Raw genomic sequence first — 72,089 nt, forward strand, 5'->3', positions numbered from 1 at the left:
ATGTGACCTATAAAGTCAGACATTTAATTCCACTCACTATGAAATATAAATACAGACCAAAAAAAGAAGCCCCCCCCCCCCAAAAAAAAACAAAAAATAAAAGAAAACAAACAAATAACAAAGAAACAGCAATTTAACCTATTAATATTTAAAGCATCATTTTCCCATATTTCTTGATAATCCAGTAATCACAAATTTAACCAAACTACAGGAATTTATACTATAAAGTGGCAAACACATCACCACCATATCACCAAAATTAGACGTCATTTTAAATAATGGTAGAAATCACCCAAAGGTCAAAACATCAATACAAATAGATGCCTGACTTTATAGCAATCATTGACAAATATTGTGAAATCTTGCACAGCCAGCATGTCAAATGAAATGATGTTAAATTGATGTTAAATTCCTCACTTTCGTCACAAAATAAAATGTGCTGATAACGTACACGATACTATAAGTGGGCAATGTTATTATATGAAAGACATGACAAATTAAGCATCATGACAATAAAAAAATCATATGAATACTGCTTTTCATCAATGCATGTGACAGGTGCAAATTGTGAAGGGAAGGGAGGGGAGTGTGTAACCCACCTTTTCAACCTCACACAAAAATTCAAGTTGTAGTTTATGAAACACAACCTTGTTTTCGCACCTGGGGGAGGATGCTGTTATACCCATTGTATATTAGGTGTTAACCTCAACGATCCCCAGACCCCCCTCCCCCTCCTCCTTTATAAAATTTGTCACTATCATACTAGTGTAATACAAAGGCTCATGCAGAGAATAAATGTACTTTTTGTCAACTAAAGAGAATTACTGTTTTTTTCCCAGTATATAATGAACAAAAAACATCAAAACTGCTACATAAAAAAGTGAGAACTAAATTACTTTTATACTCAGTGGGCAACATAACAATAATAAAAGAAATGAAGATCACATTAAAAAGATAATAAGTAATAAATCAAATCTGTAACATAACTGATTGTTATAAGCATGAGAAATGATTATAACAATAAACCCATTGATTATTATGCAGCATTTTAACTATTAAAGATGAAATATTACTCCCAAGAAAACAATTCATGTCATCATTGGTTCTAGGGGAGGGAACTTCCCCTAAATAAAAAAAATATCTGAAACAGGAAAACATAAGATAAACTAAGGCAAGTTGCATTATAGCATATCCTGAAAGAGTCATACGACATTTGCTTCCTTTACTATTAGAACTGGATTCTTTAAAACAAGTTCTGATTAAAAATCTCAAAGAAAGGTTCAGTGTTTCATTTGCTACTTTTATTTTTTTATAGTACTTGACCAATTTTTGTTTTGGCTAAGATATAATGGACCATAGTTAACATTCATTTTAACATTAGGGACATGTTTACTTTGAAAAAAGTCAAAAGTAAAGGCATGTCTTTAATTCTGGGTTAGCCAAGCCAACTTTCAGTGCCATTGTAATTGTTCAGCCTCTTCGAGAAAACATGGGTTTATTTCCAAAGTTTTCTCGTACTAAAAACATAACCAAAGAAATATATTTATCTATCTATCTCTCTCTCTCTCGCTATATATATATATATATATATATAGATATACATATATATAGATATAATATATATAGATATAAATATATAAATATATATATATATATATGTATATATGTATATATATATATATATATATATATATATATATATATATATATATATATATATTTGAAATGGCAATGAGTTGGAAAATCCAGAAAATTGAAAAAACTTCTAGCCCCCACTGGGATATTATGTATGTATATATATATACATATATATATAATTGAAAACGTAATAAGTTGGAAAATTTAGAACAGTGAAAAAACTTCCAGCCTCCACCAGGATTCGAACCCGGGCCTCCCGCTTTATATGCTGACACCATAACCAACTAGGCTATGGACGCTGATTGTATGTCCAGAGGTTCGAAACCGGTAAGGAAGATCGTAATTCATATTTATATTACTTGATTACTGCTTTCTTAACATTTGATTTAATTTCCAAAGATTCTGTCACTGAAAGACAACACATGATGATCTGTTAGATACTTTTATGCACATGTATCCTTCTCTGCATGACTTTAGAAGCTGAGTTCAACCACCAATAGTAGTACATAAGTAAGACTTAATCCTCTTAAACGTACCTAAAATCCAAGCAAACTAGTTGACGAGTTGCATGTAAAATAACGATAATATTACAACACATAAATCGTCACTACAGAAGATTTTTCTGACTTTCACCTACCAGCCACTTTGGGTGGTAAAACTTAGAAGGGCTTACCGAGAGAGGGCAGTGCTCAATAGTTTATCCAGTGTAACATACACAACCATGCAAGAATGCAGTTGTTGTGAGGAGATAGGGGAGGTTGTGAGGAGATAGGGAGGTGCGTGTTAAAGTAAATTCTTAACTTACTGAACTATTTAACGCTGTAGCCTTTTCTTTTTCAGCCTTTTCTGTCTGATAACGCCAAACTTCGGTACTCATCAAAACATTTAAGTATTACACTTGTTACCTTCAGTAATAAAATGTCATGACATTTATATATATATATAATTGTGTTTATCCAGTCACAGCACAATTGGGCAAACATCTACGCAGAAAACTTAATGCTGTAGTGTTTCGTTTTACCGTATTTTAACATTATTGAAATACAACGATTTATGAATGCATAGTCTGATACTTATAACGAGATACACTAACAGTTTGACACTAAACAGGATTAAAAACTGGATTTTGCCCATCTTTTGATGTTTTTACTGCATGTTTTGAATATTTATGGTATTTATAGATGAAATTTAATATCCCTGAATTAATATCTCCACAGTGGAGTTAATCTAATAGGACAAAATCCTCCGAGGCTGTTACTGGTGAGATGAGTTTGCCATCTTCGTTCACGTGTCGGACTCGAAGGTATCTCTCGTTTCTCGTCGAGGTCTCGTGTTGGGCATTCCACTCTCGACAGCGCCCCTCCCTGATGATGAACATTGGGTAATCTTTACCACTTCCGGGTGGATTGATCACCTAGAGAGATAGCAAGAGCATAAAAAAATACATTTACATTATTTTTGTGAATTTAAGGAAAAGATGATACTGAACAATATAAAAAAAATATGATATAAAAAAAAAATACGTTCTTGTATCATTTCCCTGACCCATTATATTGCCTATTAAAACCTATATAAATATATTCATTACATATGTATTTTTAATACATAAAGACTTAATACATTTGAGAGGTGGGTGGGGTTTTCCCCTTTTTTCAACTCTGAAAGAAAGACTATTTTGGCATTGTTATTAAGAAGACAAAAACGTTTGATGAAAACAGATTGGTATATTACAACATACTCAGAAAAATGATATCATGCTCAATAATTCAAACATGGTAAAAATTCAAAACAAAACAAGCCCCTCTTTTTTATTTGTACCTGGCAATAATCCACAAAATCAGAGGTATTGACAAAGTTTCATTTTCTTGAAACTTCTGGCAACTCTTGAATCTGTTAACATGCTAACAATTAGGACTGAGATCTACAACGAATTTCTGCAACAAACAGATGGAAGCATTTAAATACTCTTTGAGTCTGATTCCACAGACGACTAAGGCAAAAATACATTCTAGGCACAGGAGAATGTAGTGCTAAGGTTGTGAGGAGACAGGTAAGAGAGGAGCGAGCAAATGTAAGAGAGTCTTCACCTGTTGGATCTCGATGCAGAATTTATCAAAGTCTTCCCTGGTTTTGAGGTAGAAACCAATCGTACAGCTTGGATCCATCTTGGTTATTGCCATTTTTCTTGGCGACATGCAATGGAAAGTCTGAAGGAAATAAACAAAAACAAAAAAAACCCTATAATTTCATGATTTATAGATTCAATCCATCTTGAATGTAAAATCTATATTACTTGCAGTCCAAAAATGCATGTTACCAGCATGCCCGTTTATCTGTCTAAATGCAATACATACGTACTGTAGACAGGTAAACTGGGCATGAAGGAAAGTAAAAAGTTACGATACGCAATTTCTTTTTTTTTGTGGGGGGGGGGTACTTTTTCTTTTAAATATATTTTTGACATTGAAATAACAGTTGTGCTCTTATGTGACACTGTCATCCTCCCCTCCCCCTTTCCTTCTTGGAGTGATTCTGGCGGTATATCAAAGTTCACATTCCACTTGAACTAATTTCTCGGTAAAGGACATAAAAAAAGGGATTGTATAAATATTTACTTAGATGACAAAAATATTTCTCAATTTCTTACCCAAATTGGAAAATCTTTCTCTTTCATGTCAACTACCGATTGACAGTAGTGAGGGTCCAGATGGATCAATTTCTCATCTGAAATGGAAAAAAAAGGTCAAAGGTCGATTCGAGACTCAAGCAAAATGATACCTATTAATTACCCTTTCTCAACCACTGATGCTTGAGCAGTAGTCGCTTCTAATGTGTTACGGGCAACAATGCCACTCACTGATTTTCCCTTAATACTTGAGTCTTTCTACTTGGAAGGAACCACAAAAAGTTAAAAAGAAAACCCCAAGAGGGTATGGCAGGGGTGAAAACCACTCCAGAGGGTAGGCATTTTCTACGCCCGTAATCATTGATTTCCTTACCTTTGGTCCTTTGTGCTGTGTACTTTCTTTATAAAAAAACAACCAACACAGGATTTCTTGTTACCATTCTGCATGTTTGACTTTAATTTAACTATTACTTATTATATCACATAAAAAGACAGAACAGAGACTGGGAAATATCAAACTTTGAAAATAGCGCAGATACTTTGGGCTATAATGGGATTGGAACCAGCAGTGACCAGAACTAGTGAAAAACTGATTACCTCTCGAAATCCCTGTTCTGCCACTTTCTGAGTTGTATCCAGAGAAACTGGGGCATTTTCCTTGGTTACACGGTATGCAAGGTACTGTACTGTGGCTTCTGACGGGCACCCCAAGCAAAGAAATGGCTATATAGGGATCGCCACTATCTAAGGGCTGGGTAGCTCAGTTGGTAGAGCAATGGGCTTGTTATCCCCAGGGGAACAAGTCAGAATCCCTTTCCTACCCCCAAATTTTGTTGCCCATTTCAAGTTAATATATATTTATTTATATTTATTACGATTCTAAACCTTATCAATTACTGCTGCTCCTCTATACATCGGTTCAATATGCTCGATGTGTTACAAAACAAACAAAACATGATGACAAAGACCTACTTGACCAACAATGACCACCAGGTGTTTTTTTACCTTGAAAGCCCACGAAGTAGAGGGAGTGCTTTGGTTTGCCCCCGATGATGCCAATACAGTTGGTCATCGAGAAGAGTGATTGGATGGGGCGGATGTAGATGTTGTTGACCTCTTCACCACCGAGACGGACCGGGACGAGTATAATCACCGCACACCAGTCACTGCAACGACAGAAAACGGACAAACGGTCAATATCGGTATATTCAATGAGAGATACATCACCAATAACTCTGGGTTTTTTCCTTGGTGTTTTATTTTCAAGATGAATACGTAAGTTTGGCTGCAGCTGTTAGTGACAAGACCAACATCAGCCCCACTTCTTGAACAGGTATTTGTAACTCTGATGAGAGGGTGGTACTGTAGGTAAATTACATGACACTGATGAAACATTTTCTCTCCTTGAGCGCCCCTACGGGTGGATATGCGCGCGTTATAGAATCACCATTACTACAGTAGTATATTATTCATAAGTTACAGACTTCCTCTAAACTGCCGTACTTTTTTCGCAGACAGACTTGGAATACAAGTACTGTACTGCGCCTCAGCATTCCTGAGTACAGGTAGATTTTTCATTTGCTTGGACAACTACCAGTACTTCAGCTTGTACTAGTATCCATAGTACATTTCCAACATGCCCTGAGTATGAGTACAACTGCAGTACAATTCCATTACAGTTAAGTACCCGCAACTTGAGAAAATATGAGTCACAGTTAATATGAGTTCTAGAAGCCTGCTACGTTGTGACAATGTCACAGGTGATTACTGTAGTCAATTTGTTTTGTTCATTGAAACTTACATGAAATAAATACTCAATATATAAATATGTGTATCTCTCTATATATATACATACGAATATATATAATTGAATTCATAGTGAGTCGAAAAATCCAGAACAGTGAAAAACTTCCAGCCTCCTCCAGGATTCGAACCCAGGCCTCCCTCTTTATATGCCGACACCCTAACCACTAGGCTATGGACGTTGATTGTATGTGCAGAGGTTCGAAACCGGTAAAGAAGGTCGTAAATCCACTGTAGGCATATGTACAAATATATATATACAGTATATATATATAGTAAAAAAACAATTTGGAATCATGACTCTGTGATGTTAGTAGTCCCCATACATGGAGTTGCTGTACTGACATATTTTTTCATCTCAATACTGTATTAGGTACTGTATCTATGACAAGTATGATGTACAGTAATTTACTGATTGTGAAAATCAGTAATATCAAACTTAATTTTAAGTCAGTCAAAAAACAAACAGAAAGTATTAATTAATCACTGATGTATAACTCAACACAAGTGAAAACAAGGAAACAAGAATTGACAAGCTCTTGACAGTAACAAGCCTGCAGGGTTTGGCCCTCTTACACAGGAGGAGGAACAGGAAGTTAATAATACACAACTATATATAAAGTAAAAACCTGCAATCATATCTGGTTAATGATTGTAAGAAACAAAAACTGACGAGCACACCAAAGTAATCAGTTTTGTTAATAACTTCAACACTGATCCACTCAAAATGCACAATATTTTTTTTTTTTAAATATACAAGGGGTTACAGAAATATGATCATAGTTTTTAAAAATAAATATGACATAATTATCAGGCACTTTCCGAGTACCATGTACTTGTTCCTACACTCTCCTGTATAACTCGGATTGGTCATACTGTACAAAGAATATTGCTTTCACATAAACGGTTAAATATTTGCGAGAAAGTTTTAAAAATCAACTCAATTGCCATAACACAACCATTTCCTTTACCATTTTTTAAAGATTTCAACATACAGTCCGGTAACATTGCTGGATTCCCGCAATTTATCAGTTTTCTCTTAGGAGGAATTTCCCGCAACGGTTCCTGGTACTTCCCGAAACTTGCACCATGACTGTAGTTACAAAACTTGCCAATAAGGAGCCAGATACTATCAAGTTTTGTCGATTTTTGTAAGGAGTTATGTGATCGGTCAAATAAAACACTGGCTTCGTTAGTGCCGCACTGCACAGTGTGTATTGGTCGCAATGGTCGACCATGTGTACTGCACTGTATGTACTATATGTGCGCTAAATCTTGGTACGGGAACATGTACGTACATCTAACTACTAACATTTTTGAAATTCCCACCCCCCACTCCCCCAAAAGTATTATGGGATCCCCCTCCCCCTTTTCAACATCCTAGCAATAGCACTGGTGGAATACCAGTTGCAGTACAGTAAACACTATAAAGTGGTACACTGCCTGACCCAAAAAATTCCCCAACCTCAGAATATCCATTCAAGCCACTTCCCTTTGTTTCCATGTGTAGTACTGGTGATATGCACTGTAACTTCTATTTGTATACTAGCTATGTCACTCTTGAGAACCAGACAGTGTTTACAGTAACAATTCTAGTTCCTTGTTGTCAGCTGATAAACAGTAACGTAACCTGAGATAAGTCATATCAGTTACACAACCGTAATGTAATCTCTGAGAGAGATTACACAACCATAGTTGCGTCTAAAGTGCATAACCTCAAAAATCAAAAGCAATCTGCTGCATTCCATCGCTTAAATTGTTTTTTTTCGTTGAAGATGGAAACCCTTGTGTGTACAGTCCACCAGTGTCACTTATATGGTGACTGGTGACAATATTGGTGACTGTCACATGTCACATGACGAATACATAATATCAAGTACTGAAGCAAAGCTTTGTGTAGAGTTATTTGGTAGGAGACGATCAGATTTGAAACAACACCAGCTCATTTTAGATGTAGGAAGTCACTTTTTAAATTGAACTGTCTAAATCTAAATGCAAACATTCATCTGCCTCAGTTTTTGTTAACATCTTTCAAAACTGACGAAAACCTTCTAAACATCCAGGAAAGCATGTGACTTCTGTCAATGATGTAATGATTTATTTACAAAAGTCACAAGACTTGGCTGACGTGTTATAAACCTGATGCGGTACCTGTTATTAGCAATTAACACTAAATGATTAATCTTGCGGTCATTAAGCAATAGTACCGTTCAGTTTAATGAGGAATCATTTCCTGAAACTGGAAACTGTCACACACAGCCAGAACAAAGATTAACGACCTGTGAAAGGTGTAATGTTACAATGTATTTAACAGCAAAAAATATCACACCTGTTTTTAAGTCAAAATAAAATAGAAATGTTAGCAAACTGCTTATCCACTAGAGAGCCTGTGTAGGAGAATGTGTAAAAGTAAGTTGGCCTGACGTTTCGATCCTAGCAGGATCTTCTTCAAAGGCTAAATGACAAGTAACAGTACTTAACAGACTGAACAAAAACACGCAGAATACAGACAGGTTAATGAGCATGTGAACACAAAGAGATAGATGTAAGGGGATTAGTAGACAAGGGATGGAGAGAAGAAAGGAAAAAACCGAACGTCAGGCCAACTTAATTTTACACTGTAATTAAGTCCTCTACAAAAGAGAAAATCTATGGATTTCTCTGAAACGCAGACTTATACTGTAAGTAGTGTGCATATGCAGTTATAACTATTGTCTCGTCATTATTAAATACAGATGAGGAGAAAGGCCAGAGGGGCGGTGGGTGGGGGGGGAAGGAAGGCGGGGTTTGTTTATCTCCCATCTTTTTAGCCTCACACAAAGAATACAAAAGTGGTTATAATCCCTAAACTTTGCATTTAGACATAATGGTAGGTTGATTTGTAAACTTAAGTTCCCAAAACCGCCTACATGGGATTTGATCTCAACAATCTCAGGGGGACATCCCTCCTTTATAAAATCCTGGAACCGTGTCTGAAATCTAAGGGAATTTGTTTTTCTGGGCTAGAGAAATTTAAGTTTGTGTATCTCAACGAGGAAGTTAAAGTAATATTACCTCATTGAACCAAAAAAAAACGTATCACATTATAATTTTTCATTATTACCAGGCCAGAGGGGCAAGGGGGGGGGGGGGTTTAGCCTAATACAAAAAATACAAAAGTGGTTATTATCCCTAAACTTTGAATTTGGACATAATGGTAGGTTGATTTTACAGTCTTAATATTTCCCAGAATGCACCATTTGTTTTGTAAAATTTGGTTCCGAAAACATCCTAAATGGGATTGGACTTTGACAATCTCAGGGGGACATCCGTTCCTTATAAATCCTGGACCGGTGTCTGATATCTAAGGGTATTTGTTTTTTCTGGGTGCGAGAAATTTAAGTTTGAGTGTAGCAACGAGGAAGTTAAAGTTAATATTACCTCATTGAACCAAAACAACAACCGTATCATGTGATAATTTCCCGACCTAGTTCCTCGTCCTTATTACCCTCTATGACATAATAATTTGCAAAGCTGTAAAGTTACCTGGAATATTCTTCCTCCGTGGGGCTGTTGCTGTTGTTACTGTGAGTTGCTTCACCATCGTTCTCTTCTTTTCCTGTCTTCTTTATCTCTTCCTCACGAGTGGCTTCCTTTTCACTTTCTGAAAGATCTCTGTCGTTTCTACGGTCCGTTGAGCCGGCTTTCGTCTCCGACTTGTCCGCACCGGCCCGACCGGTGGATATCGACGGTCCTTCGTCTGTCCGTCCATCCGTCTCGTCGGCTGTTTCTTTCTCACCCACCGATTGTTTTAGTACTGCACCCAGTCCATCGTCGGACCTCTCCACTTTGGACGCTGGGTCCCGATATGAATTTACCGTGTCGGCAGTGTCGTTCAAGCTTAGTCCGTCTTGATCGTTTCCTCGACTGTTACTTGAATACTTGTCCCATTCGGAATCAAACTGCCGTAGGACTGTTTCGAAAGAATCCTCGCTTGCAATTGTTTCTTTGTCGACGCCACTCCCGAAGGATGAGTTTCTCTCTTCCGTCGTACCGAAAGAATCTTCTTCATTATTGCACGTCCTTGTTCCAGTCTCATCTCCGACTACCGCAAAAGAACTTGAAGAACTCTGCTGGTGCAGCAACTCTTTCCTCTCTGCAGAAGAATGCTTGCTCGTTTCTCGCGACGGATCCCCCGTGCCGCTCCCGACAGAGTCCCTTTCGGGAACGTCGTGGTAGATGGGTTTCACCAACTTCTTCCTCTTCCTGGTGCAGAGATCGATCACATCTTGTTTGTAAACTGCAAAGAATATAACAAACATTGTTATTAAACATTATTAGTTCTATGTATCAAGAATGACTACAATACAAGCTTTTGGGACTTTATTTATAAAAACCGATTCCTTTTTTTTTCTATAAGACAGATTTTTGTCTTGACACATCTTCTTGGTTTCTGAGTTTACCTCTGACAACAATCTTTATTTATTAAACAGCCAACTCTGTAGAAGTTAAGTCTGCTACATTGTAAACTTTTGTACACCTCCTCCTTCTCAATATACACATAAATAATGCCAGGCCTTTAAGGAGGATTTCTTCTGGAGTGGTGCGTTCACCGAAGACCCGGACCTTTTCATTGAACACCATCACAGAGGAGGGGGTCGATTCTTGTATAACTCCCCATTCCCAATCTCGCTCCCACCTCGACCCGAATAACATGACTTGTCCAAGCTGGTTGAGAACATGCAATCTCTCTAAAATGCTCTTAAATGCACAAATCCCCTGCAAATAAATTTATAATATAGCTTATTTCCTCTCATACGGTATCCCACTTCTTAACAGATTTGAGCACTGAGTGTTCCACGTAGCTGATAAAAAAAAATGCCCACTAACCTAGAATTGAAAGGACATGAATAACAATGTTTAAACAACTTGATCTCCAGATTTCGTATGCAACAGTTGTCTAATCATCTCTGCGATGAAAGTGTTCAATGTACTACATCTTGAGTGACTGTGAAGTCTGGAATATTACGGACCATTAAAGCACAAAAAAAAAACAATTCTGTAGCTTCTCTTTAAGCATGTACTTATTAAAGGCTACAAAAAATTATGGTACAAATTCATTTTGGATGTCTATAGCCGCACCGGACATACCCATCCATACAACTGGACGTGACTCTTAACAGTAACCTATGAACATCCTTCAGGTTGCGACTCTCTAGATAACTAAATACTGACTGGTTCGCCGTTGTTTTCCCAACCAAGGTATCATTTAACAACTGTTTTTGCAGCGTGCATGTAGATATAAAACCAGCCAAGAAGTTTCTTGTACTCCATCACTGCCATCTGTGTAACTACAGTAGCTATTTCTTAATCTCGGAATGGTTGTATAAAATCAGTGAAGCATCCATTCTATTTCAGTATCTTCTATTGGTCGAATAATAGAAGCTATCAGAGTTCATTAAGGCTGACAAATAACATTTTGGGACGCTAAATACAGTCAATGCAAATTATTTGTCTGACTCTGGATGACTTGTTAACGATCCTGAGGGAAGAAATGGTATTGAAATCATTTCTTCATTTCTCTAATACCTGTACAATCCTGGGAGACATATATACATATACTATCCAACATTGGGTTCAGCTCAGGGGCCTGGTCCACTGCGACCCTGAAAATTTACAATAGAAGGAAAAGAAAACACAATGAGTACAGTTTATTGTCAATGCCGGCCATTTTCATAATAGTTTAGATTAAGCCCTGGAGTTTGTTCAAACATAACATAATTAAATACTTCCTCCCCTACGTTGGTCAATGTTCGGACCTAACGTCCGTCTTCTCTTGCCTTTAAGTGGGGTTCCTTCCTGCAGAAAGAGTACAGACCCTTTTCACCCCGCTGGTTTGTATGTTAAAAAATCTCCACGGTTACCCATTTCTTGCACAATGCTAAGCAGACACATGTGCTAGTGTTAGAATTCTAATGGATTAGAACTTACACTTCACAGTCAGGGGCTATATATACAATTTACATATATTTTGTGTAAAGCTCATTTTAGATTTAACAATATGGAAGACAATTTCACACAGCCTGGTTGTCTCCTGCAGCCAGGGCTAGAAACCAATATCTCACATATGTTAGGTTACCTCACAGATGCTACAGTAGGTTAACTCCCAGATGCTAGGTTACCTCACAGATGTCAGGTTAACTCCCAGATGTTAGGTTACCTCACAGATGTTAGGTTACCTTTCAAATGCTAGGTTAACTCAGTTATTGACCCATAAATCAGGGATTGACCCATATTTAATTTAGGGTTACATAGCTCACAATTTCAAATCCTACTTTGATCTACAGCATGAAAATCCTGACAGGAATGCGACAAAGTTTGAGACAGGCTACAGCAGCTGTTTTGGGTTGAGGACAGACCTTGTTATGGTGAGGCTACCAGTATGAAACCTGGTTTATCTTTTGGGAAAGTAACACCTGATATGGACCAGCCCACAACTTGAAGCTGCTTCAATCTGTCGGATTTAACCAGCACTATCGTGAGATCACCATCATGAACCGCAGGGTGACCTTAAGCAAAGTAACACCTTGCTAGCACCTGCCCAAACTCGAGGCTTCCTAGCTCTATTGACTGTGATCAGGACTATGGTGAGGTCACCGGCTAAAACCTTGCTTTGACCTTAAGCATAGTAACACCTGACAAGGACTGGATCAAAACAAAGTATATGAGTACCTATTATGGCTGAGACCAAAGACTATGATGAGACCCACCAGTATGAAGCCTCTGTAATATTGGCATACTTACTTAATGATATGGGCCACTGAAGCTGGACCAAACCAGTCCCCTGCTCTTTTACCGGAATGCTTCCCGATCTCTACTAAATGGTGGACCGAGAATGGGCTCATATCGGAGGGTTGGTCGCCGAACCATTGGATTATTTGACGATGTAACTTTTCAGACTCCACGGTTTGACTCTTGTAAAGATTCCAGTCTATGTAGAAGGAAATAAATCATTTAGCATTGTTAAAGTTACAAAGACCGAGACAAAAAATTAATGGAACTTACAAATGCCCCCCTCCCCCGCCCCCCCCCCAAAAAAAACATATCATCTATAGGATTTTCTCTTGCCTACATATGATTTTTAATACCTGTATATCAATGGTTTTCTAATAGTGAAGGGTTAGTGAGAGGTGATGGGGTGGGATGGTGGGGCGGTGGGGCGGTGGGAACAATAATACCTGTTCTTTTATTCACAGATCACACTCATTAAATGGTTATCTGGCAGGTAAACATTCACACCATACCTTGGTGTAGAACAACACTGTGTACAACAAAAGATATATCTAGACGGTCACCGGGTAAGCATGTTCAAAAAAGATTTAACTAAGTCCATTGAAAGAAAAGAAAGACTTGTATATACTCTGGGTGGTAGAATGAGAAGGAGGGACATTGACCAATAGTGATTAATCTGATCGGTCAGATGTACAGTACCATGTACTCAAAATGTTAAATCTGAGCAAGGCAGCCAGAGGTCGTTAAGAGATGCAAAGGAAGCGAGAATACAAGTTTTGCCTGTACATCGTTTCATACCATACCTCGTCCGAGGAAGTGAAGGATTAAGGACTGGGCTAGAAGCATCTGACCACTTCGCAGCATGCATCCCCACCCACAGTCAGTCGTTAATGTCGAACCGGACAGCTGGGGAAATTCCCTTCTATACGTCAACCAGATACGAGACACAAAATCCTGCTTGAACAGCTCCTCGGCTGGGGAACGAACTGCTTGTAGTCCAGGATGTAGTTTGTCTAGATCAGGGTCTGAAAAAGAAACATTTTGTGGTTAAAATAACAGTTTGTTAAATCTGATATTATCTAACTTTTTTGACCGATACATGATTACTAAGCTAAGTTGTCATTTCTGTAACCACAGGGAATGTCCCAGAGTCCTGTGTTATGTGGTCATTTTAACACATGTCTGTCGATAAACTCACATGACCTATTTATTACCTTCCCTCAGTCACATTGATCCTACAATTATATTGTATATTTTTGCACTCTGCAGATATAAACAGTGTGCCCACTGTATTCATGTCCAAAAGCTTGCTCTAGGTGGGTTCATTTCTTATGATCAGAGCTAAAAGATTACAATTTTTGTTGTCAAACAACAGCATGAGCACTGACACTTGTCTAAAACAGTATGAGGTGGTATAAAGCTTAAACGTCTCCTCATAATCTGTGGTAGGATGAGATGGAATGCAAGTGAATGGTTCCTGGAGGAGGGGGGGGGGAGAGGATGGTTAAAAATGTTAATTCCCAGATCTATCACTCTAGAAATCTGGGCAAGAATGCGAACAGTAAGGTGTGTTCTGAAAGCCAATTAAATACTTTTTGAGGGCTCCTCTGGAAAGCAGTGCTTCTGCACTGAGCAAGACTACCCTCATAAAGATGACAATAATAAAAATAAAATGAAAAATAAAAAAATGTGGGTATGAAAAAAATTTGACCACTTGTGCACAGTACTGCAGCTAACAGCTACGGTAAGCAATATATATCCCACCATGATGTGTTATTGTGTTTGTTCTTCCGCTCAGTACTGTATTAAGTATGTTAATTGAGCATCTCAGTATGAAGTGGAAAACATCAATTGTTTCACACATTGGTCTATACACAACATTCAATGGACATTGACTGTACAGAGGTGCATACAGTACAGTACTACTACTGTACCAGGTTTCCAAAAGATGAACAGTTATTTTTACCAGGTTTTCAAAAGATGAACAGATATTTTTACCAGGTTTCCAAAAGATGAACAGTTAGTTTTACCTGGTTGCTAAAAGATGAACAGTAACACTGTAATGCAACTTTGCATGCAGTGCACATAAGTATGTTTTTCTTGTTTATGAAGTATTGTATCTGTTTGAGCTGAAGTTGGGATGGTTTAAAAAGGACTTTCCTTTCCTTGGAGCCCTTCAAGAATCAATTAACCACAACTGATATTGTACAACATATATACTGTACAGTATACAATACATGTTTCATGACAATTCAAGGTTTAACTGGATAACTCTACGTCTAATAGAACAAGAGTGCCATGGAGATAGGTATAATAAGTGAGGATGTAAAGTTGGTAAGAGTTTTGCGTCAAATGAGAAATCGCCACAGAAAATACAATACTGAAAGAAAAAAATGAATAAAAAAGTTGCATTTTGTCATTCGTCAAACTGAAACGGTCTTAAAGATCACAATTTTGCCGTCTCACTGGTTACAGTACTGTATGATCCCACTAAAAATTAAGGAAATGTTGTTTACTGTAAATAGCGATAACAAATATCACGCAATCTGGTTCATGTTTATGCTGCTAAGGGTTTCACATACAGCACTTTTGAATTAAAATATGAATTCGATATGAAACTGATCTATTGATGAAAGCAAAAGGTTCCCAGTTCAGGTCAAATTACACTGTACAGTAGTATACTGTACAGGGATGTCTCTTTATAAATTATATTCCTAATCCCTGCACAAAGGTCAACGTTAAGGAAGATCATCCTGGACTTAACCATAATCTTTTAGATCCACTTGGCATTTTCATAAAAAGAAAAAAAAAAGTATTTATATTCTCTAAAAAAATCCACTTGTTAAGTATATATCCTTTCACAAACATTGACGTTGCAGGAAGCTTGAAGTGCCACAGCCTGGCTATAAGGGACTTTACAGTTAACTAGTGTATAACAAAGAGACTATACCATTGCCTGCCAGCTACATAGCAGATATTACTGTACACAGAGCACAAAATAGTTTTAGTTGGGTCACAGACACTTTCTGTAATACAACAATAAAGCATTTATGATCCATTTGGCATTTTTTTTATAAAATAAATCTTTTTTAAGATATTCTCAGATACTGAACTTCTTGATAGATTTATAGTAAGGCCTAAGAGCATGTAAGTACAGTACTTTGACATTAACACACGTACTGTGCGCAACAACTTAGAGACTAGAACAGAGATTATTACTATATTTTGTGACGTTTTAACATTAATTTATGCCTCAAAGTTTGCTAAATTATTTATAGCCCTACTGTAAATTAAAACACTTTAGGTACCAAATTATTTTTTACTGTAGGCATATACCCGCCACCTGCCACAGCCTTTCCTGTACCCTTACATGTGTACAATGAGACTTTTATAGGTCAAAAAAAAATATTACGTACATGTTCAATATGCTCGATAAAAACTATAAACTTTGAATCATTCTTGAGGAGTCTGGGAATATACAGTAGTTCTATACTGTACAGAACGTGCAGTTTATTGTACATACTGTACTGTATGGTACAGTATCTATATGTTTGTTTGTTATACACTATCATTATACTCACAAGGAGTTTCCAACAACTCATTCAAGGAAATTAATACACACATGCAAAACAAGCAACATTTTGTGACTCATGAAGGCAAGTGGGGGGGAGGGGGACCAAACCCAATGCAGGCACAACAAACCTCAAGCCACAATGTACTGTTAATACCCAAGATGACCTCCCCCCCCCTATTCCCTACTCCCATTGGGATACAGTAGGAAGGAACATCCTACAGTTAAAACCAACAGATTAGACATATTATGGACAGTAAATGAGCGAATGAGTGAAGCTATCTATCACCAGTAAAGTGCAACAAACTCATGGATATTTCACCTTGACATTTGGACAGCTAATATAATGCCTTCCTCTTTAACAGGTCTTCATTTAGTCTGAAGATTCGTATCCTGTAGGACACCAGGTATTACTACAGTAAGTGTACATAGATCTCCAGTGCAGTCAATATCAGACTAGTACTGTTAACAGTTTGTGCAGATTCAATACACAAAAGAAATTGTAAGGAATTTTAATGCATAATTTAATAAATCCCCAAAATGGTCACATAAAATATGTACCTCCCTTTAATACATACCTAGTGAGTATATGTACTTTCATAAATAGATTTCGAACAAGCAGGAAGGAAAAGTCTTTGAAATTGCTCCGATGAATGCAAAAGTCAATTTTTTCAAGAACATTTAAAATACTTTTGACTCTTACTGTCCTCATGATCAATAAAATCAATTACCCGTTATATGTTGTGAAATGCTCTGCAATTTTGGTAAAATTGTCTAAAATATGCAAAAGTTGCTTTCAAACTGCCATTATTAGAGTACCATACTGTACCTTTTTCAACACGAAAATCGAAAGTTTACATGTACAGTACATAAGGTCAGCTTAAAAACTTGCACTACAGTAGATGGATGTATACTTGAATGAATTTACTGTACATACAGAGTGGGAAAAGTTCAATATGGTATTAAGTCTTGTCTCATTAAAAATTCCCAAAATGAGAAGATGCTTTAAACTAGTATACGAAAATACTGTTGGAAGATTCTACAGATTTCAAAGGTGTACAGTGTTTTAAAGCCTGACGATGATGATGATTCAAAGGTTTAATACTGGCTGCTAAGATACAGAAAAACATCTTGAAAGGTTTTGTAAATCCCACAACTGGACAGTTGACTAGGCGATAGAATGAAAGGGAGGTACACTGTGTACAGTAAGTTCACAAGAGGTGAGCTGTACTGTGGGAGCTACAGTACAGTATTTGTACGTCACTGTCAAGAATAGCAGAAAGTCATGCTACTGTACTAATTGTAAAGTCAGAGTGCAGTAGAGCTCTATGAGGAGACAGGTAAGTGATGATGTACAGAAACTTAAAAGAAGCACTTGGCTGATTTAGATTTCAAGAGTAGATATGGAATAGTGGATGGATGATTCACAGTGCTCAAGGGTAATGTTTAACAGTACTTACTTGCAAAGTCAATGAATAAGACCTCGTACAGGGACCCCGTATATACATACATCATGTATATTCATGAGAATAGATGTGCCACAGGTTGAATTTTACATGGTCATCAAAAACCATCCATGTTTGCCAAATACTCTGCTTTAAAGTATACCACAAATATCTCAAAGAATTTACACATTTTGTTTTGTTTTTGGCAAGTTAAGGCAAGAGAACTTTCCGTATTTTTTTTGTTTTATGACAGACATTGTTGAAGACTTTTAGGTCTAAACTTAACGTCAAACACTTCATACTGTAGTGCATGTACAGTATGTATACCTTTAGGCAGTGCATACAGTTCTGTACAAAGTCTTACTATTAAAAACAGTGTTAAATACAGTAAAGTGTGAATTTTCTATATAGTACTGTACATACACAGCAATATTTGTGCAATATAATTTCAATCACTGTGGGGTCTGCAGGTGGTAACATATATATTTCTTTTCCAATTCAGTTCAGGCTAATGAATACCAGATATTTATCAATTATGATACGTGTCTGTGACTGAAGGAGTTACTGTACAGTAGGGCTGAAAGTTTTGGCATACCAAGGAAAAGACTAATCAATTCCAGAATTATAAATTACATGTGTTTTAAAAAAAATAAGGAGCTAATGAAGTTTATGAATAATCACAAAAATATCACAATGCCATAATCAAACGTTCTGGAATATTGTATCTGTCCTCTAATGTCGTTGTCCATGCTGAAGATTAACTTAAGAGATCATTCAGTACACCTGCAAAAAAGTGGGCCACTAAAAATTTGCTGGGCGTTTAACTTTTCTGAAGGGTGTACTGCAGGTTTGAATTTGAGCAAGGACGTCCATTATCTGCCTTACTAGCATATTTTGGGCCAATGCCAGAAAGAGACAGATTTTGGTGACATGGACATGGTTAACAGTTTTATATTTAGTACCTGTACTACTGTGAATAGGCATACATACAGTACAGTATCTATCTACAGGCATACAGTATACACTGTGCAGTAGGCTTACTGTACTTATAGAATCTACATGTACAGTATAGAGTAGGCATGTATTAGGTAGCTGGATATGGATATCTTCATTTTATATAATAGGGTCAAGTGTACACTTCAGTAGAATATGGCTTCACACCACCTACAGTATAGCCATGCAGGAAATAGCATCCACTAGGGGCTGCCTTAAATTTACTAGACCTAGATCAAAGGAAACAGCATCTGTGATGCAACACCGTGAAAAACGTCAGGTACAGTACTCTGTGGCACAGAATGTATGGATGTGAACTTCATACGGTCTTCACTACTTTACAGAACTAGGTCTACTGTAGCTGTGGTCCTGTTATGCCTCCCAGGGCATTTAGTGCCATTTACCCTTTTAAAAACATGTCATCTGGATATTAAAACACATGGTCTCTGTCAGGAAAAATAGACTTTTGATGTCGATCAAAATGTTTCGTTTTGACAAACTGCACTCAATTCAGGGTTACCCTCTCCCCTCCATTCCCCTACCCAACCCCCACAAAACTGATTGGTTTGTTTATTACAAATGACTGCAGTATATCTACTTGTCTCCGTTCAAAGCATGCATTTAGCCATCTACCCATTCTGAAAACAAATAAAGACTGTTATCATTTAGCACTGCACCCAACTGACCCACTTGTATTCAAAATTACACTGTTTGACACAAAGTGATAAAATGATGTAAGATGTGACGGGATTAATGAAGATTTTCAAGAGCGATAGAAGAACGATGCTTGCATAAGAGGATGGCAACTACGGAAGGGAGATGGCCGTACACGCACACAAAGAATTGCCAGATGCTATCTGAGCGAGTTAAATACGGTAATTGCATAAGGTTATATGAGGTGAGAAGGGGAGTACACGCTGTGAATTACAAAATCAATTTAGGGTTCTAACAGCTTTTGAAGTCAGTTTGGCAGGTAGTGGAGAATTAAAAGGCAGGAGGTAAAGCCAATTATCCCAGGTTGCATGTTGAACACTGAAGAGCTACTTGTGAATTTAAAATGTACATTCCATTTCCATCGGGATCTGACGTTGACAGGCCCAAAGTGGACTGAAAACTAATCCCTTAACTACTCGTTACTAACTGTGAGGAAGTTCTCCATACTCTTACCTTCTGGTCTATGATGATAACATTTCCCTAGTAACCAAATAGCCTTGTGAATATTGAAAAGAGTTTTAGTCTTCACCGTCCAACCTGCGAAAAAGAAAAAAAGAAATGAAAGATGATATTCCGTCTTTTATTAATGGCACAATCGTATGGAATTGCAATTTATAGACTTCTAGATGCACACATACTGTGAGTGTGTGCTATTGTAATGGTAAAACTACATTTACTGTACTGAATGTAAACACAGCAATTTCTGTACAAGTATAAAACGCCTGCTTTCGAGCAAAATACTTTAAAATGTTACAAAGTAGACTATAGTGTAAGTAACATACTGTAGGTTAGGTATGGTCTAGATTGGAGTGTACAATACAGGGTATATATGTGTTGTATGAGGGGACAGCTGTATGAGAAGAATGAAGTTATTAATTCAACTAATTTGTAGTATACTGTACACACACATGCTACAGTACAGTTAGGTGGAGGTCAATGAATTTCATTCGATCTGAAATTCTTGGGAAGGTTACACAGTGTAACGTTTGGAAACCTACAGTTTCACAATTAAAGAAATTCTACCTTTCTTCCATCCACCCTCCCTAACGTTAGATCAGTAGTAATTGCTATCTGAAAGAAGTTTATACTGTACACGTGCACTCAGGGGCGGCGATTTGTTTCAAATATTGGGGGGGACATTTGCTTGGGTGCAGGCGAATTACTATCTAAGCGGAGCGCCACCATTGGTTGGCGCGCAGCGTACAAGAAAATTTCTGGTTTTGATAGCCCCCAGATCACCGGAAATAGCACTTCTCGGGCTTGAAAATGACCAACCAGATGTACAGGGCCAAAGCCAAAATTACCGTAATTGTGGTGGGACGGAATTTGATAGACCTTTTGAATAATACCACTTTATATGTAGCATATATGAAGGAATCAGGATATCCACACAAACAGGTCAGTCACAGACTGCAACCAGACACAAAAAAAAAAGACACAAATTTGAAGATGTTGCCATGGTAACACAAATATATTGACGTGGTGGGACGGAATGATAAATCTCATGAAATCATGTACATGTAACCTTTATGTAATTATTATCAAAAGTAGTACAATATCATAGTAATTATTAACACTGAAATGGAGGTGAACTATTCTTCTACCATTAGGGAAACAATGGCAGAAATTATACTTCATGCATAAGAATTGTGTTAATTTTACCGAAAGTGTGTCAATGTGGTGGGACGGAATGTGGTGGGACGGAATTTTTTTCCAATGTAAAGGCTGTTGATTAGGTACGAAAACAATCAATAATTATGTTTTCTCTCACAAGAATTTCATAAGCAACAATGAAATTTATGCTGTCCAGAGTGAAATATTAAATATGCTCGATAAGATCTTGGACTTATTCAGTTGGAAAGTTATTTCGAACATTTGTATTGGATGCTTTGTACGCTGCTCGATTATTTGCTTTCTGGTTGGCCCTTTGCCTTTTCTTCCTACTCCACTCCCATTCTGGAAATACCTCAGCAGTCAGCACCCCATTCTCTCCTTTTTCTTCCTATAACGTATGTATCTGCTAGCAGACACATTTTGAGGCTCAGGATTCTCCATATTGATCTGTTTTGCAAAGTGAGATAAAAGGACATTCTTACCAGCGGGATGCATGAAAAGGGGACTGGGGGTGGGGGGTATAGCCACACACATTTCTGGCTTAATTATTGAGAAGTTGGGGGACCAGGAAGCAATAGTGGTCTTCCCCCATATGCCAACATGTGAATAGAAAGAAAGAATAACTTGGCTTTACCATCCTGTGAATTGTGTAAATTACAAATGCAATGTTATGAGAGTTGGCCTCACAATGTGCAGTTATGAACAGGCTGAATAATTGCTAGGCATAGACAGTATACACTTCCTGCACAATATATTTCAACTAGCCTACATGGTGTTTTGGTTCACTTTTTTTGCATCGTAGGCTACAAGTTTCAAAATCCAACTTAGTATGGTAGATAGCAACAGCTTAGGCAGCATGCCATATTCTGTTAGGCAACAGCTTAGGCTAAAACATTAATTTACTAGGCTAGACAACTCCAGCAAAATATGTAATATTTCATCTAATGGGTTTGCTTCCTAGCATTAGTACTGTAGGCTACACATTTCTACCTCTCATTATACTATAAGTTTTGTTTTAAACCTTTCCAATATAGCATAGTTTGTTAGGCAACAGCTTAGGCTAAATCATAATTATCACTATCAAATTGTCTGAATTGCTTACTGTATAACCATGAAATGGAGGTAAATTAATATATTACTATTGAGAAGCAATGATTTCTTACCTTTATTCTTGCAATCTAGCTCTTCTATCTTGTATGCTTCAGTATGTGAGTACCACTTGACTTTAGAGTCAATTTCTTGTGCACGTGGATCATTGTTCATCAGCAGATGATATCAATTCAAAAGCACATGTTCTACAATGGATAGTTTAGGAAAGCCAAAAGGGCCAAGAAAGAAACCTAGGGTGAACAACTAGGACTTTCAATAGTGATGGGATTTATTTATGCATGATAAAAAACCCATTCTCAATTTACCCAAAAATGTGTTGTTTTGACACATGAGGTTCAAAACTGATGTGATGTGTACAGTATGTATGGAATATCCAGATACATAAAATTTTGAAGTATCATCAATTAATCACATTGTTATAAGGTTGGGTGTTCAAGGAGTCTGAATAAGTTTGTAATCTTAAGTGACAGAGGTGAATTTTGGACCAGACATGCTGTTTGAAGATGCCTTCTCTTTAAAATTCCGTCCCACCACACCTTGTTTCCGTCCCACCACGAAAATGTTGGACTATCCCCCTGTCTATCCAGGATAAAATATTTATTTTTTCTCCACTCAGAGGTGTCAGTTACATACATAGTTGATAGTTTGGAGTGTTTAAAAAAAATTATCATTTTTTTTCCCCCTTGGAAATTAAAAAAATATGTTCAAAAATGTGGTGGGACGGAATTGAACACTTTCGTTTTATTTTTTTCTTCATTCAAGAACTACTATTGATACATTTTATAGTGCATAAAGTATCCTCATTAAAGGCCATTTATACTGTCAAAAACAGAAAAATTCAACTTTGTTCCCATATGTAATTACCTCATTTTTCTGAAATTCCGTCCCACCACATCAGGAGTGTGCTACCTGCATTTTGGAATGACCGCATTCCATTGTTATGCGAGTTATCGTAATTTTTTTTTATGATTACAGAACTTTGGTTAGTTGTTCTCATAACCATGGGTGAAATGAGCCTAAGTGGCAATGTTCAAATTCCAGGTAAAGTGATGACCATTAATGGCTTTGGCCCTACACTTTTGCCTGAGAACCAAGCTTTTCCCAATAGTCATAACCTTTTTCAAGATTGTCAGCAGTCATACATCATGTTCAACCTCATCGCATCTCCTTGTGGATCATTGCTTTTGTAGGTTATTCTACGTAACGCCCCACAATACCCGTCAGCCCCACTTTTCAAGGTTTGAAGCCCATTATTTGTTCAGAATTTGAATAATAAATTCACTTCAAAAACATACCCATAATGTTGCACAAAATTTCATCTATGGACAACCAATATAGAAAAACCCCCTTCAACCCCTAACAGACCGGTTAATATTGCACAAGTAGAGGGAAGTATGATAAAGAATGTTGGTCAACCAATTTTCGAAAACTCAGACACAGTTAATTTATTGGTGTAAAAATATTAAAACCTCTTATACCGGCTTCTATAAAACTTCGATATCATAAAAAAAAAAATATGCTCGAGGGGGTGTATTCCACCCTTCGGCCCCCTTTCATTACGGATGCGGTCCGTCTAGCTTTCGGTCATATATAGTAACAAATTGTGACACGGTTAGACAGGCGCCTTGCGAGGGATTTGCCAAGGGAGGGGCGAAGTTTGTAGGCAAACTATCTAAGCGTAGCGCCACCATAAGTTGGCGCGAAGCGCAAAAGAAAATTTTGCCCGAAAATGCTTCCCAGATCGCAGGAAATGGCACTTCCCAGGCCTTGTAAGTTGCATCTAAGCATTTTCTATTTTGACATTTCTAGCGATATCATGAAAAAAATACAAGAAATATGCTAAAAAAAAACTATGCCACCAAATATTGGGGGGGATATTAGATACTATATCCCCCCACCTAAAATATTGGGGGGGGGACATGTCCCCCCCGTCCCCCCCCATGATCGCCGCCCATGCGGGCACTACAGGTCCACTGCAGGTTCACTACCTTACAATATGTGCTACGTATAATCCCTGTCAGCACATCACAGAAATGAGACTTGCAGATATTATCCATATTACAGTAATATACTAAAATTACATTCTAGAATTATAATACCACTTTGTGTGTGTGTTTATATGTGAGTTTACTATACTGTACATGCATGTACAGTACTGTGCTACAGTCTGTTAGTAAGTTAGTGTGGCAGTCTTGAAGGCTCTTAACTTTGTCTCACATACTGTATTATAACACACTGCAGTATGATTACTGTGTACACAAAACGCTGTTTATGTACACATCTTTGCACAGTTTGTATGTATACTGCAGCAGATTTCCCATTTTTCTATAGCATTTTGGAATAAGATACCGGATCAAATCTTCCCTGCTGGTACAGCATGCACACTAAGCATACATACTTCATATTGTATTGTCAAGTTCTCAAATATGCAGCCTAAACAAGTGGGTGGGAGAAAAGAAACAAGTACTTGAGTTTATACTACCATCATATAAACCTTGAAAATGTACTTGTAGGATACTGTACTCACAACAGTAGGTAATTGTGTATTATCCTGGTAGCTACAGTAAGGTAAGACTTCCATGATTTAACAATAACAAAAAGCACTTCCCGGCCCTACTGTACATATAATGACATGTATCTTTTAGAGTCTGTGGATCTTTGGATAAACTACAATACTTTACTTCACACATTGCAGAGAGGGATTAATTCAGTGTTCAAAGTTTTGTGTCGGTATTTTTTTAAGGTTCTGCTGTTTTGTCTCGTACAAAAATTAATGATATGATTCCTTTTGTGCAAAAAATGGCAAAGTACAGTACACATCTTTGCACTCGTGTAGTAGCAATTTGCTCATTTTGGGATGCGAGACCAGATAAATTATTTGCTGGTACACCATTGAAAGAATATGTACATATATTATTGATGTAGTACTGTAGATTACTCTTTTAACAAATCTGTATCTAAACTTTATTGTTACTACCATGAATCATTAAAAATGAGGAATTATTCTGAGTTTTTAATGTGTCAAATACATTTGATAAGTGTACTTGTACCAGCAGTTTGATTCTATTTGACAATTCCCAACCTCTATTATAAACAGTGTCAGTGTACTACATATAGCCTAATGTCATATCCACTCTACTGCTCATCTTTGAAGCCGCCAAAAAGGAGGTTTTCATGTGAAGCAATCAACAGACAAATTAAAACTCTCCTATTGGAAATGACATCTGTTTCCCTTTGCTCTGTTACATACGTATGTACAGTTAGTGATGATGATGATGATATTTTAATCATTTACTGTGCTAGGCCATGAAATATTATTTTCATCAAGTCTATTTTCTGCTTTCCTTGTTTAGGCTTGATAATATCTTCTTTCAGAGGAAGTGCAGTTACAACTGCAAGTAAAGTCTGGAAATCTGTAATTTCCCTTCGGTTCATTAAAATACCCAGAGCTGTAGTAACAAGTTAACAACATACTGTATCATAGAGTCCTGTACTGCAGTGCTACTGTACGTAGAAATACGTGGGTGGTGTGCGACCTACTGTGGACTATCAAAATAAAAACGGTTGCATAGACTTTCATGTTTGGTGACCTTGTTGGTTGTTACGTACAGGAAGTACTATCTATCCCTACAACACAATAAACAGTACAGCAGTACCATTACTGTGCAATTTATAAATCACAGCTTTTACTATACAGTAGGTATTAAAACAAAGTATTGTACTGTACTACTGTGCACTCCATGCAGGGCCCACTGATGTTATTTACAGTCCTGTTCTTTTATTTTTCTGTGACAAGACAGTTGCAAACTGCTAAAGTAATTGCATAAATGCAATTACCACCATGAGACTGCAACATTGAATACTGTACATACAGTATGAACAGATCCGTACAGTTCATATCCAATACAAACATTATGTGCAGTGAACTACTGTATGACTACGATACTACAGTACATAGATACTGTCATACCGTCCTTTACCTGCACACACATGCAACTCTATATTATCCTATACTGTATGTAGTACATAAAGCAAATAAAGTATGTATAGTATATACTGTATCCTTACAGTTCATATCCAATACATACATTATGCGCAGTGAACTATGACTACGATACTAGAGTACATAGATACTGACATACCGTCCTTTACCTGCGCACACATGCAACTCTATATTATCCTATACTGTATGTAGTACATACAGCAAATAAAGTATGTATAGTATATACTGTATCCTTACAGTTCATATCCAATACATACATTATGTGCAGTGAACTATGACTACGATACTACTGTACTACTGTACATAGATACTGACATACCGTCCTTTACCTGCACACACCTGCAACTCTTTATTATCCTGTATGTAGTACCATGGTGGTAGTACATACAGTATATACATCCGTAGAGTTCATATCCAATACACTTTATGTGTAGTGAATTATGACGATGATACTACCACATATATACTGACATACCGTCCTTTACCTGCACACATATGAAACTCTATATTAGTCTGTATGTACAGTAGTATATACTTACATATCTGTATGTATACAAAAATCTGGACTGTTAGGTCCCAAAGTTTTGTTAATTTGGAAGTTCAGGTCAGTGGGTAACATACACGTATGTGTTGGGCAATGTGTGTATGTGTTGGGCAATGTGCAGTACAGTATGTGTAAGGCAATGTGTGCAGGAAGACATAAATGAGAAGGATGTGGTGAATACTGTACGATAATGAAATATGACAAAACACACACAACACTGGTCTCAAGATGCGGAAGGCTTTATAGCGCTTGATCGATTTACTCATTGCTACTGGTGGAGTTATTAGTGGAGACACAAACCAAGCCACCATCTGTCAGGTTTGGGGATTGAAAACATCAAACAGCTGAACATTCCAGATGGGGTTTACATCTAGGGAATCATCCTGTTCATAATATGTGAAATTCAGTGACTACAGTATGTAACTAAATAGTTGCCCTGTGCCTCTGTATGAAACGGAAGTTCCTATTGTACATGTTCCTGTACAGTAGTAAGTACTGTCAAATTTGGAAGCTATCATTGTTTCTATAATAAAAAAAAAATTGTTGGATAGTCAGACTGCTGATGTAGATATTCCATACCAATACTGTACATTTTTTTGTTGAACATGTGATGTATTCTTTGCATGATCATTCTAATACACATAGGTACCGTTGGACATTGGGAATGAACAACCAGGCTGACAACATTCTCAGGTCCTAATTTTGAAAATGAAAGGGTGGTGGGTGGGGGTCCCGTGGGGGGGTCAAGATCTTCCTTTCTGTCTGGGAGGATATAAAGCAGACCAAGGGCATGTCAACATTGGAAAACGAACCAGTGGTGGATCAACATTGAAAAAAAGAGGGTTACGCCAGAGTGAAACAGTCATGGTGATTGCTTACGAATCAAATATATAATGATAAATAGTATACATGTAGTATAGCCTTTGGACTTGCGCTGCAAAAGTGATGAGGTCAAGTAACCGCCAGAGTTCTCCGGTCATGTGATCCTCCCAGACATTCAAACTACATCTTGATTGCCCTTGTTAAAAGGGGGGGGCCCGGGGGAGGGGAATCCAACATAAATATTATACTTAACAATGAAATACAAGCATAAACTGTTGTTATTACTAATATCCAGAATCATTCTCTCTTTTTTATGTTGTCTTTACTAAGCAAGGCATAAAAACACTCAAATCGTGAACTAAAGGAAGTTTGGCACTATTTAAAGTAAATCTTGGCCCCTGTTACTGAAATATTATTCTAAAACTGGAACATGAAAAGAGGTCTAAACAGGAAACAGCAATCAACAAATCAGGAATCAGCAAACACGTCGCAATCAAGAACATGGGCGTGTTCCTAAGCATTGATTATATTGTGTTGTGTGTGTACATAAAGTACCTCATTGTTAAAGCAGAATGTTAAAGGCATTGAAGACTCGCCCCAAACCGGGTGCTGCGCTCTGAAAAAGTTAACTTTCTGTTGCTTGCAAGTGAAGTTTTCTTCTTGTCGCTACAAAATGCAGACAATGAAACGTGATACCTTGTTATCTTTTATCTAGACCTCGCTGAGCATGCACACTGTGCTGTGGGTATTGACAGTAGCTGTATGTAATTGACTGTACACTAGAGTCTAATTACCGACGGTAGCAAGCTGAGTGTGTATTTTCTGTGATCGATGGTGGTGTCTAACACTTCTGTTACACCTCATTCGAAACTAGTATCAGATTACCGGTATTAGACGTTTCTTTGTACGCGAGTCTTCACACCCTTTAGTGTTAAGCATGCTATTGTAGCGATTTCTCATTAAGAACATCTGTTTGTACATAAGTGGGCAGTCAGGTGCATACAGTGGGCCTGGTACCGAGGAGTACAGTAGTACTACAATTCTCCATTTAAATACACCATACTGTGCAATCTAGCTTGATCAATGGTCAGTATCAAACTATCCCTTCAACATGGGCATGTGGCTTTCTCTTCTGAAAACAAACTCATTGGTGCAAATAATGGAAAGAAGTTGGGGCTGACCAATGAACATGTTCTCGCGCCAGTCATGTTTGCTAACTCCATTTCATTTTACTTTCAGACAAACTACAGTACGGGCTAATGTGGTCAAATTCTTCAGTTGCCAGGTCACTTGAGAGCACTTTGCAAATAGGCAAAGGCAACTATACTACACACAGTATGCGGCACAGATTCACAGATTGTCATGCTACTCTGGTGGCCGGGGTACAGCACCATATTACTGTAGTACATGTATGTATTTTAGATCCTCCTGCAAGCAGGAACTCCCAAAGAAGCCATCATTTGCTTATCAAAGCCGCAAGCTGACCGAAATCAGTCTCTTAGATTCATATTAAACATCACTGATCAATTATGAATTGTCAACTGTCAACAACTCTGTAACTGGACGATATACAGTACATTATTCTTGGAGTGACTTGAACTCAGGACCTTATGACTGAAATGCACCGGCATTAACCACTGAGCTGACACTCCTAACACTCCACATACACAATGTTACACTCAACATTGCTACAACATCGAGCTACAGTATTACATCTCAGAACAATCCAGCACTAAATTGATAGAAATGCAGTAAATGTCACTCCACTTGTTGATCATGATCTGATTAGGGCGAGCTATTGATATTGATCATTCCTTGACTCGAATGCAGATCACCTGATCGAATCTTGAGCATGCTTGCATTAAGTCCACATGTGGTACTGTATAATTGGTAGTATTGCGCCAATAATTGTTTGTGACATCTGTATTGGCCAATATTTGCAATATCGACGACATATCGGTATCAGTCAAATGTAGCCTCATTGCCGATAAATGATAAAATGCAGTTTGTTAAAACATCAATGGCTGAAGAAAGATAGTATTTTGAGAATCAAGTTTGCATATCACAATTAGTGTTAGTATAGCCAGCTAATGGCAGGATATAATTTTTTTAAAGAAATTAATAAATGGAAGAAAATATTTTGTTTTGGTTCTGGTAAACACATGGGGTAGTAAAAGTTCTTAGCCAGGATATGCTAATGTCTTTTTTCCATATGAAATCAGTTGTATTTATCGCAGGATGTCATCTTTTAACATGTTTGCTAAGAAATTTGTGGCTCCATTTGGCGAAAGTTTATATAAGACTTGCAGCCTAAAGTGTCTGAATGTAGTTGGTCAAACAGAGTAACGAATCATACAACAGAAGTAACAGGAAGCATAGGCTTACTGTATGTCCCCCCCCCCACCCCACCTACCCCCAAAAAATGCTAGCACACAGTTGTATGCATGTACACACCTTGGTGGTGAATGTGATCGTTCAATTTAAAAGAGCTTAGTGTTATAGAATACACACATATTTATTTTTACTAATTTACCAACAGGATTCCACAAATGAGAGTTATACAAACTGTGGTTACTGTTTGTGAATTGTGCAAACGATAATTAACTTAAGAAAGATGATCATTATATTGATACTTTATATCGGAATATCGGATATCGGCCAAAACTGATACCAGGAAAACACTTTTATATCATATCCTGTCCTGTAAGAGGATGTACTGAACTGACATTGGAAAGAAAAGAAAACGAAAATGATAATTGTTTATTAAAGGTCTTCATGTTGTTTTGTTAAAGAGATGGTTTCGCTGCAATTGCTCCTTCGTCAGTTATATATAATGCTACTCACCTTTCACTTCAAAGCATCAATACCTCGGCTGATAATTTATCACTGTTTTCATGGCCTGGCTCAATGAACAAAATGTACAGCATTGGCAGCATGTTGTCATAACATTTGCTGCCATCAAGTTCTGTACAGTATGCCTTCTAAATATTTTACTACCAAACATGTTGCAAACACTTTAAAAAAAAAAGCCGAAGCAATTGAGTTCCCTACTACTGTACTAAGTACTGTAAGGTCACTGCCATTCTTTACAGTTAAGTTTTTCAGAGTTCCTTGTACAAATTTTAATTTCAGCTTTGTCATTTATCAGCCAACATGTATGCAATATCAGAATGTACTGCAGAAAGAAGAAATATATTATGATGAATAAAACTCACTTTGAAATCTACTTAGTTTAGTCAAACTTTCTTTTCAGCATGGCTGAATTCTACTTAACGTATTGTAATGCTATTAATGAATTAACTCTTAACTGCAATGTGGTCAGGACTCTAATATTACTAGTGTGTCAGTATTTAATTTTAATCACAAACAGAGATTGGCTTGTAGAAAAATGAAATCTGAATACAAACTTGATGATTGAATCTTACCATATTTGACATTATTCCACATTGACATAAATTTCAACTTGACTTTTTCTGCCTGCTCGTGCCAGTCATCGTCTTCGTCGATATCACTTCTTCTGGAATCAATAGTTTGTGATTTATTATATGATGGTCTTCTCTGAATTAGCTTCATTTCTTTAGCCCTATCACTGGAACTACTTCGAATTCTTCGCCTTGTACTTTTACCGATTGTTCTAGACGATCTTTCAACTACTAGACTAGTGCTTTGTCCATCATTTTTATTAGTTAAATTTTGTCTTTGGGTGTCAGGTGATTCTTCACCAGGGAGCAAGAGTGGTAGATCTTTCTTAACAGTTGCTTCTCGTGGTTGAAAACTTGCATACTGTGGATATAACCCTAATTCTGGTACTGTCTGTGAGTGGTGGAATATAGGCTGCACATCACTAGTATAGGCCACTTGAGTTTTATTCCGGGGAGGCGAAAACCCACTAGGAAGAATATGTAAGTTACGATTTTTTATCTTTGGTTCTGATTTCTGTGGAACTTTCCGATTGGTTAAACTTGACGATGAAGTTGATGACAATGATAAGGGTGAAACAATCCTCGGTTGAGAGGTAAGCCTCTGCCCTGTAGTAGTCTGAACATTTGCTTTGCTTGAATCAGCTAGAATTTGATCCTGTAACTGAAGTTGACTGGGATTTAACAGCAGTTCGTTGTCCTCGGTGACACTAGGCCGAACGTCGGTATTACCTTGGCCAAGATGGACTGTGCTTAGTCTGGAAGGAAAATTTGCACTTTGCCCATCAGTATCTGTTCTCCTTAAAATATCACTCGATTGTGACGAATTGCTGTCACTTCTACTTGTAGATTCAGTACTAACTTTACCAACGTTACTGTTACTACTTGCAGTTGCACTTGCCCACACTGTAGTTGCTGGCCTAGTGTTAACCGCATTCACGTTAGTTCTATAGCTTGAAACGTTAGCATTACTACTACTAGGCCTATTGGTACTACTACTACTACTAGTGCTCTGTCTACTCCGTGTATCTCCAACTGTATCGGGTTTTCTCGAGGTTGAAGAATCCACGTCTATTAAATCCGCAAATGTACGTTTAGTTGCTTTCCACACTTCCGCCATAGGAGAATTGAGGAATGCCATTATTATTGCAATTTTAAATATTTTTTTACCGTTCTTCCATTGCAAAAAGTTTCAGGTCGTGTCACGTCAGCTGATATTTTGTCACGGGTTTCGTCATTGAATCGGTGTATTGTTTGAGGAGTTTCTAACACTGCAATTGTGGTGAGCAATCTGAAAGGCTGAAGCTTATTTGTTTTGCTGCAAGAAGGAAGTACATAAATCTCACACAAAACCGTAACTGATTATCTGCAGTGAACTAGCGATTCTTTAGCTTTTAGAATACAACTGAAAGAGTGTTTACAATACGGATTTTGATAATAGTACAGAAGGATAACATGGCAGTAGCAACTGTATTTTGTTCGACCTACTGTAGCCAATCGGAAGCTAGCAGCCATTAGTACCGTAGCAGAATATAGCATCACCCACTAAAAGCAGACAATAACGAAAATGACGCTATAACACACCAAAGGTTCACAAAAAAAAAGCGGCCACACGTTATGCGTCCACTATCGGAAACAAAACTTATTTCTTGACCAAAAATGACCATTATCGCTTTTTCAAATTCGAAAAAATCCTTAGTAAGAGCAAAAAACCCTTAAAAAATATACATTTTCAGTTTTCCGAAAAATCATTCTATAGTTATATAGGGATTTAGTATGATAGTACCAGAAAATAGACGAAACAAAGTTTCACGGGGCATATGTCCACGGTAACAAAACAAAACTTATTTCTTGACCAAAAATGACCATTATCGCTTTTTCAAATTCGAAAAAATCCTTAGTAAGAGCAAAAAACCCTTAAAAAATATACATTTTCAGTTTTCCGAAAAATCATTCTATAGTTATATAGGGATTTAGTATGATAGTACCAGAAAATAGACGAAACAAAGTTTCACGGGGCATATGTCCACGGTAACAAAACAAAACTTATTTCTTGACCAAAAATGACCAGTAACATTCTATCGCTATTTCAAATTCGAAAACATCCTTAGTAAGAGCAAAAACCCTTAAAAAATATACATTATCAGTTTTCCGAAAAATCATTCTAGTTAGGGATTTAGTAATAGTGGCCTACCAGAAAATAGACGAAACAAAGTTTCACGTGACATAAGTCCACGGTAACAAAACTTATAAGTTCTTTGACCAAAACCAATTATTAATACATTTTGCCACTTTTTCAATTTCGAAAACATCCTAAATTCGAGCAAAAAGCCTAAAAATATGTTTCTTTCAAAATTAAATTATTCGAGTCATAGAGGGATATAAGGGCCTATAAATAGTACCAGAGACCAGACGCTCCCCTTTCACGTGGTAAAAGTCCACTGGTCGATAACAAAGCTTCTTCTGCCAAGAAACCTGTTTTCCAATCTCATATAGTTTCAGATTATGTTGAATTACTGAACTCCTCAACGCGAAGTGTGCATTTGTAGTATTTTTGGGGTTTACCGGGAAAGTTAGTCCCTTTGTTTACCAAGTATACTTGGGGAGGATGTTTTCGGATGTGAAATAGCGGTAAATGTTGAAGTCCACTTTTTGTTTTTTAAGAGATAACTTTTGTTACCGATAACAGCTCTAAATGACAAAGAGGAGTCTCTCGTCTTTCTTCCGGTACTACTTTGGTCTCTCACAAACCCTTCCATGGCTCAAATTATTAAATTTTGTAAAAAATCCCATATTTTGCATCCCATTTATACCTCGAATCTAAGATTTCCACCATAAAATATCGGCATCTCAAATTCTTCAGAACTCCTTAAACCGGCTGCCGACATTTAGACCCCCCCCCCCCCCACATGGGCTGGCTAAGAAGGAAATAAAATTTTAACGGTATATCACGATTTGAAATATTATAGTTAAAATCCCGATTACATTTTGCTGTTGTAGTTCTTTCGAATCTCAATCACACCATAATTTAATCTATAGTGTAAAACTTAAGAAACATTCGCTTGTTGGTCAGTATACCGATTCACCAGAGTTGTCAACAAGTCCCTAGCTGCAAGTCTCAAGTCAAGTCTCAAGTCTTTTACCAGCAAGTCTCAAGTCAAGTCTCAAGTCACCTTGAAAATTTTGAGCGAGTCTCAAGTCAAGTCTCAAGTCTTTGGAGGTCGAGTCTCGAGTCAAGTCTCAAGTCCCTATGAGCAAGTCCCAAGTCAAGTCTCAAGTCTTTGAAGTTTGAATACAATGATGCAGGCTACGAATAATGTAACAGTGTTCCAGGAATTATGTGGTATAAATTAAACAGCCGAATAGCAAAACCGGGGCACACGCCACGGAACAAATTGCCTCAAAATTTGCTAGCCACTGTTTTATTGAAAAAGGCCAACTTTCAGCCAAACAGCAGCCCTGGATGGAATATTCAACCAAGCCAATGGTAGTTATGGTAACGCCTGTAGTCGTCGTTGGGCGCTCGTAATTCGAGCGTACACGCAGGGCCGTCTTAACGCATGGGCCCACTGGGCCCTGGCCCAGGGCCCCGCGATGTCAGGGGCCCCGCAATCACAGTAACCCCGTGTCTTAATCTGGGAGGAAAACTTATTGAATAGGCCATTATGCCTGATTGAATTCGATACTTGACAACTTGTGACGAGAGTTGGTGAAACACTTGAGAGTTTGACATTAAATATTCAAATCTGAGTTGGCAACCCTGGAATATACAATGCCCCGAAGGCTTACACAGAGAAACTGTTACTCCGTAACTATAAGAAAGAGGAAATTGCCTCAGCCACGAAAGGCATAAAATTTGAAAACCGTGGGCAATACCTCACTACCAAACCTAAACAAAAGTAACCACCACTTGTGTTCAAGCTCACCTTTACACCACATATCAAAACCACGCATTTGAAAAAAAAAACACTTTAGAAACATTGGCACTTAATCTCGCAACACGCAACAATTATCCAAACTGTTTCCAAAAGAACCGATTCTAGCCTATACAATAGGGCCCAAAATCTCAAAGATTTACTTGTTAACTCAAGGTTTCATACTAACGAAGAATCAGCTGACACTCAAGGTTCACACGAAGCTCTTTTAGATGCTCTTATAGCTGCACCATGAGTCCATAAAAACTTGTGCACAGAAAATAGATGCATTTTGAGAATGAGACGCCCAGGCCGAATATAAAATATTCAAAGGCTACTACTGATGAAGCTCCTCCTATGAAGTTTGAAAGCAGAAACCGGTCTAGTTGGTCATAAGAACCTACGCTAGTCTCTCCTACTATTAACAGTACACTCAATTCACCTAATAGGTGCAATTATGTTTCACCATGAGGAGCATGCTATAAGTTCATGTTCCTCGGGCCCTCCCTTAAAAATAATTCATGTTCTTGGCGACTACGTTGCGTTAGATAGTGTAAAACCGCCTACACCTCCCTCTCAGTTGAAAGACTCAACATAAGGGTGTTACAAATGGTAAGTCCAGTATTGTTAGGGAAGGGATGGAGGGCAACTGGAAGATTTCTCTTCTATAATGTATTTCATTTTTTAGATATATGTTATTCAGCTAAAGGTTTATTCTTTATGCGCGACATAGGGAGGGGTGGTAAATGCAGGCATGTCTATGCTTGAGCGATTGTCAAGGATGTCAATATTTCACGCAACTTTTTTCGAACTCACTTGATTGACGGGCCCCGCTCCATTGCCGGGCCCAGGGCCCGGTGATCACTTAAGACGGCCCTGCGTACATGAAACCATAATTATTTATTATCGATATCAACTTATGAAGTTATTTAATGATTAGAAAATTTAAATACAAACAAGTCTCTAGTAGAAAAACCGAGTCTTTTGAAGGCAAGTCTCAAGTCAAGTCCCAAGTCTTTGCTAACTTTTTGGGCAAGTCTCAAGTCAAGTCCCAAGTCTCTGACAGCCGAGTCTCGAGTCGAGTCTCAAGTCCTAAAATTTGCGACTCGAGTCGGACTCGAGTCCGAGTCCCTGACTCGAGTCCCCAACTCTGCGATTCACTGAGATTACCTATTGGATCACGTTGTTTATGGTTTTTTTCATTAATAAATGACTTATACACCACCGGAGACTCCCCGGAGAGGAACATTTTTCAACTTTAATATGGTGGTATTATGGGCTCTCAAATCGCTCCACATCTCGAGTTATTTTACATTTCGATCATAAAGGTATCATATTTAACAGCATGTAAATTTATCGGTCAGGTATTGGAGGTTACTTTTGGTGTAAAGTTAGTTTTGCCAATGTAAAATCAATAACACGGAATGTCTTAGCTCCACATTGGTAATATTTTTAGGTTTGCATCCTCTCAGAAATTACTCGAATTATGAACGTTTAAAAAAGACAAAATTACAGCGGATCTCGTTATTAGTGTCTGCTGACCTTTAACCCAGGAAGGATCTGTAAGGGCCGTTGGTGCCTTTTGTCGTAGCGTACTTACCACAATGGCTAACCGTGCGCAACGCTTAGTTATACACCACAGCTCTATATGCGACTCTGGTATACACCAATTGCTTCTGTTATTGTCTGCTGCTGTTAGTGGCTGTTCTTATTTGCTGCTAGCTTCAACCCGGTTTTTGTTCGGTAAAGCTTATGTGTGGTATTAGTGACCAAAATACCGAACCAAAGAAATAGCTAGTGTTGTTGAAAAAGGCCAAACAATGAAGGAGCTCCGTTTAGCCTGAGCAGCCGTGCGCAAACCTTTAGCACACGTCCCATGAAACAGCTGTGGCATCCTTCTTAAGACACTAACTAGGGTCGACCTCCAACGCCCCTCCTCCGCCGTTTTCACTTTTGCCATTCCCGAGTTCCCGGCTCAGGAGGACCTCCATCCCCAATTCCACAACAACAACACCAACCCAATTTTCTTTTTTATATATATACTTTGAATGTTCAAATCCACTTTTGGTAGATTCATTCAGTCTGTGTTCAGCAGTATATAAACTCTCCATGCACGGGAGCGCTATAAGCAGTTTTTTTTTAATATGTAGTCCTTTCCCAGATAAATTCTGCTGTCATGATGACAGGCGGGATCCATTGTATGGGTTCGTCACATATTCTATCGGTTACACTGCGAAAATTGCTTATCTTAATACAAGGGCGTAGGAACCGGGGGGGGGGGGGGGCTGGGGGGCGCCAGCCCCCCCCAGTGAAAAATGTGGAGGGGCGGAAGTATCATTCCGCCCCCCCCCCGCTTCGCAAGTCAGAAAACCCCTTTTTCATTTCCAAATGAGAAAAAAATCTCATTTGGAGCACCAAATTGCATCTAAGGCCAGGTGAAAATGCAAAAATATATACAAAATGGAGTGGGTGGGTTGAAGTATGCTATATTGCACCAAATTGCATCTGAGGCCACCTGGAAATGCAAAAAAATTCCAAAGGGGAGGGGGACACCCCCTCCCCTTAGACCCCTCCCCCAGGCCGGCCATCAGTCTTCAGCCCCCCCCCCCACTCAAAAGTTCCTTCCTACGCCACTGTCTTAATAGATATATATAATAAGGTAACCCTGAGCAATTTGCCCTATAAGGACTACACTTTTAACTCGGTTCCCTGAATCATTGTTCAAGTTATGAAATGAATTTGAAGCCACTTAATTTACATCAATGAATTGGTCTAGAACTCTAGATGTTGCAGACCAAACGGAAGCACCGGATAGAAGAATAACGAACGAAAGTCTTGTCAGCGATTTGTAATTAAAATAGGCAGCTGCAAAATTCACACATCTTCGGCCGCTACCTGGTTGGAGAATTTATGAGCGACGTCCCTAATTATACCTGTGCCTCAACATATATGTTCCCTAAATCTACAACGAGACTACCATCTGGCAATATTTTTCTTTTGCAGAAAAGTACATACTACGTGTATTGCGTAATTAATGAGATGTGTAAAATATCTCTAAAACCTGCACACACAAAAATGTTTGTAAGTATGCTATACTGACGGTATTTGATATTTGTTGAAAACAAATATTCTTTGTTAGCTGCAAAAGATTGCATCATTTCGCATCAATTTCAAAGTTGCAGGTGGCAAGTTGAGAAAGCAAACAGTTTTGGGGAGGGTGTAAAACTGTTGGAAGTACAAAAACGCCAGAAGGTGTAGCATTTTCTCAGACTAATCTTACCCAAATAAAAGAAACCTGGACGAAAGGGAGATACCATCCTTTTTTTAACGTAGCTGGGTGTTAGGTAGGAGCAACACGACTGGAGATAGACCCCCCCCCCGCCCCTCCCACTTGGCGGTACCACTGGTTGCGAGCCGTGCGGAGAAAGAGAGAGGTGGAGGGAGAATCTGGCAGTATAAACGGCCTCCTGTCACGCGAGGATTTCTTTCCCAGTTTTCGATGAATGAAGGCTAGCATGTGAACTGGGAATTGTTTACTAACTTCTAGTATAAATAAAATCAGCCAATACGTAGTTTAGCCTGCTCAAGATGGTTAGGTCGGATCACTTGTGAAAACTGTCGATGCATACGTGTGAGGGAAAGGAAATGCATATGTGTATGCACGAAAATCCACATATGTGCTTCGCAGTTTCAAGTTTAAGGCGCTATTTCAATATTTGAACATTTCATCACAATATACGAGTTCTTCAGTTGACAGTTCTTGCAAAGTTCGCACGGCGAACTGGTGAACTATAGGAAAGGGCGTTCCCTATAGCTGGCTATATCAGTTCAATCCATATGCCTACGTTTCGGAGTTCTGGTACTCCATTTGCCTGGTTGGAGACGAGACGGTAGGGCACATAGCTATTTCAGTGCCATGCTACCCCACCTCACATAATGACTGAGCATATAGGAGCCTACACTATATTTTGTGCTAATATAGGTACAGGGCGGGTGAAGAAGGAATCGTCACTCTACTTTAGAATTTTCAGCATAAAATAGACGGCAAAAACAACACATATCAGTCAGCTCTAATCAACGTCTATGTTGTCATCCATCAAGTTGTATTGTCTTAAGAATATGCTAATTTAGCGTCACGTGAGGCAGGCTAACAGTTACAGTTAGCTCAAGTTCTAACTTACGTTCGATGAAGCTGATCGAAGGAGCACTATTTTTACCATCTTTATTGTATATTCAATTCAGCAATGATCTCGCTCCCAAAGGTTTAACAAGTATCACTGCCATTTTCAGTGATTAACTAACATATTTCATCCATGGACAACACCAGTGGTACATTGAAAAATAACGAAAAACAAAAGATGAGGCTTAACAATCGGGTTCGAACTTCGATACCCGGCCGGTTCAAAATTTGAGTTAAAATGTTGAATTAGAAGCCACACGACATGTAAGTTGTAATCCGTAAGCTCTTGCAGGTTTCTCCCACATTTGTGGTCGCTTAAGCGTCGTAAAAATAACTGATTATTATTATTATTATTATTATTATTATTATTATTATTATTATTATTATTATTATTATTATTATAAGATATATTTTTCGTCCCTTATATAACGCAATCACCGGTTACTCATGTTCCAAAAATCGATCCCTCCAATACCCGGGCCCTCCCCCACACACACATATCTACCAGGGGCGTAGCGAGCGGGGGGTGTGGGGGGGTGTCACACCCCCCCCAATAATTTGGTCGCTGTCGGCAAATTTTGGGTCTGTCGGCAAAAGGAGAAAAGGTGAAGAGAGCGGAAGGGGAAGAAAGAAGGAAAGCTGAATAGAGAAAAGGAGAACGGGAGCTTCTTCCGTGCCAAATTTGACTTAAAATATGCACCAGATTGCATCTAAGGACGTTTCAAAACTAAAAATTTTCCAAAGGGGAGGGGTAGACCCCGTACCCTTAGACCCCTCCCCCATTTCAGTCACCACTTCCAGATCCGTCGGCAAATCAAATTTGACTTAAAATATGCACCAGATTGCATCTAAGGACGTTTCAAAACTAAAAATTTTCCAAAAGGGGAGGGGGACACCCCCTCCTCTTACACCCCTCCCCCATTTCAGTCACCACTTCCAGATCCGTCGGCAAATCAAATTTGACTTAAAATACACACCAGATTGCATCTAAGGACGTTTCAAAACGAAAAATTTTCCAAAAGGGGAGGGGGACACCCCCTCCCCTTAGACCCCTCCCCCATTTCAGTCACCACTTCCAGATCCGTCGGCAAATCAATTTGACTTAAAATATGCACCAGATTGCATCTAAGGACGTTTCAAAACTAAAAAATTGCCAAAGGGGAGGGGGACACCCCCTCCCATTAGAACCCCCCCCCCATTTCAGTCACCACTTCCAGATCCGTCGGCAAATCAAATTTGACTTAAAATATGCACCAGATTGCATCTAAGGACGTTTCAAAACTAAAAAATTGCCAAAGGGGAGGGGGACACCCCTCCCCTTAGACCCCTCCCCCATTTCAGTCACCACTTCCAGATCCGTCGGCAAATCAAATTCTCCACACCCCCCCCCCCCAACAAAAACCCCTTCGCTACGCCCCTGATATCTACCTTTCTCGTTCTCATTCCTGAGGATCGATGTAGCCCATACTCATCCCAAGACGCTAACCAATTTCCTAGTACAACGAAAAGTTAAACTTCCTCACATCGATATGTATGATATACCGGCCCCTACTTTTGTTATTTTGAGAAAAGCTTTCGAACGATATTGATGGCCCACTTGAACCCACTTGTTACCATTTTATTATAACCTTGTATGAAGCAGAGGTTTGTATGAACGCCATATATGTAGCGCCGTGTAACTGAGTAGGGTATTTTCCTTGTGCAGAGAACCGCGAACTTATTAGGCTACGCAGTGTCATATAAACCTATACCAAAGGACACGACAAAAGCTTTGTTTGGTTTTATATGCCACAATAGCGCGTTTAACAACAAAGCTAAGACATGGCATAGGAGAATTAACCGATATTGATATAGACGTAGGGCTGTACTGCCGCCTAAACGAGCGACCTCCTGTAGACAATAATAGCAATTACGGCAACGTAAGCCTACATATGCCTGTACGTTGCGGTGTTGCAATCAGCGACAGATACCCGCCATGTTGGAATATTGAACTGTCGTCGAGTTTTTATATCATTTTTATATAGCGTTTGCAAAGATGTGGAATTCTCATTTTCGTTTATTAGACCAGCCATGTGCTTCTTCACACTGAAAAGACTTCACCGTTATTATCCAAATAGCCTTACTACAGGACTACTTGCTAGAGCTGAACTTAACAATGAGGCATAGGTTATTACGCAAGGGAGTTTGGAGAAGGGTAGGTAAAGAAATTAATAACGAAGATAGCAGTGTATGTTAATATGCCGCAGTGTTCTAATTATGTTCGAAGGGAGCAACATACATCGATAGTTACGACTCGCTGGTATGAGTTATAACGCACAGTATGCTGTATGCTAAACTATTATTGTCAGCTTTCTATATAGCCTATACGTTCACATGCTTGTGTAGGTTTAGATTATTTCGTAGTTCTGAGGCGACAGATATATTAAAATGTTACATGCCGTTTACGTATGTCCGTCTAATGTGTAGAGATTAGAATGCACTTGAACCAAGCATACAGCTTAATTGTATAGCTTCACTCAACCTTGAAAACATGGTGGAACTGAATTAATATAAAGGATCCTTAGGGATTAACGTCTCGCTTGACAGAAAAGGCTACAAATGGAAAGGGGAAAAATGATAGCTGTAGTAACCGGGTGAGTGGCATCAGTGCCCCACTTTGAAAAGTGTGGAGAAACACTAATTTAAGGGGAAACAGTTGTGGGATAAACTAATCGAAATTATGGTAGGCTATATGAATTTTTAAATACAATTTTGACGTGGTATCTCAATATTTATATCGGCACAAAATTAATAATAATAATAAATCGAAACTTTGAAGAAATGTATTCGAAATCTTGATAGGCTTATGAAATGGTCGTATAATTTTGCCGATGAGAAGTCAAAATTCCCATTGTCCTTTGTGGGCCACTGTAGCATTTAAAAAGCAAACTTATTCTTCTTGTTCTAGTGAAAATCCCAAACCTCGTCGGTCCCCCCCCCCCACCACCCTTACCTCAAAACTTACTGATTTTTTTCATTTCTTCAGATCATGCGCTATCGATCTTGGAAGGTGATCCTCATATCGCTCGTCCTATTTATGTTATACCTCTTCAATCTGCACTACCAGATGTCAGAGACACAATCCCACCAAAAGATGCCATTCCTGGGAATTGATCCGTATACCTTCCTACCAGATCCAACCACCTATTTCCATTTTGAAAACACCTCCCCATCGTCCGTGCAGGGCTGCGTCAAAGAAATTCTCATATATGGCAACCTGACAGATATGAAAGGCTGGCCGGATTTATCCCATTTTTACAAATATTTTTCTCAAAGTAAGCGAAAAGACCAGGAAATATTTTACCGTTGTCATCAGCATGACTGTTTATTGAAAGTTTCATTAGGTACCACAGTCTCTCAATTCAGAGGGAAAGATGCAATCATTTTCGGCATGTTGCCAAAAGCTTTTAAAGGGAGACTAGACCGTTTGATCAAAGAAGACCCAGAAGATGGACAGACGTGGTTTTTCTACAGTACAGAAACGCCACTGAGAATTGTCGACTGGAATGGAGACGAGAGGATCTCTGATCTAAAATATCATAAGATGATGACGTATAGGCTCGACTCGGATATCCACTTACCGTTCGCGTATTTCCGTCGCTACAACGACAGCGAAAGATTAACCAAACTGGACCACTCTGAGGTGAATCATAAAGCAAATAAGACAAAGGAAGCTGTCTGGATGAGCAGTAATTGTCAACAAATTTACTGGCCTCGCCTTCCCATGCTGCAACGGTTACAGAGATTACTTCCGTTCGACGACTTCGGCAAATGTGGCAGCTTCCGATGTTTACCGATGAGGTCATCTCGTTGCGCCGACATTTTCAGAAAATATCATTTCTCTTTGGCGTTTGAGAATTCTGAGTGTTACGAGTATATCACCGAAAGGTTTTGGTGGTACGCTGTACAGCATGGTGTAGTACCGGTAGTATATGGGCCACCGAGGTCCGATCTGGAGATATTTGCTCCGCCAAATTCATTCATCCACGTCTCCGATTTTGATCTCGTTAAGGACCTCGCTGAACATCTGTGGGATGTCTCTCTTTCACCGGAGAAGTACAACGGTTACTTCGAGTGGAAACGAGAGGGGGAAATCGTACACAAGTTCCCACACAATATCGATACCTTATGTAATATTCTTCCACATTTAGGTAATTGGAAGGTAAAACGTTTGGGTAATTCGTCTTGGTTTAATGGATGCAGGAGACAACCGAATGAGTACATGTATAGCTCGTATGGACCGAAACAACAGAAATGGGAGTATATCCTCTGGTCCCCGTGGAACCCCAACAGTGGACATACACTCGAGGAAGAAAAACACATACGAATGCAACTTGGTAGATTCTAAAAACCAATTCTCAAATACAAATGGAAGCAAAATACATGTAGGGTTCAAAGTTCTACCAATCTCAGGGCATACCCCCTCCCCTCTTCCAACATGTATAATAGTATTTTCCGTAAAATATCCGTTCAACCTTTGAGGATGTGACATCGCAGCCCATCTAATATCTAATATTATCTAATATTAGCCAGTCTCGTGACGGATCAGAAGTTTTCTATTAGTTTTCTATGATTGCCAGAGAAACGCAGTGGTTAGAGCAAATGGTCGGGCAAAAAAATAATATCACTGTACCCAAAAGCTTGATTAATGTACATGGTACAAACCGGTACTCAAACCTTACGCCTTAATGTCCCGCATACCCGATTCGTGTAATTTATGAGTCGATTTTGTTTCTGTCGCTGGTCGGATTGAAATCTTTCGCCGGCCGGATTTGACCCACAGACAGCCTGTTGAGTAAGGGCTCTGGTAAATATTATATACTAGGGCATACAGTGATTTCCTTTTGCGTCATTGTGCACATGGAAACATGAAACAATCTTTGGCAAAATGTGCATGTTCATTGTGATATCACTTGTGCTTGAGTAAAGGGCATTCAATCCTACAATATGTTGATCATGATTCTAAAATCAATGTTTTAACAGATTAATAATTAGTTGATTATCATACATATTTCATTCGAACGTGCAATCATACAATGTCATATGATCTTGGTCATTCCTATACTCGTATTCATGGCGCTGTCTTTCATGCAAATTTCTAAGCTTACGATGTACCATACTGTATGAGGGAAGGGTGGGGTTGGGGGGGGGGGGGGGTGGGACAAGTGGTTGAGGGTATCAATTGTTTCGTAATCAAATGACATGGAGAATCTTAAGGTATCGTATACTATGCTATGAGAGAGGTTGCTTCGTAAGCACTCAGTGATGGTTATCAATTGTGGTACGTTAACCAAACGACCTGAGGAGGTTATAAGCTCATACGATAAGGTATTGTATTTAACGAGCGTTTGGGGCAGGTGAACCACGGGGTTATCAATTATGTGGAAACGGTAGGGAGGGGCTTGACGCTTGAAAATTTAATCTTTTAAGTTATGACAACGTCATCCAAACATGTTTGCTCTTCTTATTCTACCCCCCCCCCCCCCACAAATGTATTTGTCCATATAATACCTGCTACCTCCTCCCTCTTGTTGGGTCAGAACTAAGTTGGCGTACAAACATGTGACATATGAGGAATCTAAATGAAGGCATCAAAGTGAGCTGTTGTATTCTCGTACGGTACGCAATTGAGAGCAGTGGCGTAGGAAGGTACTTTTGAGTGGGGGGCTGAAGACTGATGGTCGGCCTGGGGGAGGGGTCTAAGGGGAGGGGGTGTCCCCCTCCCCTTTGGAATTTTTTGCATTTCCAGGTGGCCTCAGATGCAATTTGGTGCAATATAGCACACTTCAACACCCACTCCATTTTGTAAACTTAATTTTGTATTTTCACTTGGCCTTAGATGCAATTTGGTGCTCCAAATGAGATTTTTTTTTCTCATTTGGAAATGAAAAAGGGGTTTTCTGACTTGCGGAGCGGGGGGGGGGGGGCGGAATGATACTTCCGCCCCTCCACATTTTTCACTGGGGGGCTGGCGCCCCCCCAGCCCCCCGGTTCCTACGCCCTTGATTGAGAGACCATTGTATTCATTATCTACTTCACATTTATTCGTCCATAATACTTCAAAACAGAGAGGGATATATTTGCTGTCTTGTTAATTTTATCGATTCATATTTACTCCTGTAACTTTATACTCTGACGTAATAATGTCGTACCATAAACACGAGTGCAATGACCACATTTTGATGATTTGTTATTATACTTCGTTTAGTATATTATAAAATATATAAAACGAAAGGTGATCCTTTCCATCACTACATTATCGACTTGGTTGTAAGTTATTCTTATAGAGGGACAAAATCACGGACGAACTCCTGTTAGCTACAAATAGAGGCCAATTACAATGATCGTGATGTCACCACGATGTCAAACTATTGAGTAGATAATAATCCTTTGTCGAACGTGCCTTATAGGAACAAATGATATCGTTAAGTCATGAATATTCACATAGCTATTCTGACAATCCAACCAAGACTAATTTGATACCGTCATGATTTTGAGGTTGGTAATGACGCGACACCTATACAATGCAACATCCGCACAGAATAAAGCAACATCTGCACAGAATGAATCCTACTAAATTTACGTGAAGAAGTTGAATTTATCTTGGAAACAGGATGTTATTAAAACAAACGATACTTGAAGGGTCTTTCCTGTGCATTTTGGTGATAAAATATGACAACACTTTAGATTTTGTAACGGTTATCGGAAAATAAATGACGTCACTTCAACCGACTCGTATCCTCCTCCAAGGGTAAATGATTTATATTGAAAAGAAATTGGCAATGCCTAAAACAAAATTAAATTTGATTTTTGAAATACTATTATGAAATACCACCACGGTAATACTCGTGGGATATATTGTCCATTCTGACAGTACATACCAGTATAAAGTGATGCCTTTTGGAGTGAAAATGCCCCTGAAAATGCCCCTGCGACATTCCAACGTTTATTAAATAATATTACTACTACTGACCTTGAACCTTATTTGCTACTTCTGACGGTAAATAGCAGTATAAGGTGATGCCTTTTGGAGTGAAACTGCATGCCCTTGAAAATTGATAAGTGTATTTTGATGATATAATTGTATATAGTAGCTCGTGGGATAAGGATCTGCATAAACTTAATTCGAGCACTTTTTTTGTTAAGTTTAAGTTGTAACAAACTGGTCTAATCTGACAGAAAATTTGGTCAAAAAGAGAAGTCGATGATGCTCGTGTTATATTTTATGGGTCAATTGGAAGGTCAAGGAGAAGTTAAATCACTAAGAGCTGAAGTTGCGACGAATTGACCAATTCCTGCGTCTAAGAAAGGGTTAATGAGATTCCTAGGTAGGGCAGTATTATTACAGGAAGTATTTTTAGACATTGTCTGAATTATTTATTGTGTAACAGTAGCAAATGTTAATTTGGTCTGAGGGATGTCAAAATGTCCACAGCTCTACCCACTGGGCCACCTGACTAATTACTTCTGAAAATAGCTTAACTTTATCTTGTATAGGGATGGACAGTGTGTATTCATTGCAAATAAATTCCGCTACTTTCAACCAAATCTCCTTCCAAACAAACTTCCTCAAATTAGAATAATGGATATAATTATAATAATTTTCCGTTAAGGAGATATTCAAGTTTGAAGTTATTGTGTAGAAACTGCTGAAATCAGACTAGATGTGACGTCATATCCACTGAGTCCTGAAAAGTCTTTGTTATTTTTTATAATATTTTGTAAGATTTTATGACTTACAACCAAAAGATACGTCAGGAGATCTCATATGTGTCAAGGGAAGTATTTGAGATTTAACATCTGAAGAATGTTTGATTTATATTTCTTTAGATTTGTGACGAAAAATGTAATTATTTTTTAATGAAATATATTGACACATGTTAAGGAAGTGGGGATGTGACATCACACCCTCACAGTTAGTCTTTCTACATCAGTCATTTGCAAAGAAATTTTGAAATCTTCAAAATGTGATATCTCCTTAACAGGGCATGCTATCATGGTAGTTTCTTTACTGTTTTGTTTGTCTTTTTAAGCTCTTTCATACAAGATAGACATGTCAGACACCTGAACCATTCCTTTAAGTGTACAGTAAGCGTATGATGTTTCTGTATTACATCGTAACAAGGGAACGAAGACATGCTTTCCTTGAAAGATCTAAACTTAGGGTACAGTAGGGTTATACACTGCAATGCTTTCGATGACTTCGAAGCAAGTAGAATAATAATGAAAAGTCTCATTTCACTGCAATGGATTTTGATTACATTGTAGCACACGTAACAAGAATGTTGGTTTCTTGAATAGAACATGTACATTTAGATTCTATAGTCCTCAAAGGAACTTTATGACTTGAAACCAATAACTTTACAGGAGGATAACATTAATGATGTAAAATGCTTTGACATGATTAACTTACTTATACCCTAGCACCAGCCGGAGGGTTTCATGTGAAGTGACTAACTCAATTACGACCATACTTTATTCAGACGGAGAACAGCTGGCGGAAATTATAACGTTAAACGTATTACCTTATTCCCAAGTCGTTTTAAGGAAGACAGAAGGAACGCTTTGTTGGGTCAAAGAAGTAAGTACATGAGGCGAATGCTGCTTAGGGACCAGAATACCTTATATTTGAGATTTAATAGTCGAACGTTCGAAATAAAATGTCAACTTTGCAATGTCATGAATAAGTCGAAATATCTGTGGCATGATATCGGATCATATAGTGTACATTTTTGGGATAAAGTAGTTGAAATTCTGAGATAAGAAACCTAAAACTTGAGAAGTAAAGTCGAAATTTAGATACAAAAAGTCGAAATTTTGAGAAACGAGTATAACGTCGAAATATAATTGTCGCAATTTCCAGAAAAAGTGTCGAAAGTTGGAGAATAGAGAAGAAAAGTTTGAAATAAAATATCGAAATAATTTTGTATGATATAAAATCACGAAAACACAACAGCTACAACACCTACTTTCGGAAATCCCTAGGGAAATACGTTACTCGCATACGTAAAACTCGTTTGGTATGTAACTCAAATCTAACTCATCCTTTGCGCGCGCATCAGGCTCGTTCTGGTATATCCATTAAAATATGAAACACTGAGCTAAAAGCTACAATCGTCAAGATTAAATGGATGTCGAGGAAAAGTCGCCGAAATCATCAGGTCACGTGATGTTGCTTCACAGTGCTATATTGTCTATATTAGATAGTAGTAAATACAGCCCGATAACATTTGTACACAACTGTCCATGTGTGATGCTCAGTTGGCTTCGCTTAGAAGTTTGGTTGTGCGTATTTCTGAAGTGCGCCATCAATTATACACTGTATTACGTTATGTTATATTGTTATTGCTGCAGCTTTAGTCGATTTGTTCATTGTAGTGTTATGTTGTAATGTATAAAGGTATATATATTTTATATTGTAGTGTTATGTTTTTATCTATTATTTCATGTTATATCAAATAGTGTAATGCTGTGGCTATATAAGCTATGTTATGTTGTAATTCAGCATATGAGGTGAACCCTCATATGTTCCCCCACAATATAAGAGATTCGCTCGCTTGCTCTAATGAAACTTGCTGAAGTTTGCTTCAATGGCCCCAGTTGTCACATCACATAGACTTCAATTAATGTAGTTAAACATTCAAGTGACAATCATCACTCACATGTTTTGTCACATGTATATAAGGTGCCTCAATGCTGTATACACATGTCATTATACTGATTTCTGCGGGAGAAGGCCTCTGTAGATTGATACAATACACTATGGGCCCCCTAAATATGCATACGGTATTATCTAGTACATGAACAATTACTAATTAGAAAATGATTGTCTCCCTCTGTTATTAAATGTGCCGCTATATTTGCCTGCTTGAGAAATGGAATAATAAATTTGCTTATTTGTGCTTATACAGAGCGACTGGGAAATGTATAAAAAAATAATTTGTTATACTGCAATGCCGATCAGTGATTTTGCTCGGTGTATTTGCAATAGTTTAGTATTTACAAATTCCACGATAATACTTTGTAGGCATTTTCTCTAAGCAGTTTCATCATGTATAAAATGCGCATGCTTATAGTGGTATAATTGATGACAATGGCTCAACGAACCTCGCCTTACTTCAGTGCAACGAGGATGACTAAACCATTAATTCCTTACGAAACAGTTTCTAGATTCAACTGCGCATGATCAAACTGATATCAGTGGTGAAAATAACTTTCACGAAAATATCCTGTACCACTGTTTGACTTGTATAGCATTTATCACAATAGCAAGAATGAGAGTATACAAGTATAGTCAGTATTGCGAAGTTCGCCATACTGCGAAGTTCGGGCACCCTAAGAAATACACGATTTTCACCATGAAAACCTACAGGAAGAGCCAAATTTCACCAAAAAGTACGAAGCTACAGTTATTTTCTCTCCAAAATGACCCGTGTTCAAGAAATTACTTACATATTTGTCAATAAAATGACGAAGATCTATGAAGTCTGTTATAATTACTGAAAGAGCAACAGCGCCACCAATTTTTACCAGCGCCACACTGTGGGTTGCGTGTCCGAACTTCGCAATACTCTAGCAAGAAATACCAGTTCCACAATCACGAAGAATCTTCTTGGAAAACAACGTGAAAACAGTTTGCAGGAAAGAAAGTTTGGCCGTGTATCGTACTATAACAAAATTCTCCCACCATATCAAGTATATTTTCAAATGATTTATACCAGAAGATTTAGTTTTGGGGTGTTTTAAGTCTTAAGTGGCCGAACTTCGAAGTCACCATCCTACCTTATTGTTGAGAGCGGATCAGTCGTTCGGTAGTTTGGTTTTCGTGCCCAGGTTCTTTCCTGGGTGACTTTTGCTTAAAAAGTACCTTATTGTTTGCACTAGTACCTGTCTACTAATATTCAACCTGTCTGCACGAATATACATATCTGTGACGAGGGCAGTACGAGTGCGGGTACTTATGCTACAGAATAATATAGTCTTCTATTTAGAAAATGATGCATTATGGGAACGAAAAAATTAATCATAATTGCAACAAATACATGATATTAATCAGTTTTATGAGACCAAAATGTAATTCACTAATAAAAGGAAAGGTTTTACCTACGTTTTCTTTTCTGACAGTTAAGTATATTATACAAAGGCTTCCACCACGGATTGTGGCAAGTTCAACACGGCGTTATCATAAACGCACCTTTTTTATGGAACGCCAATGGGACCACAACTCCCGATGATTATTATTAAAGTACTCAATGATGATATCAATGTGCAAGATGATAATGTTTAACGATAATATAAAAGTGCTCTATATATATAAATATAGCGCGATAAAGTTGATATTACCATCAGCGTGTGCGTTTATATAATCATTGTGTGCTTTTACAATATCATCGTGTATACTTTCATGCTATCATGGCAGATTGCACTACTTTTGGCGTTCCATACCTTTATACATATTGATCAAGATGGCGCTCATAATAGCTTGTGTCTCTTCTCATTTCTTACAAAGCATGCATTATACATTGACGGCTATATCCCGAGTGTCGTATATGACACTTACTATAACACCTTTGTAGTTAAACGTCACAATACTATATCATTTGTTAAACTATTGAACGCCCTTTTTGACTTAAAAAAAGTCACTTTTCGTGAAAGGAATTGCCTTTGGCAGACTATGTCCGCTAGCTTCTCACCAGCTAATGCTTTCGTTTTATCAAGCACAGCTAATCAAATGTCATTTTGTTCCTGTAGTTTTACCGTCCGTCTCAATCTAAAAGACCTAATTATCTGTCATAAGATTTTGCGCTCGGTGACTTCAGCTGTCTTCCAATAATGGCATCTGTTTTTAAATATTTGAGTATTTTAATCACTACGGGCATTCCAAGGGAATGTAAGTGTCTAAAATTACACGTGAAATTTGTGGAAGAATGGGTAAAATCACTTAAAAAAAAAGAAAAAAGAAAAACTTGGAAACACGCACACACACAAAAGGAAAGAAGAGTTGCGTGATGCGAATGCTTCCCGTCCCTTATTATCAAGGTTAGAAACCTGTCACTCTGAGTGAAAAGTTTCTTGCGCTTTAATAATCTGTAAAGTGGCTTACAACTGGGAAATATTTGATACGGATACTTGTAGAACTGTATATACAATTTTTAGGGTGATATAGAAAACTGAGATTATCATTTGTACCCTATTGTTGAAAAGACGTATTTTTAAAATTGTTTGACGTGATCGCTCGAAATTTGGAGATCATAAATATAATGCTGGATAATGTCTATACCCAGATATGAAATACACAAGACCTTATTCCTTTCTTGACAAAAAAAAGAAGGATTACATTTCTAGTTCAATTTTGTATCGCACTGTTTCGTATTTTATCATTATATTGTTATACATACCAATTTAATGAAACATATTCTATCAAAGATCACGCAATGTTTGTTTTTCTTTACTTCCAACCTAATTAGATACTGAATAGTTACTAGCCAATATGACATGGAATGTTCTTAGTATGTCCTTGAGAAAACATTATGATATGAGTTATATGGTAACTCCTCCTCCCCCGTCCCCACCCCCGTCCCCACCCTAGTCTAAAGAGTGGCATGCTGACCTATCTATACGTCAGGTGGTTTAAATTTGATTTTGTGCGGTTAGACTTCTGAAGATAGGCAACCTAACGAGTCCTTGTCCTGTTCCTTTGAGGAAGAACATCGATTCTACTTATTTGTGGTTGTTCAGATACGTTTATGACGCCAGACCTCAGCGAGGCATATGTTACTTAAGATCTTATGACCCCAGACCTCAGTGAGGCATATGTTACTTAAGATCTTATGACCCCAGACCTCAGTGAGGCATATGTTACTTAAGATCTTATGACCAAAGACCTCAGTGAGGCATATGTTACATAGGATCGAGTATCGTGTTGTACTATTTACACAACATGGTAATGAGTTCACACGTAAAGTATACCGATTCACGAATCATAATGTAGTCTTTGAACAGATGGTATATCCTTGGTATGGAGATACTGTTGTGCTTTTTCATTTAAACCACCGCAGTTGTAGACTACGTCGAACATGAAACCTGTCCCTAATGGCGTTCCATACCAGTTATTTTAGATGTACTCAACACGTAAAAAAGGTCGACACTTTCAGACGATAATAACATGTCATTCAAATTCTGTTCGTATGTATTTTTTTCTTCTTGTCTGTTCTTTTCTTTTCTTTTCTTTTCTTTTCTTTTCTGTTCTTTTCTTTTCTTTTCTTTTCTTTCTTTTCATTTCATTTCATTTCATTTCATTTCATTTATTTATTTCCCGCGGTACCTCACTAAAGCCCGAAAGCCAGCTTAATATTAATCTTCAAGTGTTCAATTATTAAGGAAACAATAACCGGGGTGGTAGGTTAGAAGAAGCTTATAATTATATCCCTTCTGCTAGGCTATTTCAGCTGTCGCCGCTGTGAGGGCGCTAACCTGTGGAAAAGATCAAACCAGAGTTGACACAAAAACCTTAAAACCATCTGTAAAAGAAAAAGGATAAATAAAAAAATAAAAACATCTGACGATGCCATTGACACGGCGTAAGATATTTCAAGGGTTGAAAAAACGGAAATACCATCGATTGGTGTAATTTTCTTGAAAGTAGGAGGCGTTTGCTTTCAACGGTCTGTTTCTCAATATTCGTTCGCGTAACACGCCACTGGCAGGAAGTTGCAACGGTTGCCATAGTGATAACAGCATGAAGTACAATGCCAGTTGAAAACGTAACAGATGCGAGCTGTTTGCAATTGTCGAAGCAGAGCAATTAAGAATTTAAAATAAAATGAATCAAAGAATATAATATGCATAATTCCACTTTAAAAAGTTATTATATAACTGTCACACCACAAGCTACACATTCATTTCATAATTACAGCTTGGCTTACCTCTAAAAGTGGTAAATTCTGTGTAGATTGTCAGATTCTCAGACCTCGTTAACAGCTATATATATATATATATATATATATATATATATATATATATATATATATATATATATATATATATATATATATATATATATATATATATATATATATATATATATATATATATATATATATCAAGTATGATCATGTATGTTTTATATTGTCAAGTTTTGATCACCTTACAGGACCAGTTACAGCGGTGTAGAGTTGAATAAATCAACTTTCATCATTTTGACTGGTTACAGTTTTCACACGATCATATGTGAATTCTTATCTTTTTATATGCTACCTATAAGCTGCTGAAAATTGACATTTTAAACATTCAAGCTGTAAATTTTACATCCAACATTCAAATGTCACCTCTCTCTGAGGCATTATCTGAAATTTCAAGACACGCCTTCAAAAGAAGGAAAGGCTGGCAGTGTGTGGGTGACAAATAATATACAGAGCTATAGTAGCGATTCTGGTAAAAAGTACCCGATTCACTGCAAGGATGAAATAAATCAATTTATGAAGCATTATTGAAAGAACGGTGAATTGTGAAATTTAAACCGAAAGTTAGAAGGAGAAGGAAAAGGAGAAGGAGAAGGAGAAGCCCTGTTGAGCATTGACTCAATTTTTTATTAAATTTCATATAAAAAACTATACCGTTATATAATTTATCGCTAAATACATGCTGTGTGAAACTTGTGGGTTGCTCAAAGGTCGGTATAAGTACAACGACCTCATTAGAAACATAATTGAAACGCAATCGAGAAACATATATATGTCTTCCTTTATGAAAATATAACATTACGAAACAGGCAGAATGTAAAATAAGAAGACAAACAAAACTATTAAGTAAATCATGGACATTACGTAACAAGATGACAAACAAAAAGAAGAGAAAGAGTATGATTATTCAAAGATATAATGTACAACCGAAACTGTTGATCACAAGCTATAAGTCAAGGACTCTCGTCGATTTATTTCCTTCTGAAAGTGTGTTAATTTATTTGTACTTATTTTTTTTTTTAACTGTAATATATGCGCGCACACACTCACACACACACAATCATGTAACTGCTAATAAATAGATAGATTTTAACCGTTCTATCAAGTGAAGAAACTTTTCTTACATTTTGTTATTATTATTATTATATGTTAGGTTTGTTTTCTTTCATTTGAAATCATAACAGCTTTCGCCTAATCTCATCGTTCCTGCTACAAGTTTGTTTGGACTTAAGTAAACAGTATATAAGATGCACTAGTATTGTTTCTAGTATAGCATTTCTGGTTTAAAATATTCATCTTTAAACTAAGGTAGTATCTCTGGAAAGCTCCTTTAATGTGAAATTGATGGCGACGTCGTGCTCCAAATAACAGACCTTTATGTTACTGTTAATCCACTTTTTTTAATTAATAAATTCTAATAATTAAACCGAAACATTCAACACTACTTGTATGCGTTGTAACATATTATTTGTGGCCATCAAATCTTTTTACTTCCTGTATTGAGCTTTGTGTTGCAAGTAGTACAACCACTTTAATTGTAACAACACTGTAACAACTAAGGTGTTTTAGGTTTCGTTAAAAAGGGGCAAGAAGAAATCATCTCATGGTCGATGGGAGGGGGCTCTTTTAATAAACTATTTTTATAAATCATTGAGTCTTTTAACGCGAGCACATTCGTATTGCAAAATGCTTTGTTTTGTCTTCTATTTGCCTGTGAATACATAACAATAATTCATCAAAAGGTATAATCTCTCACGAAATTGGAAGAATCCATCATCTTAATCATTTTCTTTTTCAAAAACATAGTTTATTCATACCATAAATTATGTAATATTCCAAATCATTCAAATGGAAAATGTTAACTTATGAAGCAGAACTCAAATTCGATGCTGTTTCTGTTATTTATTGCTTTGCCATTTACGAATGATTTTGTAAATGTACTTGTTTATACAGAATCCACAGTTTGAAAATGTCATTATCAGCTTAAATATGAACCTTACAACAACAACAAAATCATATTTATGCGTTTTCATGCTATTAAAAGTATGAAATATAACAAAGGAAAACAAAGTTGGAAAAGAAAAGGAAATATGCAGCATCCGTGGGCAATACTTATGCAAGTAGTAGTACGTTTAGCAACACTCGACTCTGCCATTTCGGGTGTATTGTGTACTTGAGCAGCATGTTAACCAATGGTGAACTGTGTATAATTTACTTGAGCAGCATGGTAACCAAGGGTGTACTATGTATTGGGTACTGGACTGAGCAGCATGGTAACACAGGGTGTACTGTATATTGCGTACTTGAGCAGCATGGTAACACAGGGTGTACTGCAGTGATCGTGCATGTACGTGATCAGCGGTTAATACAACATCCTATAAAGTATGAAAAACAATAATATATACTAGCTTAGCATATAGCCTCAGCGGTGTTTGGGCGCCGTACCTCATTTAATGTACACTATAGTAAAATCCGAAATTCTTATTTCAACCCTGTTGAAAATGTCTATTTTTCATCGTTGGGGGGGGGGGGGGGTTGAGCAGATGAGAATAAACCGTTCATAACTACTCATCTCATAGCACAATGTTTGAGCTCCTTTTATATACGCGTGATAGGCCTAGCGCCTACACGAGTCGGTTACTAAACCTGGGGGTGGGGACACTTCAGAAAGCCCCCCGTCCCCCATGACTGACGCCCCTGACTGTGGGACAGTTGGGCCAACATGCTTCCCGAACAGTTTGCTATAAACTAGTACTAGCAAGGAGGTTCTACAAGGAACTACTACTTGGTACTAAGAGTATAGGACTACACATTGATATATATATATATATATATATATATATATATATATATATATATATATATATATATATATATATATATATATATATTTATATATATATATATACATATATATACATATATATATATATATATATATATATAAATAAATATATATATATATAAATAAATATATATATATATATATATATACATATTTATATATAGCAAGCAGCTAATCCATCTGCTTACGTCATTCAGAATTTAACGCATCATTAGTATACATCCATGCTAATATCTAGGGAATATAAGAGCCAAGGTTCTCATACGAAAGCGATATTGAGGCCGAGATCTTAAATTCCGTAGTTTCTTGAAAAGTGAGATGTCTTCACCTTGTAAAAAATGAACTTATTTGAAGGACATATATAAGTATTATACTCTTTCATATCGACTGATGTGTGTTGCCAATAACCATTCATCCTTATTAAGATTACAAGTATATATTAAAGTTAAAAAATGTCACTCGGGACTATTTTATCACAAGCATGGAGATCAAAACCTGCTTTTCCGTGAGTTCGTACCAAGCGCCATGGTTTTCGGTTCAATTAGTGAGTTGTCAGAGATGTAACATCTAACTGTCCTAATTAGCTAAAGTATATCACGGGCCGTTTACTTAAGTTCGGATATTTATTGTTGCAGCCAACAGAACCATATAATCCTTAAGTTCAATGATACGACTTGATTATGCATGCGTAACTCTCCTTAAAAGAATAATAATAATAATTCTGAAAACCATCGTTCCTTGTGGGAAACATCATGAGAGCTTGGTAGTCATTGTGTTTCTGCCCATATAAGGTAATACATACAAACAGAGTCGCTATGAAGAACAATTATATGCACTATTAGGTCATACCTGGAAAAGGTCAGTGTACTTATAAGAAGGTTAGTGGATAAAACCCAGCAAGCTAAATGAACAGTGCAGCAGTAAATATACAGAAGCAAGTATATGCCATGATGATGCCGAATGTTCTCGTAATAGGAATTTATTTAAAGTAACGACCCATCACAATCAGCACGGTAAATTGCTTCTTAACAACTATTGTTACAATTTATGGCAGTCTATGTATCAATCTGTTCAATCTGCTAAGTCTCTAAAGTGGTTTCAATGTAAAATCAATGATGATCTTCTCAACAAGTACATGTAAGCATGTTGACTTTTAAGTTTGTTCTTTAAATGCCACACTCTACTTGTTTTTTTTCTTCAGTCTTTGCTATCCTTCTTGACTCTCCTCCTTCTCCTTCTCCTCCTTCTTCTCCTTCTGCTCCTTCTGCTCCTTCTGCTCCTTCTCCTCCTCCTTCTCCTCCTTCTCCTTCTCCCCCTCCTGCTCCTCCTCCTCCTCCTCCTCCTCCTCCTCCTCCTTCTCCTCTTCCTTCTCCTTCTCCTTCTCCTTCTCCTTCTCCTTCTCCTTCTCCTTCTCCTTCTCCTTCTCCTTCTCCTTCTCCTTCTCCTTCTCCTTCTCCTTCTCCTTCTCCTCCTTCTCCTCCTTCTCCTCCTTCTCCTCCTTCTCCTCTTCCTTCTCCTTCTCCTTCTCCTTCTCCTTCTCCTTCTCCTTCTCCTTCTCCTTCTCCTTCTCCTTCTCCTTCTCCTTCTCCTTCTCCTTCTCCTTCTCCTTCTCCTTCTCCTTCTCCTTCTCCTTCTCCTTCTCCTTCTCCTTCGGGGTTTCTCTATGTCTTTCTTTCCCCCTCTGAACTTAATTTAAGTGTTTCTTTGTTTTTTTTTATATTTCTACTTGATCACTACCTGAGATAACAGCCTTGCTGTTTTTCTAGTGTCCTTCATATAAGTTAACCTTCCTACTGTAATGTTAGTTTTTTATTAATCTTGCACAAACATATGAGAAATAAATTTGAAATTGAAATTGTTACTTGGTATATGCTGTCGTGTCCGGTACATGAAATAAAACAATTTACTCATAAATTTGGCGTTTATTTCTAACTTGGTGGCGCTACATAGATAAGTAAATGACAATACAGTGCATAAGCCTTCATCATTAATTTGGCAATACTAAAATTGACACTTGGAACCAACAGTGCAACAATCATATATATTATGACTGCTGGTTACTGTTACATTGTATATCGATTTTGTTGGTTTCGTTAGCTTTTGTTTTTTTACTTGATGATTTTACTTGAAGATTGAATTCATCCTCAATTTCGATCAAAACTGAAAATGCTTTTCAATAATGTCATTAGGTTATAAAGCGTGCATTTCGATTGTGAACTAATTGACATAACCTTCGTGGGCGATCGAAAGGTAGCTTGAGCCGGAATACATATAGACCTATATCCAAGGCAGAGGTTTAATATCAGAAATTGAAACAGAGTTGATCAGAAATCAGCTTGTTTACTCAGCTTATATATACATGAACGTCAAGGAAAATATCGAAAAGAAGATAATATGTATATTTAAAGGGGACCTATGGCACAAAATTATATTGATATGTGGTAGACTTTTAAATAAAACACACAGTCCTGCAGGTTGTTTTTCTCTTTCCACTTTTAAATATTAGGAATGACCTTTGAGTTAGCAGAGGTTCATCAGTTAAAGTGACTGGACTAGTTAGTCTAATACAAAGACAAATTAGGTCAGTTCTTCAGATGCAACTCAAAACTCGATTGGAAAACTCTAGAATTTGACGGTTTTTAAAAGCATGTTTACAATACATTCCGATATGTTTTAAGAGAACATATCTTGATTGAGCTACTAGAAAATAAAAATGTAAAAATGTAAGAAGAATAACCTTGAGACCTGGACTGATCAGCCGACGTCATCATAAATATCGTGAAACCGGTATAGCTATACAAACCTGTATAGGCTATGTATACAAATATTTGTAGCACTTAAATTTCTCTCTTTTTTTTCTTGGACTTTACCATATCGTTGATTTATATTCTACCTAAAGTTATTCTATAAAGGCAAATTCAAAATCAGTCTATAACACAAAGTTAAACTCACCTTAAAACTTTAACTAAAAATCAGGTTCACGACACCAAACGAAATGTAGTACTCGAGTCCTTATCTCGAGTCCACTTTATACTCTGGACTCTATAGCTCGAAATCATGGACTCGGTATATTAGGTGCATGACTCGGAATGGAAGCTGAGTTCAATATGGTCAACCGGGTGGGTCATTGATGGGTTAGTACTTTTAGTTAATATATAATAATTTGAGGCTTCTTCGCAAGTTCCTCCTTGCAGGAAGATCTAAAATACATACATACAATATTATTTACTAGCCAATCAGATTATGTTTAACAAGAACTATCTGCAAATAGGGTCACTCAGTGTAACCAAAAATTATCATCTACAAAAGAGCAAAAATATCCTCTAGTTTAGAGTTACGTTTGCATGAAGCCATTCTTTGGTAAATTGACTCCTTAATAGGAGAAACCAGGGTTCAATTAGCGGTAAAAATTGTCGCTAAAATGCATATACCCTACAAATAACAGATGAGTATACATTATCAAACAAGAACAGATTAAATTATATATTTCTCCAAGTGTCAGAAACTTGGTGAACGAAAAAAAAAAAAAATTCAAAACAAATCAGTCAAGAAATAGACATTAAATGTTGTTATACTGGTTATTTTTTCTGTTTGGCCACAAATATTGAAGAAGTTTGTCACGTGATTTATTTTCTTCGTAAAAATGCAGGAAAAAGAGCGGTTGGTTGAATTGAAATAAAAGGGACCGATGTTGTTTATTGCATTTACATGTTACGGATAATATAACACTAAACTGTCAAGTCATTTGGAAATTGAGAATGAAAGTCTGCCGATTCAAGCAACCACCTTTTCCTCTATTTTGCTTCTTCAAATTGTAGGTCAGAATGTGTGAACTTTTATTTCTCACGTCTTCTTGATAACTAATCGATAGATGTTTTGCTGTTGGAAAATAATGAAATTAAAAATGCATCAACAATTCCTTGGTTGTCGTGTTAATAGTACAAGAGCACTTTTCCTTCTTTCAGGATATTTCTAGACAGCTGAAAATATATTATGAAAAATAAATAGGCTTTACAAGGATAACTTACTCGAACGTATCATCGAAGTAAGTATAATTTATTGTAATATATTTAAAGACACTTTAATTGTTTCGATATTCAATGAATTTTTATGAGCTTGCATGGGTGTGATGGGACTTAAACATTCAATCGTGACAAAAATCTTAAAGTTAACTGCACTTTCTTACAAGTTTCTTGATGAAGTATTCAAAGCGAAAGGATTGATAGAATATGCAGTGAAAAGATGAGTTGAAAGAAGTCGTAACACTTTGGCAATGATGACCAAGTACTAACTTTGCATACTATACAGAGACGGCCTTTTGGCTAAGATCATGTGTAGTATCTGTTCCCTTTCGAGGGGAATGGTTATGCACACCCGACGATGATCACACAGTCACAGTCCCGATGCAAGGGGACTGGGGTTGAGAGCGGATCAGTCGTTTGGTTTCGTGCCCAGGTTCTTTCCTGGGCGACTTTTCATTTTAAAAAAAAAACTACACAGGGACGGGACTTGGATGAATGGATGGATGGATGGGTGGGTGGGTGGATGGATGGACGGATGGATGGATGGGTGGGTGGATGGACGGATGGATGCATGGGTGGGTGGGTGGATGGATGGATGGATGGGTGGGTGGATGGACGGACGGACGGACGGACGGACGGACGGACGGACGGACGGACGGACGGACGGACGGACGGACGGACGGACGGACGGACGGACGGACGGACGGACGGACGGACGGACGGACGGACGGACGGACGGACGGACGGACGGACGGACGGACGGACGGACGGACGGACGGGTGGACGGATAAATGGATGGATGTTCAAGCGTATGGGTGTACAAGTGTACATTACCGGAGGAAACAACAATCAAATATAAATGTACTATTCTTTCTATATCTCTCTTGTTCTCCTCTTCGAACTCAGGAATATTTATATACGCACCGACATTAAAAAAGTAAATCTTAACCAAGATACCAGCTGCGAGAAATAGTTGCTAAAGTGACAAAAGTACACGGAGAGATGGCATGCATTATCTCTATCAGTAGATAAGTTTTCAGCATATAACGGAACCCTAAGAGAAAATATCAAATATTTAGGAAATGTGGAGTTAGCACATATTATTAGAATGGTTACCGAAATATGTCAGGTGACACTGTATATACCTATATCAGGTGCGTATCCAGGGGGGGGCGTTGGGGGCGCGCGCCCCCCGGGTAAGAAAAAGAGGAGAGAAAAAAAAGAGAAGAAAAAGGGAAAAAAGAGGGGAAAAAGAGGAGGAGGAGAGGAAGGAAGGGAAAAGAAAAAGAAGAAAGAGAGAAGAAGGAGGAGAAAAGGAGGGAGTAAAAGAAAAACGCGAAGACACCGGGAAGAGAAAGAGGAACAGTGACATCATTACAGCGCTGAAGGGTAGCCAGTGACGGATCAATGATTTCGTAAAAGTGTGCCTCACCCTACCCCTTACACCGACAACTCCATTTTTTTGACGTTTCCATTTTCCTCTCTCACTAATGATCTATATATATATACTATATACGGTCATCATAACGCGTGTGTAGAATTGTGCTATGAAACCAACTGTGGCTGGTCTCTAACTCGACCGTGTCGTCGGGGAACATGACGCATTTTGGGATGGGGGCGACCGCCCCCCCCCCCATTCAGCATTTTTTAAATGATATCGCTAAGTAATTTCAAATTAGAAAGTGCTTAGATGCAACTTACAAGGCCTGGGAAGTGTCATTTCCAGCGATCTGGGAGGCATTTTCGGCCAAAATTTGCTTGTACGCTTTGCGCTAACAAATGGTCCTGGGTAGTGCCATTTCCAGCGATCTGGGAGGCATTATCGGCCAAAATTTTCTTGTACGCTTCGCGCCAACCTATGGTGTCGCTACGCTTAGATAATTTGCCTACAGGCTTCGCCCCTCCCTTGGCAAATTCCTCGCTACACGCCTGTTCGAATTTGTAACGCAAACAGCAGATATCACATCATATCAGTGAGCATGAAAATGGCGTTCCAGGATGAAAATCCTCAAAACTGTCCGACTTGCCTGAAAAAATAACCAAAAATTTCCGCGCGCGAGGCGCGTTCAACGTGTTAATGTCAATATCATATAAGCAAGCATCGGTTATTACATCGCATGCCATCATGTACCGTATACGGTCCGTTCAAATTGCGCAGTATACCGCGGGATGCTAATGTAAACAACGACATGTCTCATGTAGATGTATAAAAAGCATGGTGGTCCAATTATGTCAAAAGTTTCTTTTACATTGGTAATGGCGAATTAGGGGTTGCACCCCCGCCGCGCAGTGGCGGAGCGTCCATACGGTCAGGGGGCGGATGCGCCCCCTGACGGACTCAAATGGACTGCTGGCGCCTTTTTCAGCTCTTTACCACTTTTTACTTATTCGTGATTATTGACTTTTTTATTGCGCTCTCATCTACTTATTGACATTTGTCACATTTTTTTGGTGTAATTTGGCGATGACACCCTATTCTTCGTTTATCTGCAAATTAGCCAGGCCCTGAAAGGGTCATTTCCGGCGATCTAGGGAGTATCATTACTCAAAATTTGTCTGTGCGCTACGCGCCAACCAGTAGTGGCGCTCCGCTTAGATAGTGTCGAAAGCGCCCCTACAGACCATTCTCGCCCCTCCTGACCAATACCCCTAGCTCCGCCACTGCCGCCGCGCCTCCTACGCCTATGTGTGTAGTGTTCGGTTTCGGAAATATCTGCTATTTTTTCATTTCCTTCAACCAAGTTTTATAATAGCCGTTATAAGAAGTTTAATATTTGTACACCAATAAATTAACTGTGTCTGAATTTTCGAAAATTTCTGACCAACATTCTGCATCACACTTCCCTCTACTCGTGCAATTTTGACCGGTCTGCTAGGGGTTGAAGGTAGTTTTTCTATATTGGTTGTCCATAGATGAAATTTTGTACAACATTATGGGTATGTTTTGAAGTGAGTTTATTCACGAGAAATGTGAATTTTCAAATTCTGAACAAATTTGGGGCTTAAAACCTTGAAAAGTGGGGCTGACGGGTATTGTGGGCCGGGACGTAGGATCACCTACAAAAGCAAAGACCCACAGGACATGCGATCAGGTCGAACATGACGTGTGCCGGGTTGACAATCTTCAAAAAGGTTATGGATGGAAAAAAAACTATTAGGAAATACTTGGTTCTCAGGCCAAAAGTGTACATCTGGTTGGTCATTTCAAGCCCGAGAACTGCCGTTTCCGGTGATCTGGGGGGTATCAAAACCAAAAATTTTCTTGTACGCTGCGCGCCAACCGATGGTGGCGCTCCGCTTAGATAGTAATTCGCGCCCCCCGGGTTAGAAAATCCTGGATACGCGCCTGTATATACTAACGTCTATGCTTTCTTGACGGTAGGTCAAACCCAGCAACCCACTTTGTCTAAAACAAGAAGATTAAAAATAGAGTCCAATTAATAAAGAAGTTTTAACCCCTGATCGACCTCGCGAGAGGTCCTGCGGGGGATAATAGATTTGTTATCAAAGAAAAGACAACGGTTTTGTTTTTGATCTGTTTTTTGTCTTTGTTGAGCCAGGGAATAGCTGATAAGTGAAGTACTGTTACAATAGCATTGAATAGAAAGCCATGGGTGCATGAAGGAAAGAACCCGAAGAAAAAAAAAAAAAAAAAATATATATATATATATATATATATATATATATATATATATACAAACATATATATATACAAACATATATATATATATATATATATATACAAACATATATATATATATATATATACAAACATATATATATATATATATATATAATATAACGAAAATCCACGTTTACTCCAAAAGAAAATATTATTAGCGAAAACCAGAGAAATAAGATATGACTCATACTTGACAAATAAGGAGTAAGTTTTAGAAAATATATTGGAATTTTTGGTCCCCCTGGGACCTTCGTCAGCAATACTTGGCAGTCGAATGAAAAGTTAAAAATGTAACACAATGAAAGTATGACGCTAGATAAGTGTAAGTTGCAATGATGGAATTAAAACCAAGTAAACCATGACTATACAGGAAGCGGATTAAGGAGCAAAGAACGGATTACATTTGCTTGTAGAACTGATAGTTGTTAAGGGGTCCCAAGTCTTTGTTGAGGCCGGTGATGTGAGACTTAATACGAAAGATCCAATCGATTTCTTTACGTTTACGTTCAGTAGTTGATTTGAAGTTCGAGGCAATTAAAATACATTTTAGGTTTTTTAGAGAATGACTATGAAGATTGAAATGTTCGGAAACTGGGAATCCTGCAAAATTATTACGAATATATTTTTTGTGATTATTAAAACGTAAGCGGAACCGTCTATCGTCTACCGTCTATTCGTGATAATTTTGCAGGATTCCCAGTTTCCGAACATTTCAATCTTCAATCTCCCAGGGGACCGAAAATTCCAATATATTTTCTAAAACTTACTCCTTATTTGTCAATTATGAGTTATATCTTATTTCTCTGGTTTTCTCTAATAATATATATATATATATATATATATGTATGTATGTATATATATATATATATTAGTGTTTACACGGGTCCAAAAATCGGGAACCGGGTACCCGAGGGCCGTTACCCGTCGGGTATCCGGGTACCCGGAAAAAAATTGTTTACCCTCGTGTATCACGATTTTCAAGAAATTACATATTGGATGCTGTAATAAATGCATTATATTCTCTACTGACAATGTTTTCATGTTCAAATACGTAGGTGTAAGATAAGGTATAAAACCTTCCTCAATAATTTTTATTTGCTTTTGTTTCTTTCATTAACTTGTTAATAAATTAATTATTTAATTATAATTAGCATTACTACTAACATCGCACTGCCGCCGCTGCTTATGCTTGCTCGTGCACGTCTATTGTATCAAACCATATAAATATCCAATTTAGCTCTGAAACAGTTGTTACTACTACTACTATCTATTATGCAGGCCCAGGGTTCGCATTAGCCGCGAGATTGCGCGATTCGCGCAATTTGATCGCATTTGGAATAAACGATTAGTAAAAAGCCACTAGCGATTAATATTTTTTAGTTATCCCGTCTATAATCCATAAACATCTCGTAAAATTCCTTGTCAGCCTTTCCTTCTATGAAATAAACGAATGAATAAATAATTTCTTCCACATGGTAGCCTTACACCACACTAAGTCAATGAGAAATCTAGCTAAGCCTAACATATCTGTTTATTTGCTGAAGTTGTGACGCAGTTATAAGACATCCATGGAATACTTTCGTTATTGCTGTTACGTTCGACCACATGGTTGCCTAACACCACACTAAGTCAATGGGGGTAATCTAGCCTAGCCATCTGTTTATTAGCTGAAATTGTGACGCAGTTATAAGATATCCATGGAAAGCTTTCGTTATTGCTGTTATCTTTGACCACATGGTAGCCTAACAACACACTAAGTCAATGGGAAATCTGCCTAACCATCGGTTTGCAATTTTGTTTTTTAAACAATCACACTTTGCGTAGGATTCGGGTAATAAATTAGGAACCGGGTAGAATCGCGTCGGGCGGGTACCTTCGTTATTGCTGTTATCTTCGACCACATTGTAGCCTAACACCACACTAAGTCAATGGGAAATCTGCCTAACCGTCGGTTTGGCAATTTTTTTTTTTTTAAATCACACTTTGCGTAGGATTCGGGTAATAAATTAGGAACCGGGTAGTAACGCGTCGGGCGGGTACCCGGGTACCCGGATAACCCGTGCAAACACTAATATATATGTATATGTTTTTATATATATATATATATATATATATATATATATATAGGGCGGAACTTCTTTCATTATGCTAGAATAGTCTTGTTATTTCAGGAAGTTAATGCAGTGTGCAAACGTTTAAAAAAATCCAATATTTAGGCCTATGTGCAATACTCCTCACGAGAAAATAGAAAGAAAAAAAAGTGTAGACTATTTGTCTCATTATACTGTCTGCTATGTGCGCATGATGAATTGGTAATAAAACAAACTCCGCATACCTAATTCATTACGAGTTGAAGTTGAAAAAACAAAACAAAGAGTCTATTACTACAGAGGACGGATCGGCGTTACATTACAGGCAATACTCTCTGGAAAGGCAAGAATAGAACAAGAAAAAGAGCTATTTTTTACACAGCTGCTTTAGCTTTCCTCCTGTATTATATACACCCTTTGCCTTACCAGCAGATCTGTGTACAAGAAACCGTTTGAGCACAGTTAATTAAAAAATGAAATTGTATGTACACTCGGTTTCGCCGGACGGAAAACGCATAAGGTTGAATGAACTTCTCAGGTGGTCCTTGAAAATATCAGACTTTCTCAGAAAGCCGTCGAAGGTTTATACATCAATACGTTCGACTCTCTTGACTCTTAATATATATCTATATCACACTCTATATAGCCTACTGATAAAACCACATGTGGCAGGCGAAAGTCTTATTAACTTCGATCTTAATAAACGCGATCTTTGATCCTGTGAGAAACCTGGCATATTTTATTTTTTTGTGCAAATTGCATTCAATGCCAGACTCTTTATTATAGTTTGGCATAATATAGACAAGAATGATTGGTTCGAATATTATCTAGTACACGTGAGTTACTGCGTGCGATGAATTCGGCTGGATTCATTAAGTCCCAACGCTGTATAGATGTTTGAGTGTAATCTATATATATATAGGCCTATATATATATATAAGAACTACAGTATAGATGTACGCAATATCGTATATATATACGTTGGATGTCTATTCACCAACAGTGGATGTGTGCTGTCTGCTGTAGCCTAACATCCTATCCACTGATTGAAAAGGTAATATTTCTTGTTATTTTCGCTAGGCTTATCATTCTGGGGACTGAAATGCGTGGGCAGGATTTATTTGTTTACTGTATATCGTTGTACTATAGGCATACATTAGCATTGGCCTAGTTTAGTAACGTAGTGTGTACATGCATGATGACTGCAAGATTTGACTGTGCGTACTATATCTTTAAATAGGCAATTTATAAATTAGAAAATAGACAAGTAATGACTTTAGGTAGAAATTTATTCTTGATATGGAATCGTCCAAGACAAAAGAGGAAATATATTGGGTGCTGTCAATGTTTTTCCATTGGTATATTCCGGTTATCATTCAGCTTTAAAAGTATGTTAAATCTCTGGAATGTTCCTTTAAAGTGACAGCGATGATGACGTTTGCTCCAGTATGTATCGGCTTCAATAAAACAACATAACAACCTTGGGTATAATAAGATTTAACCTCATTATTTTCTTTGGCAACTTCCCTGTGTAGAATTATAAATACGGTATGTAGTTTGAGGTCGTGAACTTTACCTGTAAATATCCCTTTTGTGTTTCCCGTAAACTTTGACCTATGAGCATGCTTCATATTATGTACTAATACACAAATATTATGTGCATAATCACAAACCATTTCTGACCAACTAACATAACTTCTCTATAACTGACTGGAATTAAGAAACCAACACATCGAGGCTGGTTTAGAGACAGGATGTATACTCACAGGGATCCTCTCAACATGTAGGTTTTATTTTAATACGACATACTTGTTTCACACATGACGTGCAGTCAGTTGCGGATTTGACCTTTAATGCAAGGTACGTGAGGCGGATGAAGGATTTCTATAAAGGAGTGGGTATTGCCCTGTGTCGATTAAGCCGACTCCGATTCGAGGGAGGGGGTGAGGGGGTGAGGGGGTGAGGGGGTGGGGTCGTCGCGTCTTCTTCCAGAAAAAACTAGGTCTTTATAAAAGAGAGTTGCATCTAAACTGCACCAAAATCAACTCAAACGTTTGCCTTAAAGCAAAAGATTCAGAAGTGTGTACTTTTTTTTAATTGTTATAGTCAAGAAATGTTCTTGATTAATATTCATTAAATTTCCTATTACATACTTTTTTTTTAGATATTTCCCTACTTTAGCTCCCCAAAGTGCGTAAATTCTTTTCTGGGTCTAAATCACACATAAGCTGACCAAAGAGAGAAGAAAATGAGAGGAAAAATAAAACCGTCAAAGAAACCCCAATAAAGTGGTGCGATCGAATAAATTTTCTCTCAAACTTTGCCTTTGGAAGATTTTTCTTCAATTTTGTTTTGGTTCTTAAAAACGAAGCCACCTATAATTCAGCATGAGTTGCTACCGAATACGAGAATGTGTTTATACACTTGTCTTTAGATCGTTATCAAAACACATTGCTTATACCTACTTGATTGATTCGATGTATATATCGAATATTTTTCAAACCGCCAAGTTTTAGGTCTAAACAGAAAGATCATTTTACAGGTTTATTCTATAAGAGTGCTTATATATCGTCGATCCCCCCCCCCCCCCTCTCTCTCTCTATCAGCTTTTTTATAAAACGCAGTTGAACTCGTTTAATCAATCATGCTATTTGGATGATGGGGACTTCATAGTAAAGATAATATCATGGTTTGTCGATATGTTTTTTGGTTTTTTATTGGCGTGAACCTCTATCTGGTTTTCGTTTTGCAAGAACCGTGGAAAAGAGTTAACTATTAAACAGGATAACATCACGTGATTCCATTCAAAATTTCTAATGGCATATTAAAAATTTCTGTAAACAATACTGGGTTATATGTGTGAGTGTCTGCTTCCTTATTTCTTATGCTTTCATTTGAACATCTTGTCTAAATCTTGTTGTGTGTCGTGATTTGGAATTCAATTATAAATACACCGTATCCCACGTTTAAAGTTTTGTTTTGAAACTCTCAGAGTTTTGTTCATGTTTTTTTTTAATGTCAGGCATTTTACGAACTATAAGCCGAGTAATTAGGTTACACCCTTTCGGTAGAAATCTGACTCGTCGCACAATTTCAGACACCCCTCCCTTCACCCTCCTCACCGACCCACGGGAGAGACTCTCACTCCCCGATCCTACCCCGTCGTATGCATGATAAGAGCGGATGACATATCCCATGTCATGATCGTGCGTATGTATGCCTTATTTACATATATTATGCAGTGACCCCGCCTCTTCGGACTTTCATATACATTCGGAATGTTGAGAACATTGGAGCTCACGTTACCTTCAATTACATACTCCTTCTTCTACTCCAATTAAATTAGAGAAACACGTCTCGGACGAAGGACATATTATCTAGAATATTACCCAATTGAGCGGTTGGTCACATTGATTGCACTTGTATATTAACCCTTTAATTAATAATGAATTTGAGTAGAACACCCACACTCTTTTTTTTCTTCGCCATGAGCACCTCAAGAATTTTTTGTTCCTGTGTTAAAACAATCAAACCCCAAGTTGATCATTTTGGAGAGGTGACCTTTCAACGAAAATGCCTGCAGTTTCGAGTAATTTAATTTTGAAAAAGAAACGTCTCGTTTCAATGACGTGCATCATTTCTTGGGGCTTTTCAACCATTGTCTATACCATGCTATATATTTTTACCTGAAAGGGTTTTGGGACTAGAAAGTATATAGAGAGAGTTAGAAATCAGCCATACAACAAAGAAAGATATATAGAAAAAGAGAAGGTTGACAGGGGATTGAACCCGTCACGAAAAGGTCAGAGGTACAAACATATCCTCTGTAGTTTAATATTTTAACTTTAATTAAGACAACCTATTTTATTTACTGCTTAATGATTAATGATATTGAGACTTTCCTATTTAATTATAAATAACATAAGACCTGATCTCGTAATCCTGTAAACTCGGTCTAAATTCGAGACGTTGATATATAGGCCTATTTGGGGTTTGGGGGGGGGGGGTGTGGGGGATTAATGTCAGACTTGAAGACATAATGCGAGACTGTATGTCTTTCTATACCTTATATATAGGCTAGGCTACAAATTCGTGATTTATGTCATCACGTTTTGTCATCAGTTTCATCCATTTGAGGGATGATGTATGGAAAGTGTCCAGAATCTGAGTACTCTCATGCATACGCTTAACAGAATAGTCTAGACGTCAAAACATGTTCGTATAAGCCTATACTGTTAACAATTGCGAGTACGGGTGCAGGGGTTTGTATATAGCAAGGTTTTCAAGTGTCTTGTTTTTTTTATCTTTCTCAACCTGTAATTCAGATATGTTGATGCTATGGTGAAGTACTGATTTGTAGTTTTCTGATACTCTATATCATTTATATGAGAAAACTCTGGACTATTCTTTCCTCATATAACCCTTGGTTATTCCACACAATGACAGATATTGACAGAATTGCAAAATACAAATTTCGTATTTTATTTTTGCATTCCGTATATCAAGAAAATGGCCATTTCCCATGGAAGTTGAGTAGACGAGGTGGGGGTGAAGGAAGTGGAGTGGTGTGGGACGGGTGGGGGGGGGGGGTAATCACGATTTCCCCCTTTTGCTTTGGATTTTGTTTAAAGAAAAATCTTCCAAAGGCAAAGTTTGAGAGAAAATTTATTCGATCGCATCACTCGTGATACATAAATATCTTCTAAGAAAACGTCGTATAAAATTTTTCAAATAGAACTCAAGAAAATATCACTAAAGCTTTTTATTTTTCCATTTTGTTTGTTACTCTTATGTTTGTGTTTGTTTGTATTTGTTTGTTTTGGGTCCTATAATAACAGCTTAAACAATCAATTGTTTGCATTCGCAACTTGACTTCTTCTCACTTGTCTCCACAGCGTGTGACGACAAAGCATTGAACCAACTTCAAGCTTCAAAATTTGTTTGGGACAACAACAACAACAACAATAACAAATACTGCAGTTTATTCTGTTTCTTTGGGTAAGTGCATTATTATACAATAATCTATGTAGTGTAACATGAACTATACACACCAGCGACTACTTCTATTTTGCATTATATAGACTTCAAATGATTGTATAATAATTACCTTGAAAAAATAATTAAAAATTTGCGACTGTCCGTAATGTTATATTTCTGAGCTATAAATCAAAAGACTTTATCAAAACTTGCAGAACGAATCCAATGAAGAAAGAGTCCTAATTTTGGCATTAGTGGAAAACAATGAAAAAAGGGGAAGAAAAAATTGTATGACATCCAAAATTATTGAACATTTTCTTAAAATTTCCTGAGTAAAACGTACCAAACATTTTTTTCTTCGGAAAATGCTCACCTTATAAGTGACATTATTGAATGTTCTTCTGCGATCCCCGCTTACCGTTTTAATATATATTTGACTCAACTGTGCATGTAAGATCGTTCAACTTTTGCCAACGCTGATATTAGCAGCTGGCTCTCTGGTTAATTGTACCGTGACGTCACTGAGTGATAGGGATCTTTATTGGTTGGCAGTAAAAAAAAAGAAAAACTGTGACATATGGCTATAACGCAAAAATAATTGGAACTTTGAAGATTAAAACTATCCTATAGTAGCGGGGTACTGTTTTTGTAAACGTTATTAAATGTCATGCCCATATGCCTATTAAACTAAGATCCTTTTTTTCTACATCCAGGACTTCCGTGTTTTAACGGTGTGATTGTCGTTAAGATATTGGAAGCATATATATATGTACATCATTAAAACTGTATCAAATACACCGTCTATGGATTAGACAATTTACTACCTTGAAAAGAATGCAACAGAAAGAATGAAACTCTGTCATAGACGGTGCATTTACAATGCCTATAGATATAAGCTACATCTAATCCTGATCTGGTCTCATTGTAACCCAGTGTCATCGTTTGACTCACTTTCATAGAGTGAAATTTCAATCTATTATTCATATTTTTTACCTTTCTTCTGTTCCATCAAATCGGTTTGAGTCAATATCAAATCGGTTTGAGTCAATAGGGATTTATGTGCAGCAAGAACTTCGGAAATTTATTAATAAGACCTTTTGAAATTACGAATAAAGAAGTTCTCATATTTGTGAGTTTCTTATTATTATTATACTTTCTCATTGGATCTAATATAGCGTCCATATAATATAAAATGACTCTGGGAGGTGCAACTTTGTTTTGTTTTAAATTTAAATTCTATGATTTTTTTCCCCTTTCAATATCTTTGTGGTGATTGGTGAAAGTAAGTGAATTATTGAAGGTGCGT

At 37.7% G+C, this 72,089-nt stretch overlaps 3 protein-coding genes across 4 annotated transcripts in view; 2 read left to right on the forward strand and 1 right to left on the reverse strand.

Annotated features, from left to right (window-relative positions):
* Positions 1 to 1,690: 1,690 nt before the first annotated feature.
* LOC139980211 (uncharacterized) lies at positions 1,691 to 32,579 on the reverse strand. The gene is made up of 10 exons (XM_071991710.1): positions 31,080 to 32,579; positions 20,015 to 20,098; positions 13,642 to 13,863; positions 12,851 to 13,037; positions 11,636 to 11,712; positions 9,593 to 10,346; positions 5,270 to 5,430; positions 4,286 to 4,362; positions 3,726 to 3,845; positions 1,691 to 3,052 (listed from the first exon to the last, which is right to left on the reverse strand). Exons 1-10 carry the CDS (start codon positions 32,212 to 32,214, stop codon positions 2,861 to 2,863), a joined length of 3,009 nt encoding a protein of 1,002 aa, XP_071847811.1. The 5' UTR covers positions 32,215 to 32,579; the 3' UTR covers positions 1,691 to 2,860.
* Positions 32,580 to 40,818: 8,239 nt separating this feature from the next.
* On the forward strand, positions 40,819 to 47,169 carry LOC139980217 (alpha-(1,3)-fucosyltransferase 7-like). Of its 2 annotated transcripts, none has more exons than XM_071991731.1 (2): positions 40,819 to 41,365; positions 42,193 to 47,169. In XM_071991731.1, the coding sequence occupies exon 2, from the start codon at positions 42,196 to 42,198 to the stop codon at positions 43,552 to 43,554; it is 1,359 nt and encodes a 452-aa protein (XP_071847832.1). In that variant the 5' UTR covers positions 40,819 to 41,365; positions 42,193 to 42,195; the 3' UTR covers positions 43,555 to 47,169. The 2 variants fall into 2 exon arrangements, with proteins under 2 accessions (XP_071847832.1, XP_071847823.1); XM_071991722.1 differs by having other exon boundaries at positions 40,820 to 41,361; positions 42,193 to 47,166.
* A 19,100-nt stretch (positions 47,170 to 66,269) lies between these two features.
* LOC139980243 (uncharacterized) overlaps positions 66,270 to 72,089 on the forward strand; it is a 116,927-nt gene continuing 111,107 nt past the window's right edge. Inside the window, exons 1-2 of the mRNA XM_071991786.1 lie at positions 66,270 to 66,860; positions 70,702 to 70,804. The gene's annotated coding sequence lies outside the window, so the exon portion shown is untranslated. The remainder of the gene's footprint in view (positions 66,861 to 70,701; positions 70,805 to 72,089) is intronic.

Source organism: Apostichopus japonicus, chromosome 2 (assembly GCF_037975245.1).
Source record: "Apostichopus japonicus isolate 1M-3 chromosome 2, ASM3797524v1, whole genome shotgun sequence".
NCBI lineage: Eukaryota > Metazoa > Echinodermata > Holothuroidea > Aspidochirotida > Stichopodidae > Apostichopus > Apostichopus japonicus.

Coding starts and splice junctions, on each gene's coding strand:
- LOC139980211 (XM_071991710.1), bottom strand. CDS start 32,214: ATGGCATTCCTCAATTCTCCTATGGCGGAAGTGTGGAAAGCAACTAAA. Junction 13,864..20,014: donor TTATCATCATAGACCAGAAG/GTAAGAGTATGG, acceptor TTTCTTTTTCAG/ACCCTGATCTAGACAAACTA. Junction 5,431..9,592: donor ACGGAGGAAGAATATTCCAG/GTAACTTTACAG, acceptor CTGTCGTTGCAG/TGACTGGTGTGCGGTGATTA.
- LOC139980217 (XM_071991722.1), top strand. CDS start 41,323: ATGAGGCATAGGTTATTACGCAAGGGAGTTTGGAGAAGG. Junction 41,362..42,192: donor GCAAGGGAGTTTGGAGAAGG/GTAGGTAAAGAA, acceptor TCATTTCTTCAG/ATCATGCGCTATCGATCTTG.